Source organism: Pongo pygmaeus, chromosome 7, assembly GCF_028885625.2.
Source record: "Pongo pygmaeus isolate AG05252 chromosome 7, NHGRI_mPonPyg2-v2.0_pri, whole genome shotgun sequence".
NCBI classification, from domain to species: Eukaryota; Metazoa; Chordata; class Mammalia; order Primates; family Hominidae; genus Pongo; species Pongo pygmaeus.
Genome location: NC_072380.2, coordinates 107,492,488 through 107,564,576, shown reverse-complemented (window position 1 = coordinate 107,564,576; position 72,089 = coordinate 107,492,488). Strand labels below are relative to the sequence as shown.

The 72,089-nt window shown below is 40.7% G+C and overlaps 1 protein-coding gene across 2 annotated transcripts; it reads right to left on the bottom strand.

The window, feature by feature from the left end:
- Window positions 1-38,669: 38,669 nt before the first annotated feature.
- Window positions 38,670-61,601, bottom strand: PLEKHF2 (pleckstrin homology and FYVE domain containing 2). Of its 2 annotated transcripts, none has more exons than XM_054498729.2 (2): window positions 61,339-61,601; window positions 38,670-41,329 (listed from the first exon to the last, which is right to left on the bottom strand). In XM_054498729.2, the coding sequence occupies exon 2, from the start codon at window positions 41,313-41,315 to the stop codon at window positions 40,566-40,568; it is 750 nt and encodes a 249-aa protein (XP_054354704.1). In that variant the 5' UTR covers window positions 41,316-41,329; window positions 61,339-61,601; the 3' UTR covers window positions 38,670-40,565. The 2 variants fall into 2 exon arrangements, with proteins under 2 accessions (XP_054354704.1, XP_054354705.1); XM_054498730.2 differs by lacking the exon at window positions 61,339-61,601 and adding an exon at window positions 41,635-50,752.
- Between the last annotated feature and the right edge of the window lie 10,488 nt (window positions 61,602-72,089).

Sequence of the window (72,089 nt, the reverse complement as noted above, 5' to 3'; positions counted from 1 at the left end):
GGGAGCAGCTGAAATGAGAGGGTTAGGCAACCCCATCTCTACTGGGATTATAAATGTATAATTCTCTGCATTATCTCCAGCTTTTTTGTAGAGAAAGCATTTCACAAATAGGTCAGGCTTAGGGTGAGTCAGACAGACAGAAGCCATTCACATCTGCTGAGGTCAAGAAAACCAGGTGGGGAGAGACATTCTCAGCAGTTGCCTGTGGCCAGTGTGATCGTGGTCATGTGCAATTCTGGTGAAAGCCTCGCTTTGGGAAGTTTTCCCGGAAGCTGTCCAGAGGGCTCCAGGCACATAACTTTGAAAGCACCCCATATTTTTCTTTTTGATGGTAGAATTTGGGATTGGTTCACCAAGCTGCTCAGGTCCAGTCTCAAGAGATGCCCAGGCCCCCAGAGGGTTACCAAGTTCATACGTGGTCCTTATTCTTGAGGTGCCCTCCACCCTCACTGTGATGCCCAGCCATCCTCCCTGGCACAGAAAAAAAGCAATACAGTAAAATGATGGCATGGTAAGATGTGGGTGTCACTCCACCCATTTCCCAGAAATGATGCGTCCACTTCAACAGAGGACACAGCAGGGATGCGTAAGAACTGGTAACTGGCTTATTGACCATTCTGGGCTCCTGGTTGTATAACTGGGTATTGCCTTTACCTTTCCTCTCACCCTGCCTTTCAGACCTTCCCTCTCGGTTTTCTCTTCCCCAGCTGGGTTGATATCTAGATAAGATCCCAAAACATTTTGGTCACTCAGATATTAACCAATGATGTTTATTTTTAGATATTAAAATTTCCAGGCCAATCTAAATGAAAACTTGAATCGCTTGGCCCATGCAAGTTTTATTCCCTCTCCTTCATCTTCCCCTATTTTCTACCTCCACGCCTGACCCGGAGTGCAAAAACCTGCCGTGAGGAGGGTCACGGTCTCTTCTTTGTCTCTCCCCACATTTCTACTCCTCCTCACATGTTTACCACCCGCTTCAGGCTCCCCAGTTTCAGGGCAGGGAGGAGAGATGGAAAACAAAGGATAAAAGTGTTCTTTAAATAAGTTGGTTGGTTTTCTTCTCTCTTCTGGCTTTGAGTTACCAGATTTTGCCACAAAAAAAAAAAAAATTAAAGGATGTCAAGTTAAATTGGAATGTCAGATAAACAACAAATACTTTTTTAGTATAAGAATTTCCCATGCACTACTTGGGCATCCTGTGTTTTCTCTAGCAGCACTCCTCGGCTTCTGGCTGCCTCCAGAGCAGGGCAGGTGGATTCGTTTCCCATGGGTGCTGGAATGAATTCTTTCAAACTCAGATGCATAAAATAACACACATTTGTTTTCTTGTAGTTCTGGAGGTCAGAAGTCTGAAATAGGTAAGCAGGGCTACATTCCTTCCAGAGGCTCTGGGGGAGAATCCTTTGCCTTGCTTTTTTCAGCTTCTAGAAGGCACCTGCGTTCCTTGGCTTGTAATCCCTTCTCTATCTTCTAAGCCAGCAGCTTAGCATCTTCTCTCCTCTCTGACTTCTGCCTCCACCCTCATATCTTACAGCAACCTGTGACTCTCTTATCACAACCCTTCTTTCTTATAGCAACCCTGTGACTGCACTGGGACCACCCAGATCATTCAGGATAATTTTCTCACCTCCAGATCTTTAATTTAAACACATCAGCAAATTCCCTCTGGCCAGGTAAAACAGTATATCGGAGGTTCTGGGAATAAAATTTGAATATCTTTGGGGGGCTGTTTTTCAGTAACTGTCCAGGCAGGCTCTTTCCCTATCCCTCAAGGAGGGGATTTTTGTGGATTTTTGGAAATCTGCTTGCTGGGGATCCCCAGCGTGCCCCATTCTCTGATCTAAGCAGCATGGGCGATACCCTCTCCAGCTGACTTCCTACAATTCCTCAGCTCCTGCTTGTAGGTACCCCTCACCAGGGCTCTTTCTGCTGGGGTCTCCTCTCCTCGGCAGACAGAAATCTTGAGTGGAGTGCTTTCAAGTCCCTGGGGCCTGGATACCACCCAAGGGATCATGTCACCTCAGACCCCAAAGAAACATTCCAGCCCTGGCCCCAACAAATTGTGAAAGTGCCTGCCACTCCCAAGCATTTAATGCTCAGATTCGGGAGCCACAACAGGGAGTCGGCACACTCTTCCTCATCAAAGAAATCCACTTTGAGCAATCTTTAGCCTTTGATTAGATCTAGGCTGGAGGTAGATGAAGTGCCAAGACCAGGACTTGCAGGACCAGTTGGAATACTTCTTAGCAAGTTCTGCCTGGAGGGTCTAGCACCTGTCTTTAAAATGTGTGTGTTGCGGGAAGAGAGGGCCGTGGCAAGGGAGATTGCCTGTTGTTCTAAGCTTTGGGTTTCAGCCGGTACCCCCAGACAACTGGAAAAATCTAGCGTATCCTTCTCAACAACAACAACAAAAAAAATCCAGAAGGTAAATTTGCAGTAAAGTACAGGTGTTACCTATCCCAGAGGTACTTATGTCTTAAAAAAGGAGAGGGCAATGATTGACTGAAATATATGGATCGCTAATGAAAAAACTCCCACATCAACAATAAAGCCTATACCTGGCCCTGCCTTCCTGAACCAGGCATCAGCATTCTGCAGAGCAGCTGGGCCCTAAAACCCACCTGAGCTGACACAAAGAGCCCAACAATGCCAGGTGGAAGGCAGCATGAATGGTGCTGGGATGGCCCACGGGCTTGGTTTGCATGCCCACTCTTAGTCCATGCAGGCTGCTGCAACCAAATACCATAACACAGTGACTTAAAGACAGCAGAAAAAGTACTTCTCGCAGTTCTGGAGGCTGGGAGATCCAAGATCAAAGCACTGGTAGATTTGGTGTCTGGTGAGGGCCCACTTTCTGGTTCATAGATGGTGCTTCTTGCTGTGTCCCAACATGGCAGAAGGGACTAGGGGTCTCTCTGGGGCTCCTATGATAAGGGCACTAATCCCATTCAGGAGGGCTCCACTCCCATGACCTAATCACCTCCCAAAGCCCCCACCTCCTAATATCACCCTGGGAGTTAGGATTTCAGCATATGAATTTTGGGGGGAAACAAGTGTTCAGATCATGGCACCCACCCTGCATGTTGGTGGTGGCTGGCTGTATTTGGAAGAGTACTAAGGCTGCCTCCTGATGCAGCAAGAAAGAGTGCCACAGTCAGTGCACAGCATCTGCCATGGCATAGGGGACACAGCAGTGGCTTGAGGCCCTCTGTTGCCACAGAGTCAGTCTTGGGTGTGAATCCTGGCTCCCTCACTTACAATTGCATGACACTGGGGGAGTTGCTTAACCTCTGGGCCCCCATTTCTATAAACTGACAAAACCTATTTATGATATAGGGTTCTAAGGAAGTTTGAACAAAGTGATGTTTACAGAGCACCTGGGGCCTAGTTGCACCCAAGAAATGTCATTTCCCTTCTTTCCACATCTAAGATGCCCACATGTCAGAGTTTTGGGGTACCTTTTCTTGGTGGCTATATATTTGTGGGCATAGAAACAAGGAGGAGTACTTACCATTTAAACTCCACATCACACAGATGTAAACCCATCTGTCACTGAGGACAGAGGCATCATTAAATTAATCACTAGCCCTTCCCGGGTGTGACAAAATTCCTCTGGCATTGTTTTTTGGGTGTGCCCGCTAGTTGGAATTCTGCAGAGACAGGTTTTCAGCTTCTAAAAGACAGGTGGTGGTTTTGCTGTGAGATAATATCACCCTCTCCATACTATACACACACACACACACACACACACACACACACTCATACACACTTCCTGGAGGCCAGGGGGAGGGGAGCAGGAACTGGAGCCCACCCCTCATCCCCCAGGACATCTGCACAAAGCATGGCTTCATGGAAATCTTTTTGGCTTACTCAAGAGAAGCCATTTCAAGCTGACTTCAGATCAGCCTTTGCCTTCTCTTATTAATATTTGGTTCTAGACTAGGCGCTTCTGTTGCATCTTTTCCTTATATCTTCCAGCAACCCCAAGAATTTGGCATTTTATTATACAGATTTGCAGACAGAAAACTGGGGCATAAAGAAGTGCTAATCTGAGGTCACAGTGCCTGCACCGGAGCTGGATCCAGGTCTATACCCTGGGGCCTCTGTTCTCCCCTTGGGAGAGCCGCTCAACCATCCACCTGCATGTCACCCTGATACAAGTTTGTAAAAAGCTTGAAGTACGTTGGGAACTTCTCCCCTCTTAAAGGTGACTGAGAGCTTTGTAAGGTGTCTTTCCCTCCACCTCAAGCACTTCAAAAACGCAGAAGGGGAGTTCACTTGTACCCATCTGCTGACATCCCAGTCCTCCACTCGGGCAGGTGGGTCATCACTTTACCCAGCCGGCGGGGACCACAGCCACAGAGTGAGACCGGCAGGATCCGGGAGGTAGCGGGTGGACAGTGCAGGTTTTGCAGTCCCTCTCCCTGTTCAGGAGACACAGGAGACACAGCAGACACAGCACCCAGGGGACATCTGAAGGTGTGGGCCAGGGCTGCCATCTGCCCTCTCCCTTTATACTTCTGAAGGCCCCAGAAAGGCATCTCCACAAGAGGCAGACAGGAAGGGCTCACGCCTTCAGGGGAGCCAGAAGAAGGTGCTGACTCATAGTCAGGTGTGAGGAGAACTCAAGAGGGATGCCGGTTGGGGATGCAGCTTTGCAAGCATGGAGGTGCTAATCCCCTGTGCACCACTTGGCCCTCCCAGAGACCCAGGGGAAGGTGACGGATTAAGCTCTACATTAAGCTCCTGAAAGAGATCAAATGCTGTCCTGGAGTTTCCAGGCTAAAAGCAGGCCCTGAACCTCAATGGTCACCATAACACCAACAGCTCACAATTGAACAGCCCTTCAGCCTTGCCAGGCTGTTTCATAACACAAGCTCAAGCCAGAAACCATGGTGAATCTGTGTCCTCTGCTTTTGTGCGTCTTCTGTACCAGCCCAACAAGCATGTGTTGGTTGAACGAGTTCATGGGAATTAATGAGACCCTCACAATGAACCAGAAGATGGTCAGGGCTACAAATTCATGCGAACACCTGATAAGGGGGGAAGAACTGACATTTGTTGGAGGCAAGAGTACCAGATTTAGCAAAGAAAACTATAAGATTTCCAGTAAATTTGAATTTCAGAAAAACAGCAAATAATTTTTTTGTCTTTTTTATGTTAGATTTACTGTGCTCTTCTGCCGAAACAAATAATTTTTTTAGTATAAGAATGTTCTGTGAATATTTGGGGTATATTTATACTAAAAATGCCTGTTGTTTATCTGAAATTCAGATGTAACTGGGCATCCTGCATTTATCTGGTGACCCGAGTTGGGGGTCTACTGTGCATCAGATGCTGTCTGCACATCTCTCCTTCTGTCCTCATACAGCCCTGGGAGGGAACAAATATTAGTTATGTTGACTCGACTGTATGGATGAGCAAAAGGATACATTGAGAGGTAACCTGATTTTCTTAAGGTACCACAGTTCAGAAAGGCTGGGTGGGCACTGGAACCTTGAGTCTCTGATCTCCCTGTCGAGGGCTGCTTCCCCAACCCTTCTTTTTGGTGGGAAGGGGGTTTGTAAACCAAGAAGAGGCTGTGGTTGGCGCTGAGCTGTGGGGGATCCCACATCATTATGGCCAGGAGCGCAGGCACATGAGCCAAGTCCTCCAGCATTCCTGTGGGCAACACCACACAGGCAGGTGGGGCACAGGCCCAAGGCCCCTGCCACCACAGTTCACAATGATTGCCTTTGTACCCCAGTGGTTTAGGGTCCTGTGTGGAATGGCTGGATGCTATACCAATAATAACAACCTCAATAATAATAATAATAATAATAATATAGTGACAACAATAACAATAGGTCATATGTGCCAGGCATATGATAACTCTTTGTATCCATTACCTGTTCAATCCCCACCACCACCAAAAAACATTAATCTTATTAGTATTGCTGATAGCTACCATTTGTTAAGTATGACCATGTGCCAGACCTACACCGATATTTTGTGTTATTATCTCATTTAACACAAACAACAATCTTTTTTTAGGGTTTTTTAATTTTATTATTATTATACTTTAAGTTTTAGGGTACATGTGCACAATGTGCAGGTTAGTTACATATGCATACATGTGCCATGTTGGTGTGCTGCACCCATTAACTCGACATTTAGCATTAGGTATATCTCCTAATGCTATCCCTCCCCACTCCCCCCATCCCACAACAGTCCCCAGTGTGTGATGTTCCCCTTCCTGTGTCCATGTGTTCTCATTGTTCAATTCCCACCTATGAGTGAGAACATGGGTGTGTTTGGTTTTTTGTCCTTGCGATAGTTTGCTGAGAATGATGGTTTCCAGCTTCATCCATGTCCCTACAAAGGACATGAACTCATCATTTTTTATGGCTGCATAGTATTCCACAGTGTATATGTGCCACATTTTCTTAATCCAGTCTATTGTTGTTGGACATTTAGGTTGGTTCCAAGTCTTTGCTATTGTGAATAGTACCGCAATAAACATACATGTGCATGTGTCTTTATAGCAGCATGATTTATAATACTTTGGGTATATACCCAGTAATGGGATGGCTGGGTCAAATGGTATTTCTAGTTCTAGATCCCTGAGGAATCGCCACACTGACTTCCACAAAGGTTGAACTAGTTTACAGTCCCACCAACAGTGTAAAAGTGTTCCTATTTCTCCACATCCTCTCCAGCACCTGTTGTTTCCTGACTTTTTAATGATCACCATTCTAACTGGTGTGAGATGGTATCTCATTGTGGTTTTGATTTGCATCTCTCTGATGGCCAGTGATGATGAGCATTTTTTCATGTGTTTTTTGGCTGCATAAATGTCTTCTTTTGAGAAGTGTCTGTTCATATCCTTCGCCCACTTTTTGATGGGGTTACAAACAACAATCTTACCAGGGAAGTACCATTATCCATGTCTCAGATGAAGGTCAGAGAAGTTAAGAAATGTGCCCAAGATCACACAGCCATCACAAATCAAACCTAGGTCTGCCTTATTCAGAGGCCTGTTGTCTTCTGCTTCTCCACCAAACCCTGGTGGGATCTCAAAGAGGCCCCTGGAGCTCTTACCAAGGCAGTTTGTCCCTATTGAGGGCAGGGAGATGGAATAGGGCAATGACAGTTCCAGCCTGCTATTCTACACCCCTTCACCCAGACCAAGGGATCTGTGCCAAAACACACCTCGCTTCCGCTTGGGCATATCCATCCTGGAGTAAAACTTCAAAATAAGTCTGTGGCCCATAAGGCCACTAGTTTGTGAATTCTCACAGGAAGTGCCCCTGCCTTTCCCATGATTGCTGGCCCCTTCCTTACATAAGCCAGGCTAGTGAGGGCCTGTCATGGGTCTCGTGGCCACCTTCCCATTGAGGTCAATTTCCAGCTCCATGCCCTACGGCCTGGTTGGATTAATGAGCAAAATGATATGACCAAGAACCCATAGGTTTCCTGCAAATTAGAAACCAATGTGTCAATCTTCCCAAATTAATTTATGGCTTCATTAATTTCATTTAAAATTTGAATAGGATATTTTTAGTGAAATCTCACAAATTTGGAAGAATAAACAAGAAATGTAGGGGGAAAATAGTATTGATTAGTGACTGGTGCTTCTTCCTTTTAATATTTATTAAATTAAAACTGCAAGTATAAGCAAGTCATAGGCAGACACATTAACAGAGCAGAATTAAGAATCTAGAAATGTATCTTATACAAAGAACTTGACATATGATAAACGGTACACTTCAGATCAACAGTGAAGTGATGAATTATTTAACAAAAGTTTGCGAGGAAATGAAAACTTGGCAAAATACTAATTTAAAATACCATGTCACTTTATAATCAAAACCCTTCCAGGTAATTGTCAAAATGTAAAAAAATTAAAATAAAAATAAAAAAAGGGAAGAACTACATAAGCATAAAAGAAACCACAAAGAAAATGATCAATTAATTTAACCACCACCAACTTAAAATTCGTATATGGCAAAATCTTAACAGTAACTCAGAATTTGCACGCTTGGCCAATTATCTCCTTAGGATGCAGTCAGATGACAGGACTCTCTAAGTCAATGAATACACCTATTCCCATGGTAGCACATGCTGGCAAGCTGCCCTCCAGAAAGTCTGAACCAATTACACCCCCAGCAACAGTTTCTTTGAGCCCACTGCTCTCCACACTGACCATACCTGATAACTGAACCTACCATCACCATCAACCTGGCAGCAAATCATGGACTACATTGTTTTAAACTGTATTCCTTTAATTATGAGTGAGAATGACTATATTTTCATATATTTATTTCTCATTTGTTTTTTCTTCTATGAACTGCCTCTTTATATCTTTTGATCACTTTTTAATTAAATAACTTGTCTTTGTCAAATTAATTTGTAAATTTCTTCTGTATTATAGAGATATTAACCCAGTGTCACATGTATGGTTAACATTTTTTTAGTTCATCATTTGTACTTCAACTTTGTTCATTCCCCTTTTTTTGTGTTTTTTTTTTTTTTTCTTTTTTTGAGACGGAGTCTTGCTCTGTCGCCCAGGCTGGAGTGCAGTGGCGCTATCTTGGCTCACTGCAAGCTCCGCCTCCCAGGTTCACGCCATTCTCCTGCCTCAGCCTCCCGAGTAGCTGCAACTACAGGCGCCCGCCACCACACCCAGCTAATTTTTTGTATTTTTAGTAGAGACGGGGTTTCACCGTGTTAGCCAGGATGGCCTCGATCTCCTCACCTCATGATCCACCCGCCTTGGCCTCCCAAAGTGCTGGGATTACAGGTGTGAGCCACCGCGCCCCGCCTGTTCATTACTCTTAATATGCAAAAGGACTTTTAGAAAATGTTACTTATGTGAATCTATAAAATATTATTTTATAGTTGCTCTTTGGTATCATGACTTATGCACTTTAAGGCTAAAAATAATCACCTATATTTTAGCATTTTATGGTTTCATTTTTCATATTTGAATGTTTTATTATCTTCCATTTATTTTGGTATAAAAATATGAGATAAGGATCCAGCTTTATGGTTTTCCTATTAATAAACAGTTGCTCTGGCTGGGCGTGTGGTTCACACCTGTAATCCCAGCACTTTGGGAAGCCGAGGCAGGCAGATGGCTTGAGCTCAAGAGTTTGAGACCAGCCTGGGCAACATGGCAAAACCCTGCATCTACAAAAAAGACAAAAATTAGCCAGGCATGGTGGTGTGTGCCTGTAGTCCCAGCTACTTGGGAGGCAGAGGTGGGAGGATCACTTGAGCCCAGGAGGTCGAGGCTACAGTGAGCCAAGCTTATACCACTGCACTCTAGCACAGAGAGAGACCCTGTTTCAAAAACAAACAAACAAAAAAGACAATTACTCCAAATATTTGAAATGCCCCCTCTATCAGATACTAAATTCTGATATATATATATTTATATGCAAATGTACCCACACATATACATGCGTACTCACACACTCACTCACTTGGATCTTTCTGAACTAACTTGTTCCATTGACCTGTCTTTTCCTGTATTAGTATCATACACACTTAGTATAGCTTTGTGTTAATATGTGGTAGTCATTCACTACAATGGCAGGCTTAGAACAAAAAATAATAATAATAATAATAATATTTACTGGGAGGAGTACCTCCATTTTACTTGCCTTTTCCATAATGGTCCTGGCTATTCTCATGCTGAGTTTTAGAATTCACATGGAATCCCTTAGGAATTCCTTTTGAGATTACATAGGATTTAGAGATCTGTTGGAGAATGTGCCTCTATCTGACATTGGGTCTTCCCATCCAGTAACAAGATTTGTCTCTCAGTTCATTCTAGTCTTATTTCTCTCAGAACTGGTTCATAGAGATTTGATTTGACTTTGTTTTGCTTTTGACTTTGGTTACATGTATTCCTAGGTGTTTTACTGCTGTTGACGTGAATGGAATCTATTTTTCATTTTACTTTTAAGTGGTTTTGCTGATATATAAGAAACTCTAAGTTTTTATTTATTATTTTAAATATATATTAAATATATGATTTTTAAATATTTGTTCTACATCTTTTCATATATATTTATTTTGTACAGTTTATTGAACTATATTATGTCTAAAATGTTTTAGGATTCTCTTTGTAAGCAATCATATTATCTTCAAGTGAAGATAATTTGGCCTCTTTCTTGTCACTGTTTAGACATCTTGTTTAATTATCTTGCTCTTTGTGTTAACTAGGATTTTTAGAACAAGAAAATGATGATGACACTCATCTTTTTAGACTTTAATGTGACTATGTTTAATTAAACATAATGCTGACTATTAGTTTGAGATTTTTTTAAATCACAGGAATTTTCATATGACTTTTCAGTATCAAGATGATCATACAGGGTTTTTATATAAGGTTGGTTATATTAATAGATTTCCAAACATGTTCTAATCTCTACATTCCTGAAATGAATTTCACCTGGTCATGATGCATTTCTTAAACCATACTGCTGGATTCTATTGTCAATATTTTGTTTGATATTTTTCATCAAGGTCTATAAGCGAGATTGAGATATAGGGCTTATGTGTGTGCTCTGTGTGCTATTGTTTCTGTCTTGCACAATTAAAGTGTGTGCCATGTTTTTTTTTTGTTCAGGAAAATGCTTACACTGTAATGTAGATTTAGTATTTGACCTTATATGCATAGCAAAAAAACAAAGGGCATCATAATAGCAACACTGGTTACTGAGTGGTGGCATTAAAAGTGTTTTTCTTTCAATTCTATAATAACCGAGTGTTATGTTTATAACAAAATGTTTGAAATACATACCATTAAAAGAGGCTCCATAGATATATTTGCAGTTATCATTAGGAAGGGGAAATGAGGCACGATACTGACCTTCTTCATCCTCTTGTAAATCTCTTCAGCTATCAGCACTTCCCCCTTCCTGCCCTACCCCGCTCTGCTGAACCCAAAATAAAAGTACATATTACATAAAATATAATTCCTTTCTTAAATGCTACAAACTCAAGTCTTCTTAAGTCATAATAAGCCAGTACAAACAGATCCAAATGATTCCCAGATACAATGAACAGGAAATTCTGTGGCTACGGAGTACCAGCAAGATAGAGAAGGCTGTTAGCTCTAAACATTGCATTTTGGAAACTAGAGTCAGGTATAAGCCATGCCTTTACTCCTATGAAAGCAGACTATTTGTCTAGGGATCTAAGCAAAACTAGGAGGTACTGCTTCTATAGAAAGTGAGCATTTTAGGTTGTGTGGAACAAGAAGGATTTTAAACAGCCTGCAGCCACACTGATGCACCTGCAGCTTCATGCCACACACCTGCAGCCTCACACGATGTAGCTGTGTCCTCACACAATGCACCTGAGACCTTACACAACGCACCTGGGACTTCACGCAATGCACTAGTACATCGATACTGGCATCTTTTTTCCAAAGTTCCCTAAGCACTTTGACTAACTTCCTTGAGATATTTAAAAAAATGTTGACATGAATCATAAAAAGCAAAACTTTTTCTTTCTTGGGCATACTCCACTTTAACCAAATGATAAAGTTATTCCTCAACCGAAGACAAGGGTAAGGCTTGGACTGGGAGTGCCCTCCGGCTCCTGAAGACATTTCATCAGCCCACCAGAGGGCTGCACTGATGATTAAAGGAGAAAAATTAATCACTCAGTCCGCAAAGGACTCTGTTTTTTCCCATCTCTACAGGACATCAGAGCTTGTCCATTCATTGCTGTTGGGCCAACTACAAAAGGCATAACACAACAATTTTTCTTCCCAAGGACTTCACAGTCTGGGCAAGAGACAGATTTTTAAAAGTAATTCCACTGAGATGAGGACTCACAGAAAGACTTGTACAGGGCATGATGAGAGCGCAGAGGATGGGCCCCTACCCAGCTTCTCCAGGAGCCCCTCCCCAGAGGAGCTGGTGCTCAGGCTGAAAAAACACATAGAGATGGTGAGGTCAGGAAGGCCCAATACAGAGCTCAGAACCTCAGCCCTTGGGGGAACTGAGCCCACTGTATTTCCTCAATTCTAAGATGCCGTGGATTATAAACCATATGGTGGACTTCTCAACCATTTAGCCTCGTACTGACACAACCCCAAGAATGAGCATCTCCTTCCTTTTGCACCCCAGGTATCTCATTCACCTCTCCTGAGTCCTGTCCTTGTTTAAATTATGTATTTTTAAAGACTTTATGTTTTAAAGCATTTTAGGTTCACAGCAAAATTAAGAGGAAGATACAGAGATTTCCCGTCTATTCCCTGCCCCCAAACACACACAGCCTTCCCATTATTAACACTCCCCGCCCTGCCCCAGAGTGTTACAGTTGTTACAATTGATGAACCTACATTGACACATCATAATTACCTAGTTTACTTTAGGGTTCATTCTTGTTGGTGTACCTTCTACGGGTTTGGACAAATTTATAACGACATGTATCAGCCACCATTATTGTATCATACAGAGTAGTTTTATGGCTCTAAAAATCCTCTGTACTCAACTGTCAATAGCATACGTTTATCAAAACAGTAATACATCACTTTCTTCTTTAGTATCATAATCAACATTTAAGTCTAAGCCTGCTTTGTATTCTGCATCTGGAGATCCTTGGAAATAATACTGGATCATCAGTAGCTCTGCAAAACATCCTCAGTGGCATACTGCTTTCCATAACCAGGACTTGTGCCCTTGACCTCTAAAATACTTCAAAATATGAGTTCAAGGCCTGCACAAGAATCCTAAGTTTGCCTGCATTTTCTAGTTCCCCTTGAAGTTTCTTCTTTCTTTAGTGGGATTTCACATTACAGAAATTACATGACTTCTCCTGAAAGTCAACCGGAAGTTTTTGACAAACTGTCCATTACTCTAACTTTCTGAATTTTGGAAATTCTGGGATCTGTTCTGAGAGATTTGGCCATCTCTACTGCCATCAGTTCCACTGCCTGGTGTGTGCAAGCCATCTTCTGAAATTTCAATGCTACATCATTGTGTGACCTTTTTGAAGATATTAGGTAATAATTAAGATTCTAAATTTAAGTTAAAATGTAGTCATTCAGGCCAGGCGAGGTGGCTCACACCTGTAATCTCAGCAATTTGGGAGGCTGAGGCGGGTGGATTGCTTGAGTTCAGGAGTTTGAGACCAGCCTGGGCAACACGGCAAAACCGCATCTCTAAGAAAAGACAAAAATTCACCAGGTATGGTGGTGTGTGCCTGTAGTCCCAGCTACTTGGGAGGCAGAGGCAGGAGGATCACTTGAGTCTGGTAGGTCACGGCTGCAGTGAGGTGAGGTGAGATCATGCCACTGCACTCCAACCTGGATGACAAAGTAAGACCCTGTCAAAAAAAACAAAAAAATCAGTCATTCAAGATGCTGTCTAAACAAATAACTCAGTGAGGTGCACATGGGATAAGCAGATAACCCAAGCCAGGCCAAGGTCACGGGTGTACAGAGGCCAAGCTTTATTAAAACACAATTATTCCCTGTTCCCTGCCTGGACAGAAAAAAGGACACATCAAAATACTGCCAATGCAGATCCCCAAGCCACAAACAAGCCATCAAGCTGCATCTCTGGCTCCCAGTTGCAATGCCTTGCTGGGGTTAGATATTCTTTGTCAGTGGCCTGAGCCAACTTCCCTTTGCAAAGCAGTCACACCGTGAAGCTGGCGGTGCGAGACACCATGTGACTGGGGGCTTGTTTTATTTCCTAGCTGCCACTATCACGAGATCTGCCACTGTTGAATTGCTTCATCTCTTTCATCCCAACTTCGTGCTTTCATGTGAGTGCCACTGTCCTATCCTCCCCATTGTCTGCCAGAGTGCTGAGGAAGAAATTCTCCCTCCAGCTTTGAAGAGTCATTTCAGAAGGCACAGTCCACACTTCCCCGAAAGCTGAAGGTGGAGGCATTTATAGACACATCCACTTGGCAGAGGGCCTTTGTTGTGGGCGAGGAGGAAGTGGTAACCCCCGGACAGCTGGGCCCCCTCCATGTGACTCGGCTATCACCTGCCATCAGCCAGTTGGCGGGAATGGGATGCAAACCACCATCCTTTGGAGGAGAAGCCAGGATACAACTTCCCGGCTGCAGCCTTATTTTGGTGTCACACTCCAGAGGCCTCCTGGCCACAACAATAACCCATGTTATCCCAGCGGCTACACTTGGGTACCTCCCAGCGTCGCTGGCATTTCCCTTTTGCTTGTTTGACCTCTTGGAAATGTTCTTAAATATGCTCTTGAACCCCAAGCAAGTCACCGAGTCTTGCTGTCTTTGTTTTTCTTTTATTACATGGCAGGGATATCATTGGTGTTAAAATTCTGAGTTTGTATTTCCTTAGAATCTTTCCTGAGATTCTACATTTCCTTAGAATCACCCAGTTTCAGTGGTGGAAGGATGTTTGATATCATCTGATTTCCTAAGGGAAAATTTTCACAGGAAAAAGGCTGAAAACTCTATATAAAATTCTTAGAATTGGCAGTATAAATTTTAATGAGGAAGCAGTGCCTTGTGTCGACAGAGCTTTCACCAGGAATAGCAAGGCCCCTGACTCCCAGGCTAACTGTGGCGCCGCGGGCTCTCTGCTCCTGTGTTAACTCACCCAAAAACTAGGAGGTGAGGCAGTCTAGCAGTCACGAATGTGGGCTTCGGGGTCAGACCAATATGGGTTTAACACATGGCTCAACCAGTTATAAACCATGTAAACTTGCATGAGTAACTTGACCTTGTTAAGGCCTTGGTTCCTTCTTCTGTAAAGTGAGGACATAAGAATTTGCACAGGTTATTTAACCCCCTTAAGTCTTCCGTTCCCGCAGATGTAAACTGATTGTACCTAACCTCTCTTTCTCTAGCTCTGTCTCTCTTGACTCTCATATAAACACACTTACGCATCTCCTATCTTAAAAATACAAGAAAGGCATCAGCAAATAAACTCCTCTTTGACCTTTGGCCCTCTCTAGCTACTGTCCCATCTCTCTGCATCCCTTCTGTCTAAACATCTGAGGAGAGGGTAGATACTTCCCATTCCCTTATCAGTTTCATCCAAAGACATTATAGCTTTTCATATTGGACTATTTCTAAAATTGGACTGTGTATCTTTTGCACTGGTAACAACTCCAAATTTCAGTGGCTTAAAACATAACAGCGGATTTCCTGCTCATGCAACATGCCTATCACAGTCCACCAGGATTCTGCTCTGTGTCATTCCCAGAAGATTACCAGTGACTGTGGCAGGGGAACAGAGCACCCTGGAGGGTCTCGCAACACCCACTAAATGCTCTGGCCCTGGCCCAGAGTGGCACATGCCACTAGTCACAGCTCTTTGGCCAGAATCAACCAGAATTCCCCTGACCCCACCCAACTGTTAAGTGCAACCCCACAGGGCAGTATTTGGCAAACCACACAAATGGTCTTCAGCTGCATTACTATAACAGCAAATAGACTGTAGACAATCAGCTGTATTATAGCTTCAGTATGCTTTTGTGGGCTAGCTTGGAAACCTGACCACTATTCAAAACAGTGTTCCTATGAGAAAACACGTGCCAAAATCCAAGCTGCTGACTTATAAAACAAGTTGGAACACAATCTGTTGTAAGTTGAGGCTTCTTATACTTAAGAAATTATTTTTGAAACATGGCCCCAGAATTTGACAGGCTGGATTGAATTATTCAGCCATAGCTATGAGATCCAGAACCAGCTACATAATTTGTGGGGCCCAATGGTGGGGCACCTTGTTCAAAAAGCAGGGGGAAAATGCAGTTAAAGGTACTAAAATATAAAGCTTTTTTTCTTTCTCCAACAGTCTCTCTCTTGATTTATCATAGTGTTTTTTATTTGCTATTTAGGCTGGGCATGGTGGGTAATGCCTGTAATCCCAACACTTTGGGAGGCCAAGGCAGGATGATTGCTTTAGCCCAGGAGTTCAAGACCAGCCTGGGCAACATAGCAGGATCCTGTTTCAAATATTTTTTAAAAAATAACATGATCAAAAAATTGCTATTTATTGTTGTTCTCAGTAAAGGTAAATTTTTAAATGATTAGAATGAACTGTTCTGTTCATTTTTATATTGTGCAATGCCAGGTTTAAATGCAAAGATAAGAGCATCTTACACACTTCCTATTTCAGAGCTGGTACATGCATATGTAGTTAATTCTCTTTTTTAAGAGACAAGGTCGCACTCTGTTGCTCAGACTGGAGTGCAGTGGCACAATTTTATCTCACTGCAGTCTCAGACTCCTGGGCTCAAATGATCCTCCTGCCTCAACCTACTAAGCAGCTGGAACTACAGGCACCCACCACTGCACTGCGCCAATTTTTTTTTTTTTTTTTACAATCGGGGTCTTGCTTCGTTCTCCAGGCTGGTCTCGAATTCCTGGCTTCAAGCAATTCTCCCACTTCAGCCTCCCAAAGTGCTGAGATTGTAGGTGTGAACCACTGAACCCAGCCTGTAGTTCTTTTTTTTTTTTTTAGGCGAAGTCTCGCTGTGTCGCCCAGGCTGGAGTGCAGTGGCGCAATCTCGGCTCACTGCAAGCTCCGCCTCCCAGGTTCACGTCATTCTCCTGCCTCAGCCTCCTGAGTAGCTGGGACTACAGGGGCCCGCCATCACGCCCCGCTAGTTTTTTTGTATTTTTAGTAGAGACGGGGTTTCACCACGTTAGCCAGGATGGTCTCTATCTCCTGACCTCGTGATCCGCCCGCCTCGGCCTCCCAAAGTGCTGAGATTACAAGCGTGAGCCACCGCGCCCGGCCAGTTCATTCTTAATAGACCAGTGGAACTGCTGCACCAAACTAACTCAACTAATTTCAGCTCACTTCCTAATACAAATCAGAGAACTAACATTCTACTTTCAGCTTACTGACAAGGAAGGAAGGGGTAAAGGAAAAGGTACTATTGGTTGCTGTATCTTTCCCTCTCCTTCTATGTCATTTTCAGTGTTAGTGGTTGGCTAATACAGAAAAGGAACATGAGCAAGAGCAGATGATAGGGTTCCTTGATCATTTGTGTTTCTTGCTTTGTTTCTATGTTCAAAGCAAATTCTGATTCAGACAAAATGCATGGGCTCTTAGCCTGTGACAGCCCCTGCTGACTCAGGCATAGACATAAAACCCTTACTTTTGTTAAAACAAAAAAAGGAGACAAATTAAATTTGGCAGCATTTATTTAAGCAAAGAACAATTCATGAATTGAGCAGCAGTCTGAACCAGGAGGGGTTCAGAGAGCTCCACCCAGCAATGCAGGCAGGCAGTATTTACACACAGAGAAAGAAAGTGATGTACAGAAACAGTAGATCGATTGGTTACAGCTCTGCATCGCGTTATATGGACACGGTCTGATCAGCCAGCAGCCTGTGATTGGCTGAAGTTCCGCTGCTGTGATTGGCTAAGACTTAGTTATTTGTTATAAGAATATACTCCTTAAGTTAGGTTATAATTTGTTTACTTATTAAGTTACATTGCAGTTTGCTATGTACAGATGCAGCTTTAGGTCAAATTTAATTTAACACCTTGTACCTGCTTTGAGTCTCACTAAACTCCCACAGATTGTGGGTCCACCAGATTTTTGTGTTCCTGGGGTGTCATGAATGTTATATGCAAATGCAGTGGCAAAGAATAGAATTGGACACTCACATTACATGTGTCTCTCTCACACCTGTGTGTTTGATTATCCCATTAGATTTTACTTGTAAAGCAGAAGTTCAAAGAAAAAAATATTAAGAATCTTTGGCAGTGACAGCAGAGCATTAAGCCAAGTACAGGACCCTTTTGAGTCCCTCTGCAAATGCACAGCATACTCCCATGATGACAACTATACCTCCTAACTCTTAACCCTGCCACAAAATCAACTAGACCCATATTTAGCAACCAGACCTCTGAGTAACATTGGACTAAGAGGTATGAAGTGGGCTTGAGTTATAGGGCCTGCCATTATTCATTCATCCCACAAGTATTTATTGAGCATCTACGAGGTTCCAGGCAGTGATTTAGGTGCTGAGATAAAATAAGATAAAATAATAAACAACACAGGCTGGGTGCAGTAGCTCACACCTGTAATGCCAGTACTTTGGGAGGCCAAGGAGGGCAGATCACTTGAGGTCAGGAGTTCAAGAGCAGCCTAGCCAACATGGTGAAACCCCGTCTCTACTAAAAATACAAAAATTAGCCGGGCATGATGGCACATGCCTGTAGTCCCAGCTACTTGGGAGGCTGAGGCAGGAGAATTGCTTGAACCCGGGAGGCAGAGGTTGCAGTGAGCCAAGATTGCGTCACTGCACTCCAGCCTGGGTGACAGAGTGAAACACCATCTCAAAAATAATAATAATAATAAAAAACACAAACAAAAAGCCCTCAGCCTAATGGAGCTTACTCTCTAGCAGGAGAGAGAGATGATAATAAAGACAATGTTTCAATAAAATAAATAGTATGTTAGATGGTGATAAGTGGTAAAGAAGAAAAAAATAAACCAGAGAAGGGGTAGAAGGGATTGAATTGGGGGTACAGCTTTAGATGTTAATGTCTTAATGTTTTTACAGCCATTTACCAAGACAGACGGTCAATGAAAAGCATCAAAATCTGTAATATATTTTAAGAAATTTATTCTGAGGCAAATATGAGTGACCAATGGCCTTCACACCACTCTCAGGAGGTCCTGAGAACATGTGCCCAAGGTAATAGGGCCACAACTTGGTTTTATACATTTTAGGAAGACATAGGCATCAATACATGTAAGATATACATTGGTTTGGTCCAGAAAGGTGGGACAACCGGAAGGGGTTGCGGTGGGGAGGGGGGCTTTGAAGTCATAGGCAGATTCAAAGATTTTCTGATTGGCAATTGGTTGAAAGAGTTATCAATAGAAAGGAAAGTCTGAGTTACAATAAGGGGTTGCAGAGACCAGTGTTTTGTCATGCAGATGAAGATGAAGCCTCCAGGTAGCAGACTTCAGGGAGAATAGATCATAAATGTTTCTTTTCTTTTTTTTTTTGAAATGGAGCCTCACTCTGTAGCTCAGGCTGGAGTGCAGTGGCATGATCTCGGCTCACTGCAATATCTGCCTCCCGGGTTCAAGCGATTCTCCTGTCTCAGCGCCCTGAGTAGCTGGGATTACAGGTGTGTGCACCACGCCTGGCTAACTTTTGTATTTTTCCGTAGAGACGGGGTCTCAGCATGTTGGCCAGGCTGCTCTTGAACTCCTGACCTCAGGTGATCCGCCCACCTCAGCCTCCCGAAGTGCTGAGATTATAGGCGTGAGCCACCGTGCCTGCCCAGTTTCTTATGAGACTTAAATAGTCTGTTCTATCAGTAATTCCAAAAGGGAATAGGGCATAATGAGGCATGTCCAGCTCCTCTTTCCCATCATGGCCTGAGCTAGTTTTTCAGGTTAGCTTTGGAATGCCCTTGCCAAGAGGAGGGGTCCATTCAGATGGTCAGGGGGCTCTGAATCTTATTTTTGGTTTACAAGGTAAAAGTAGAAAAATCATCACAGGAGAAAGCTGATAGGGAAAATGGAAGATGCTGGTAGTTAGAGAATTGGAAGCTTTCCAGCAGAGGGGGACCCTGTCTGCAATCACGCTGGCCCCCTTTCACTGTGGGCCTGCACAGGGAGCCTCCTGCCCTTTCCAGCCAGTCTGGTCCAGTTTGTATAATGTGAAACAAGGTTCATTAAAAAAGACAGTTTCACTGAATGTAGTGGCTGAACAAATTATCAGTTCTTGTAGCCCCAGGAAAGTTCAGTAGCCCACATTTAAATCAGCTTTTCTACCTTTCACATTCATGGTTAAGTGAGCCAGTTGATGATTAAACAACATACGCTAAGCCAAAAGAGGTATAGGTTTTGTGTGTGCGTTTTATTTCCCAGTCCTGTAAATCAGATGCCCACTTTGCCAAAGTGAAAGACAGAGGGTGAGGTGTCTTCTGTCTGTCGGGGCTGTTTCATTCTGCCCAGCTGAACACAGACCATCACCAGACCTACAAAAACACCAGGCAGGTGAGTCTGTCTTTTGAAACATCGCTAGAAACTATTCCAGTTATTCTCCAAGAGAATTGCTTCATAAGTTCTGTTTATTTTTTTAAATGAGGTTACAATGCATTTCTTGACAAAATACTTGACAACCGACATGAAGATGGAAAAGTCTAAAAAAAGTGAAGATTTCCTCTTCATCTTTTGTTTTTGATGTTTTTCTTCCTCTTTTAGTAAATCAATAGACAAAAGTTACCAGGAGGCTTTCTGAGACCTTGTTCTTGGCTCATTTTTACATCTCAAGTTCAAATTCCACTTCTATTAACTTTTAAAACATCTAGTTGTTTGGAGAGAAGAAACAATATTATCACTTCTGTAACTAATAGCATGGTGACCTTGCAAAAAAGAAATCAACATGGAATATGCTGACCATCCAGACACAGGTCTGAGAACTCTATATACCCCGTCCCTCTCTTTAATGTGGGCAGAGCTGAATTTGAAAGTTAATGCTTAGCCACGTCTTCCTGCCTGATTCTCCAAGCTTGTGCCTGCATCCTGGCCAGAGGAGTGGGCACTGGAGCAGCCGGGTTGAGGAAACAGTAACTGGAGGTTGGGATCCTTGCCGCCCCAGCATGGTTTATTCTGTGCTATCATGCTGAATGAAGAGGGCTGCTGGGGACACTAGTTACTCATTCACCACTCCCACTGGGACCTCGCTCGGGCTCAATGGACTCTGGTGTGATTATTTGTTGGCAGATTCTGCCCACGTCCCTTCAGCGTAAACACTGGCATCTCTGAAGCTGGCTTTGTCTCCCACCCCATTGTCGGGTTCCTGCTGCAGTTTTGCATTTTGAGGTCCTTAAAGAACTTCATAAAGGAGAAGAAACAAGAAAAGGGACAGTCAGACCGGACACACTGGTTGTACTATTCTAACCAGTCCATCCAATTCTAAGGAGCTCCTGCATCTTGAAGAGATAATGAAAGGTTAAGATGCAGCTGTGCCCCTTTGACCTGCTACTTTATCCTGAGAGTATTATGATTAAAAATATAAAAAGCCATTTGTAGTTTCATCGATTGTAAAAATGGACCACTCTGGTGCAGGATGTTGATAGTGGGGGAGGATGGGGTGTGGCAGGGACAGGGAGTGTATAGGAAATCTTTGTATTTTCTGCTCAATTTTGCTGGGAACCTAACACTGCTCTAAAAAACAAAATCCATTAAAGACTAAAGGAAATAAAAAGATATGAGGAAATCTCCCTACTCAAAACAGTTTCATAGCCCAACCCCAAATGTTCTGTGGGATGAAATAAAATGAGATGATAACTAACAATAAAAATATTCTTTATCCTCAGGCAGCAGCAATTTGCATGTAATTTAGAATGCAAGTATTATGTTAAAAACTGAATATCTTAGTAGTTCCCATTAATTAAACATTTGCTGTACTAGATCAGTCTGCTCTGATCGCTTTATTGACTTCATAAAAACAACTATGAGGAAAGTGTTGTCATCATCCCTGCTTTACAGAAGAGAAGCAGGCTTCAATAAGTTAAGAAAATTGTGTCAGCCAGGAGTGGTGGCTCGCACCTGTAATCCCAATACTTTGGGAGGCCAAGGCAGTGGGCATAGCTTGAGCCCAGGAATTCAAGACAAGCCTGGGCAACACAGTGAGACCCCGTCTCTCCAAAAAGATACAAAAATCAACCAGCTACTTGGGACGCTTCAGTGGGAGGATCACCTGAGCCTAGGAGGTCGAGGCTGCAGTGAGCCTTGTTTGTGCCACTGCACTCTCAGCCTGGGCAACAGAGACCTTGTCTCAAAAAAATAAATAAATAAATAAAACAGGTGTCAAAACAAAAAATAAAAAAAAATTAAAGTGTCAAAGCACACTGCCAATAAATGACTGAGCTGGGAAATTAGAATAATTGAATAGAGAAAAAAATTGAAGGAGGGGGAAGTCATTAAATATTATTTTACCTAAACACACCTCCAAGATAAACATATAAAAATTTTTTTTAATTTAAAAAAAAAAAAAGCCCTTACCCTTACCTCTAAAGAGTAAACAAGCTGTAGCTGACAAGCTTAGAGAAGGGAATAGACAAAAAAGTAAATAGAAGGACATAGAAAGTGAATATCATTTTCTAAACAATATACAATTAGTAGGAGTTAGCAGGTGTTTAAAATAATTCTACTAAAAAAATAGAAGATAAGTCTGGCAAAAGTAAGTAAGTGGTGGGAAGAATGTACATAAAAGAAGAGAGAAGTCTGTTGATGGACTGGGACAATCTCATTTAGATGACTTTTGTATTGGAATTAATTGGTTTCAACAAAATAATAATCTATGGTGGCAATGACCATGCAAATATGCTTTTAAATTATTTAAATACAGTTATCCAATTACAATTTAAAACCTCTAGAGAGTTTTTCGTTTTCATGTAGCATAGATGCCACTGTCTGCCCTGCTCCCTCTGAGCTTAGTCCAGAGTAAGCTGGGATGAAGACTGACCCTACTGTCGCCTCAGTTAGCCGTGGACCATAGGCCTCTGGAAGGGTGAGCGTCTCATTGCTCAGTGGCAAAAGAGATGTGTTTGGGGCACACCACGGCCCCTAAATGCAAACCAGTGACTTCCCCTAGTGCTTCCATGAAGAAACAGTCACCTGTCCAATGCAGGAGGAAATGCTAGTTGTTTGTCTTCCTGAGACACTATGCCAGTCTCTTCCTAAAATATTTTCAATGGGAGGCCTTCACTTTGCTACATTTCTGCCCTGCATGCTATTCTAGAATGTAGCCCTCATGTATGGATGTCATGATGAGGGAGGGTGCCTTTCCCCTCCAGGCCCGACGGCACCCAAACACCAGAAACATCCACGCCTGTGAGATGAGCCCTTAGGAGAAGCTCCACCCAATGCCGAGTTCTCCTGCTCTCTATTCTCATCCTTAAAATATTTATTTTAAAGGACAAATCTTCATTTCTGCATTCTCTATCAAAATTACAACAGTGTCTCAATTATCCTGATTCACAGATGCAAACCAAGTAACTGGGAGGTCAAGAAATGTGGGTTCTGGTCCTGCTCTGTCTCGCTGCCTCTGCATGACTTCGGGCCAGGAGAATAGGATGGATCAGATAACCTAAGGCCCCTCCAGCTACAAACTTTATTATCATGTCTGCACAACACCTCACAGCAGGTGGAAGCTGGAATTACAGAGAACTCTTAAGTTTCAAATTCTGACTTTGAATATTTGACCCAGGACCAGTTCACTCTCATGTACAAGAACACACACACTTCCATGCAAACACACAGACACACATATATATAGATGGCCTGTACTCCATTTGTCATCATGCAGGTTAAGGAACTCAGACCACAGAGATATACAATAAGAAAAACAGTCTCTATTTACTGTATTGGGCTCCAGAATGTAAACAAGTGGCTTCTAGTAAGATGGAATAACAAGACTTTTAAAATGAGAACAATGAACAAGCAAATGTTCATTCAACTGGAGAGTGACCACTGGTGAAAATCTTGTAAAATAAAGACGTTTGGCTCCAACTTGGAGACGATGGTCATGAAAACATCGTAAGACAAACCAATGATCAGGAGGTCAGCAAAAATAATCTACCTATTACCTATCATGGGACTGAACTTCCCCGTCTATATAGACTCCTGGTTTTTTTTGTTTGTTTTTTTTTTTTTTTGAGATGGAGTTTCACTCTTGTTGCCCAGGCTGGAATGCAATGGCATGATCTCGGCGCACCGCAACCTCCATCTCCCAGGTGCAAGCGATTCTCCTGCCTCAGCCTCCTGAGTAGTTGGGATTACAGGCATGTGCCTCCATGCCCGGCTAATTTTGTATTTTTAGTAGAAACGGGGTTTCGCTATGTTGGTCAGGCTGGTCTCGAACTCCTGACCTCAGGTGATCCACCCGCCTCGGCCTCCCAAAGTGTTGGGATTACAGGCATGAGCCAGCATGCCCGGCCAGACTCCTGTTATTATCACAGGAGAACAAAAGGAATAAACTAGTGATGAGTTAATATTAAATAGTTTTGTCAATTTCCATCATGGAGAAATCCAGATAAATTCAGAATGTTTAAACAACCCAAGGGTCAACAACTGAGAATTTCACATCTAATATTCACCGTGTGAATTTATTAATCTCTGTAGCTCTTCAGAGCACTAAATTTTACCTTAGGTCCCTACTTAGACTTTTATTTTAGTTACCTTTTACTTCTGTAGTCTGTCCTCCTGTTTCTGAATTACTTTTCCCTGGAATCTTTAATTAAAGAAGACATAGCATGAATAAATTTACAAATCAAGAATAATGATGTCTCATTTAAGGATTTTCAGGTGATGTGAGCACTGCAGCATCAGTGATGCGCATATATTTGGTTTCTAAGTGATGAAGGATCTGAATGTAAATTGCAGGAGGTTTATGACAGTTGATAATAATCATTTATTAAAAGGAAGCATAACAAACAGCTATTATACTTATCTGTTCACATCAGATGCAAAAAAGCCAAATGTACAAAAAGATCTGTTCCTTAGTACCTGTGTTACTGTTCAGATTTTCCTGTGGTGTAAGCCTGGGCAGACCTTAGTGTTCTGAAGTTTTCTCCCTCTTCTCAGCACCTTCTCTCCCTGTCTCTATGTCTCTTTCTCTCTTCTCTCTCTCTCTCTCACCTGTCTCTCTACTCCCATCCCCTTATTTCTCTCTGTCTCTATCTCTCATTCTCTTCTTTCTTTCTTTCTTTCTTTCTTTCCTTCTTTTTTTTTGAGATAGAGTCTCACTCTGTCACCCAGGCTGGAGTGCTGTGGTGTGATCTCAGCTCACCGCATCCTCCACCTCCTGGGTTCAAGCAATTTTCTGCCTCAGCCTCCCGAGTAGCTGGGACTACAGGCACGCATCACCACACCAGGCTAATTTTTGTATTTTTAGTAGAGATGGGGTTTCACCATGTTGGCCAGGCTGGTCTCGAATTCCTGACCTCAAGTGATCCACCCAACTTGGCCTCCCAAAATGCTGGGACTATAGGCATAAGCCTCCACATCTGGCCTCTCTCCTAGTTATCTCTCCTCTCTTCCCCTGCCACTTTGTCTCTCTTTCTCTCTCATTGGGTATCACTTCTGACTCCTCTGTAGCTCTCATCACTTTATGTTCTCCGTGCCAGGAATGTCCATGCTCCTGGTTTCCTGCCTGGTCTGCACTCAGCACACCCTTCTCACGGGCATCAGGGAACTCTCATTGTGTCACATCTCTGCATAAAGTCTAAAGTCTTGAGTAAGTGCTGCAAGGCCTCTCATAATCTGGCCCCACCTGACAGGCAGGCACTCGTCCACAAACACTGCATCCCAGCGGCACTGACCTACTTAGTTTCTGGACCCTAGTAGCGTGAAACTCCCTCTGTGCCTCTGACCATGCTCTTTGTTCTGTGGGAAAATCATTCCTCCTCAGTCCAAGGAAGGCTGCCTCCTTCCAGAAGGCCTGGAGTCCTCCTCTACCTCCTCCCATGCACTAGACGACTTCTGGAACTCATTCTTTTAGAAAACTTGTAGCCAGCTAGTGTTTCCAAACACCAAATTCCCATTTTCTTTAGTCAAGGGCCAAAATGAGGGCTTCTCAGGTCATCTCTTTGGCTACACTCTAACCTCCAAAGAGCTCTGATCTTCCTCACCATTGACCAACCTCTCATTGCTCCCTCTCTGCATAACCTTTATGAGCCCTCTAGAACCTCATTCCATGGTAAAAATCTCTCATCTGCAGCCATATCACCAATGGGTCCTTCTCTCCACCTTGCTCATCCTTGCAAGGACACTGTGTCTCCCCTGTTCTCCTCCCAAGGGGATGCCACTTATTCTCCCTCACCCCACAGACTGTACTTAGGAGTTGAGAGGAGAACCACAATGTCAGTTCCAGGTGACATTTTCTCTATTAATTCAGGCTGATGCTAAATCAGGCTTTACAGTCCACACTGCCAATGTCAGATGCCAACCTCCAGTCATTCCTCCTCCTCATTCTGGAAGCCTTTGGCAACTTGCCCAGTCTTCCTTTTCACACCAGGTCCTTTATAGCTTCAAGATTTCAGTTCTTTGATCTCAGAGGAGTGTCCTCTCAATGACACCTAAACCATCCTTTCTTTCACCACTCCCTGGACCTTTTCACCACCCACAATTGCTCTATCTCTGAAGACTTTAATTCAGCAGTCTACTCAGATCTCAAGCTACCACCTTTCATTCCAATGACTGCTACCACACCTGTATTTTATTTCAGCAAGAGGTTCAATATCTTGACTCCTCTACGTTCTCCTTTTCTATCAACCCCTTCCTGTTTTTACTTCCTTCCCTATCAAACCCAGACTCCACGGTGCATCTGTCTTATAAATCTCTTTAACTCTCCTGCCATGTACATTATCTTTACATTGCACTCACCTGGCAAAACCCCAAACCTGGATAACTCTAGCTCCCCCACCCTCAACTCCCACTTCTAAACTTTTGCTTCAAAGGGAACTTGCATAAATGCCCCTGGATCTCATGGTTGGGCAATTACAAGTTCATGGTCTCCGATTGCAAGGGCCCCCAGGGCAGACCAACAATCCCTCTGGGTATCCCGGTCAGCTCTCCCTGCCTGTCTCCATGGCAGCCAATTCAAATTCTTCCCATTCCTCAAATCTCTTGTCCCACCACTTCTTTCCAGAGTATGGAGGGAACCATACTCTGTTCCTTCCAAAGAATATCACACTCCCAACTTCATAAGGCACGAGAAGCCGTGGGAAGGGAGCTGTCCCTGTCTACATCTATACCCTGGTGGGTTTCCTCCCTCCAGGCACAATACAAGTACTGTTTCTCCTCTAGTATTCCCACCTTTCCTGCCTCCTTGGGCTCAAAGATCCATCAGTTACCCCCACCTCAACCCCTCTCTCTCCACTGGCAGAGGGGCTCACTTCCAGAGATTTGCCCTCTGACTTTGAGGATGGCATTCCTTAAAGAGATTATTCCACTTCTGTGCTGTATTTTTTGAAATTACCAATTGGTCACAGTCTTGGCCCCCACTGACCCAAAAGCGAGCCATAAGCTTTTGGCTTCTCACTTCATAGGAAACATAGTAGACATAAGTAAACAGATTCAAACTGCTCCCAAAGAAAAGTTAGTAGAAACATCTTCCCTCCTGAGAGGCAGTGGAAATCAATTTGAAGTTGGCCTAATGTTTAGTATTCTTAGACTTGCCTAGGAAAAAATTGCAAGTAACCAAAGTAAGAGAGCAGGAAAGAGGTGATAAGGAGTGAAAGAAACATACTTCACCTTTGCTAACACAGTCCATCTGTCACTTCCAAAGCTCACTTTAACAAGAAAAAACCTGCTGACTCTTCTTTTTGAGGATATGTGAAAATCAAGAAATGGCTCTTGCAAGCGAGTGGCTTGAGCAGTTCAGCAAAGGCAGAGCACAGAACAGTGAAGTGGCACAGATGTCTTTTCAAAGGGAAATCCCTACCACTGTGGGCTTGTCCTTCTGGCACTTGGAACACGAGGCCGGTAGGGCCACCCCTCCTGTCACACCCGCAGGGCCCACCCGTTAAGTGGGAGCAGGTGGCCAGGCGTGCCTTGGCACTTGCACTCGGAGAATTGAGTATCAACAAGCAGCAGGGCTTCATTTCTGCTTCCAATGCCTGCTTTAAGAAGATAATGTAGGCCACAGAGTCGAAGGCACTTCTCTTTCTCCTAAGAGAGTATGCTCAAGTGGACCCTTTGATCAAACTCAATTCCACCAGAAATTATTAAGAACCTACCATATGTCAGGCGCCGTGAGCTGCTGGGGATAACAGGATGGACAAGGCAGCTCCCAGTCCTGAATGGGTCCCAAAGTAGCCTAAGGAGGGGGCACAGATAAAGCAGCACTAACACAACAGGAGCAGAGCTCGCCCAGGGTATGAATGTGGCTCTGCGGGGAGGGGGTGTGGAGGAGGCAAGGGGTGAAGAGGCGAGCGCCAGGAAGGCTCTCAGAAGTGGTCACATCGGAGTTGGGTGTCCTCCAAACTTCCAGTGCCAGGATGCAAACCCCAATCTTTCTAAGTTCATTGTTCTAAGAAGAACTGGCAAAGGCTTGGAAACAGCTACATCTTTAGATACATAACATCCTAATTAGTGGTTGTCCTCCAATGCCAAACAAAGCAGCCGAGAAGCCGGCTTCAAAGCAGCTCTTCTGATGACAGACTAGGACACAGAATGACTTTAAATGAGAATGAGCCCTGGCTGAGCTACATTTTGGCTAGCTTCCCAATTATCACGATTGCTGGCGTGTCTAATTCATTCACTCAGAAAAGTCTTTTTCTCTGTCATCCTAGAGCCAGCTAAATCCTTCTTCAGGTCCCTGATGGAAAATATTAACAAATTCATTAATTAAAAGATGCCTGTAAACTTGACGCTGAAAATTATCATTCTGTTTTAATTCAGTAAGTGAGCAAGTTCTTGAATTCAAGTCAAATATTTCCAAGCAGGGCTGAGCTTCATCTAGGACTGGAGCCTGACTTTATTTTTAAGCATGGGTTACTTTAAAAAATATTCATCCTTTAGAATGGAATCATAACATTATAGTTCATTCTAGTTTGGGACAGTAAACTTGATGTCTATCTTGAGCTTTAATTCATTCCAGTTTTTATTTTTTATTTTATTTATTTATTTATTTTGAGACAGGGTCTCGCTCAGTCACCCAGGCTGGATTGCAGTGGCGTAATCTTGGCTCATTGCAACCTCCACCTCCCTGGCTCAAGCCATCCTCCTGCCTCAGCCCCCAAAGTAGCTGGGACTATAGGCGCACACCGCCACGCCCAGTTAATTTTTGTATTTTTTGTGGAGACAGGGTTTTGCCATATTGCCCAGGCTGGTCTTGAACTCCTGGGCTCAGCATTTTTGAGACACCCAGTATGTACATAGTAGGCTGTCAAAACTGAGCTCTCTCTACCAATTTCAATCCCCTGTACCCTTCTTCATTTTCTGTCATAGCACTTAGACTACCTGACATTGTATTATAAATTAGAACATAAGCTTCCCAAGGGCAGAAACTTCAAACTGTTTTGATCCCTGCTATAATCCCACCACCTAAAACAGTGCCTGGCAAGGAAGGAAGTACTTGTTCGAGGAAAGCACTTGCTCCTTCACGCAGGTGAGTGAATGAGCCAGGGATTGTGCTGGGATGTAGCTGACAAAAGGTTGCAGAATGTAGTAGCATCTACTCATTCCATATAAAAGGAGTTGAGAGGTCCCATTCTAGAATGGGAAGGAAGACATTTGCCTAAAAGCTGGTTTGCAAGGCCAGTACATTGTTTCTAATTAGATCATGATTTAGGTTGATTTGTTGAGAAAAACTGATTCTCAATTCCTGCCCTCCCCATGGTCTCACATTTACTAGTCAAGTCCCATTTACTAGGGTAGACAGACATGTAAATGGACACATTAGGACCAACATGGTGGATGCAAAACATACGTAAATTAAGTGCTAGGCAAGCCCCAGGAAATTAACAACCAAATGGGGAAGACAGATGAGGCCCTTTGAGCTGGGACTTACTATAAAAGTAGGAACCTGCCAGTGTTACTCATTTGCTCAAAAATCTTTGGTAGTTCCTTCAAACACACACAAGGACTTTCTTGACTCTGAATAGCCTCTTTAACTTAGACACTGGTGCATGAACTCTGGAGCCAGACTTCCTGGGTTCACATCCTGGGCCTGCCCCTTATTAAATATGAGACCTACCTCTCTATGCCTGTAAGTGAAGGATAATAATATTATACCTACCATACAGGGTTCACATAAGAATCCAATTGACTTAATAAATGTACTTAGAACAGGGCCTGACATACAGAGTGAAATTAGGTGTTAGCCCAGGCACAGTGGCTCATGCCTGTAATCCCAGTACTTTGGGAGGCCGAGGTGGGTGAATCACTTGAGCTCAGGAAATCAAGACCAGCCTGGGCAACAATGCGAAACCCCATCTCTACAAAAAAATATAAAAATTGCCAGACATGGTGGCACACGTCTCTGGTCCCATCTACTCAGGAGACTGAGGTGGGAGAATCGCTTAAACCCAGTAGGCAGAGGTTGCAGTGAGCTGAGATTGTGCTACCGCACTGCAGCCTGGGCGACAGAGCGAGACCCTGTCTTAAAAAAAGCAAAGACAAAAAAAAAAAAAACCGATAAAAAACTACCAACTATGATCTAAAGGCAGTTCTACTTTCCACCATAGGCAGTGAGGGCAACTGGGACTCCAAATAAAGGCCTATACCAGAGAGAAGGCCCCTAAAACACCAGCATAGCTTTTAATGTAAAGGTAAATCAAATTGAATGATTCTTAAATCCACAGCATGGCTACATAGAAGCAACGAAGGAACAATGAATGGACTCTTGGCCCTGTGCAAGAAACTCCATAAGGCTCAATAAGTAATAATAATAAATGTTTTTGTTTTTGAGACAGAGTCTTGCTCTGTCATTCAGGCTGGAGCACAGTGGCACGAACTCGGCTCACTGCAACCTCCGCCTCCCAGATTCAAGCGACTCTCCTGTTTCAGCCTCCCAAGTAGCTGGGATTACAAGTATGTGCCACCACACCTGGCTAACTTTTGTATTTTTAGTAGAGACGGGGGTTTCACCATGTTGCCCAGGCTGGTCTCGAACTCCTGACCTCAAGTGATCTGCCTGCCTCAGCCTCCCAAAGTGCTGGATTACAGGCACAAGCCACCGCACCTGACCCATTATTTGTTGATAAAGTGTTTTAGGCAGATCTGACATGGCCTACCACCAATCCATAAATTGGAATCGTCCCTGTTTTTCTTTCAAGATTCTTACTGCCATATTCATTTAATTAAAAATACCCTAAATGTTTGTTATATATCAAAGCACATGAATACTTTAGAGAGAAAAAAATACATTTTTTTTTGGTCCTAAGAAAACAAATGTTTATTCATTTATCCAAATGTTATCAAGCCATTTTTATGTGCAAGCTGCTGGCTTATACGGTATTTTAATGCACCACACTTTTGTTAAAGGGCTGGCAGCAAGAAGAAACAGCTACAACTGGCCAGGTGCAGTGGCTCACGCCTGTAGTCCCAGGATTTTGGGAGGCCAAGGAGGGCAGATTACCTGAGCTCCGGAGTTCGAGACCAGCCTGGCCAACATAGTGAAACCCTGTCTCTACGAAAAATACAAAAAATAAAAATATAAAAAGAAATAGACACAACTAAGCATAATTACAAGGTAAGGCAGAACACATTGTCAGAGGGATTATTTCAGCTCTGAAGGAGGCAGGACAGCTTCAAGTAGGTAGTGTCTGAGGAAGGAGAAAATGGGGTAAATACACAATGGTTGCATAAGCAGTGGCACTGCCATGAGAAGAACAGTGTGAGCAGGAAACAGGTGAGAACACTTCAGAGCATATTCAGGGAGCAGCAATGGTTCCAGTTCGCCTGAAACCTAGGTGTACAGTGAAGGAAAATACTGTGCAAAATCTGATTCAGGTATAACATCACGAAAACCAAAGTATGAGTTTAAAGATGCAATTCAGCCTTGGCAACATGGCGAAACCCTGTCTCTACAAACACAAAATAAAAAATTAGCGGGGTGTGGTGGTGCGTGCCTGTGGTCCCAGCTACTGGGGAGGCAGAGGTGGAGGATCGCTTGAGCCCGGGAGGTAGAGGCTACAGTGAGCCAAGATCATGCCATGGCATCCAGCCTGAGCAACAGAGACCCCGTCTCAAAAAAGAAAAAGAAAAAAAAAGCAACTTCAGACATTTTTCCTCATTCACTTTTGCAAACACATATTACCTCTAAACATTTCAAGAAAGTTTTCTATCTTAGGTATAAACAGTTAATTAAATTTTAAAATAACATCTTTACAATGATTACTATAACCAAAATAAGTGTCTATAGCCAGAAAACAGAGACAACATATTCATGACAATCACAACTAATTGTATGGAGCTTTTTGTTGATAAAATATAAATTTTCCCTTATCCACCATAGGAAAAATCCACATTAAAGAACGCTTTCAACTTCCTTTTTCTACTTACAAGTAACCCAAATATCACATTCCTAGCACCTCATGCTCTCTAAACTGAGGTTAACTCAATGAAACCTCAGTTACTGTGCACAAAATTAAAACTTCACAAATAGAAGTGAATTTAATTCCCTTATAACACACACATATATATCATGAGCATAGATAATAGTTGTACACATTACATAGAAGGGAAGCTCCTGGTGAAAATAAGGAATTATATTAATCTACCATTTAGCCTAGACTCTACAACTTGCTTTGGTTAAAGTTAAGATAATTTGGCATCTTCGCCAAGTGAAAGCTGCTTTTAACGTTTTGCCATTGATTCTTTCTGCTTTAAAGACCTTAAAAGCTACCATTAGGTTGATGCAAAAGTAAATGCAATTTTTGCCATTAAAAGCAATGGAAATCACTTTTGCACAAACCTAATACTAAAATATTCCAAATCACAGAAGCTATTTCTAAATCACTGGATGTAAAATATTAAATTATCACTGTAAACTTCATGATGTTACCATTGACACTTCCCTATTATGAAATATACATTTCAGAAGATCAGTAAAAACTTTCTAAGTCATTTGTTTATGTTCACATGAGGCATGCTTTTCACACTTCTATTCATGCAAAGGAACAGGAAAAACCTTGACCTTTACTAGCATAGGCCTCAGCGTCTATGCTCAGAGATTTAGATGTTAAGATATCCGCCAGATTCTTGCAGATGTTTTCTTGTAATAAAATATTTTTAAAACTTAAATTATCCCCCAGAAATGCTTTTAAAAGATAGAAGCCTTTGAAATTGGGAGTCATTACACCTCAAAACCAACTATATGCTTTATTATACCAAGTTAAAAGTAAACTGGTTTTAAAAAAAAAACTAATTTTTCAAATGTAATCTCTTTTAAACTAATTCTCCCTAAGTTTGCTGTTTTTTTCTATTCTTCAATGACACAGTATTCTGTATAATTATTATTATCACTATGTTTTTGAGACAGGGTCTCAATCTGCTGTCCAGGCTGGAATGCAGTGACACAATCTTGGCTCACTGCATCCTCAACCTCCTGGGCTCAAGTGATCCTCCTACCTCAGCCTCCCAAGCAGCTGGGACTACAGGCACGCCACCATATCTGGCTAATTTTTGTATTTTTTGTAGAGACGGGGTTTCGCCATGTTGCCCGAGCTGGTCTCAAACTCCTGGGCCCAAGCAGTCTGTCTGCCTCATCCTCCCAAAGTGCTAGGATTACAGGCATGAGCCACCACATCCAGCCTGTATAATTATTTTAATTTAACTATCAATATTCCCTTTGTACTTTAACATGTGGATAACGAAGTTTTTATTTACAGATTTTATTTTTTTGAAATACGCCATGATTTGCCATACTGGCCCAAAACACAAATATACAATTGTATACAATAGTGGCTACTTATTTTTCACATCACAAAAATTAATTTTCAAATAATTTCTGGAGAATTGTGTACTTGACTTTTGATTCATTTCACTAAAACTCTCTTAAAAATCTAACAAATTCCATTCATGAATTCCTCATCTAAATCAAGATCCTAAGTCTCCTCCTTCCAGCCTGCTTTATGTCTAAAAAAAATACAAAAATTAGCCGGGTGTGGTGGCAGGCGCCTGTCATACCAGCTATTCGGCGGAGGCTGAGACATGAGAATCGTTTGAACCTGGGAGGCAACCTGGGAGGCGGAGGTTGCAGTGAGCTGAGATCGCACCACTGCACTCCAGTCTGGGAGACAGAGTGAGACTCTGTCTCCAAAAAAAAAAAAAAAAAACCTCCCTTCCTTTCCTCCTCTTCCCTTCCTCCCTTCTTCATTCTCTCCCTCCTCCCAGGTGAATTTGTTTTAAATATATCTTCTCCTGGCCGGGTGGCTCACGCCTGTAATCCCAGCACTTTGGGAGGCCGAGGCGGGCAGATCACTTGAGTTCAAGACCAGCCTGGCCAAGATAGTGAAACCCCATCTCTACTAAAAATACAAAAATTAGCCAGGCATGGTGTGGGCACCTGTAATCCCAGCTACTTGGAGGCTGAGGCAGGAGAATCGCTTGAACCCAGGAGGCAGAGGTTGCAGTGAGCCGAGATTGCACCACTGCACTCTAGCCTGGGCAACAGAGCAAGACTCCATCTCAAAATATATATATATATATCGTTATTATATATTATATATAATTATATTATACAATTATAATAATAATTATTATATACTATATATATATATTTTTTCTCCTTTCTTCCTTCTTCTCTTGGTTCTCCAATCCTTTCTTCAGGCAGAACAGCTTGAGAGCTCTGGTTTTATCTGTCTTATTCGTTTATGCTGCCAGGTGAGTTTGTTTTAAAAAGATCGTCTCTCCCTCCCCCACCCCCAGGTGAGTTCGTTTTAAAACCATATTCTCCTGGCCGGGGGCAGTGGCTCACGCCCGTAATCCTAGCACTTTGGGAGGCCAAGGTGGGTGGATCACCTGAGGTCATGTGTTTGAGACCAGCCTGACCAACATGGAGAAACCCCATCTCTACTAAAAATACAAAATTAGCCTGGCATGGTGGTGCATGCCTGTAATCCCAGCTACTCGGGAGGCTGAGGCAGGAGAATCACTTGCACCTGGGAGGTGGAGGCTGTGGTGAGCTGAGATTGCGCCACTGCACTCCAACCTAGGCTACAAAAGTGAAACTCCGTCTCAAAAAAAAAAAAAATATATATATATATATATATACACACACACACACACACACACACATATATATTCTTTCTTCCTTCCAGGTGAGTTTGTTTTAAAAAGACATTTTTTCTCCTTCCTTCTTTTTTCTCTTTCCTTCTATTATGTATATAATATGGCCATAACCCTTCCCTCCTCCTTCTGAACAACTCAGCCCTAAAGCCATTAGGTGGACTACAGAAAGGCAGGCACCTATGCGAAGAAGCAGCCTGGTGTGAGGGGTCAGAGCCACAGCTGGCTGAGGAGAGCAGCAATGGTGACAGGTAAAGGGTGGTGGGGACACTGGGATAGTGCAGCCAGTGTAGAGTCAGAGCCCAAAGAGAGTCAGGTATCCTGCATGGGGGAGCAACCTGACATGCTGGTTCGAGCCTCAGCAGAGGGAATGGGGAGGGCACCCTCCTATGTGGGGAGCTTGGTGCCTAGTTCTGGATCCCACACAGAGAACTGTGAGGACATCCACACAGAGGAAAGGCTCAGGGCCTGGTGTCAAGGCTCATACAGGGTGAGGATGGCACTCAGATGTGCAGGTGACCCAGTGAGGGGAATCAGAGATCAAGCAAGTAAAATGTACTCACATGTGGGTAGCCCAGAGTGGTGAGTGAGAGCTAGGCAGGTTGAGGAGAGCATTCTCACGCCACAGAGGAGGTCCAGTGTTGAGTGCTGGAGCCCAAGTGAGGTGTGGAGAGCATCCATCTGTGAGGGCAGCCTAGAATGCAGTACTAGAGAGAAGGATGTCCATGGCGGGCAAGCCAGCAGAGGGTGTTGGAGCTCAAACAGAGTAAAGGGGGCATCTATGATAGGAGCAGCCAGGTGTGAAGTGTCAGAGCCTTAGGAGTGCAAAGAGAATGTCCATGTGGGAAAGGGGCAGCAGTGGTGATAAGAGATTGGTTACATACAGGGAGATTGATCAAATAATTTAAATATCTTAAAGCTAGTGAGACCCAGTTCCTCAATGTCAAGAGAAGGATGGAGCCCTACAGTATTGTTAGAATTGGAGGCATCTGTATGATGTCATGGATTTCAATAGATACAGAAGTTTAAATAGGAACATGTAGGTATGTATATACTCATGTTCTCTAAATGTGTCCCCTGAAAAGGCCTGGGAGTGGCACTTTCCCCAAGGCAATGAGCACACCTGGTGCTCAGATCTTGGCTTCTAAGTACCACTTAGCACTAAAAGAAACCAGGGATCCTTGAAGAAATGGCCAATTCCAGGGTTGGGGCAGGGAAAGTACAAGATGAGCCTGGAACATCTTGCTGTGGCAAAAAAGTAAAGAAGCGTTCAACTAATGAAGATTTGTCAATAGGCCACAGAAGCCAGCTGGCCACTGACCAAATTAGAGACAGTTTGAGCATCAAAATAATGACAATAACAAGTAATAAATTGTGGTCCCTGGGCCAGCAGCACTAACAGTACCACCTGGAAACTTGTTAGAAATGCATATTCTCAGGTCTCACTCCATACCTACAGAATCAGGAACTCTAGAGATGGGACCTGGCAGTCTTTGTTTTAACAAGCCCTCCAAAAGATTCTGATGCCCACTCAAGTTTGAGAACCACTGAATCAGGAAACTATGAGTTCATATTGAAAAGTAAATGAACTGAAAGTTTGATGAGGAGCATAGTATTTACATAATCTCAAAAGTACCACCTCAAAAATACTATAAAGAGAGTAACTCTACAATTAATTCTGGGATACACCACCTTAATCAAGTGATCAAAGTGAACATAAGCCACGAAACAAACTGAAATTGGGCACCATCTGATGTGATAATACAACTTCTGTGATATTTCAGCTACACAGATGCATAACCTGAATTTAATGAGAAGACATCAAACCCTAATCAAGGGTTATTCTAAAATCGCTGGTGGATGATCTTTAAAAAATATCAAGGTCATGGCAATAAGGGAAAGAATGAATTGCTATTCTAACTCATTCTAATGATAGTAGACATATTAGAAGTGCTCAATAATGCCAGGTACTGTGTGGTTCGTGCCTGTAGTCCAAGCTACTCAGGAGACTGAGGCAGGAGGATTGCTTGATGCCAGGATTTTGAAGCTGCAGTATGCTATGATCACACCAATGAACAGCCATTGCACTCCAGCCTGGGTGTCAGAACAAGACTTCATCTCAGGAAAAAAAAAAAAAAAAGTACTCAATATATATTTATTGAGTGAAATGGTTTAAGTAGCTCTGGAATTTTGGTTTCAAGTCATTAGAATATTTCTGTAAGAAGGCAGGATCTATATCAAAAATCTAAACTTATTATTTTACCCTATTACTTTTGTAATGGTTTAAGTCAAAATAGTTTATCTTGAGTCATTCTTTTGAAATGTACTTATTTTGTGAGACAGGGTCTTGCTGCTGCCCAGGCTGGAGTGTAGTGACATGAACACAGCTCACAGCAGCCTCAACCTCCTGGACTCAAGCTATCATCCCACCTCAGTCTTCATGTAGCTATGTAGCTGGGACCACAGGTGCATGCCACCATGACCAGCTAATTTTTTATTTCTTGTAGCATCAGGGGTCTTGCCATGTTAGGCTGGTCTTGAACTCCTGAACTCAAGTGATCCCTCCACCTTGGCCTCCCAAGTGCTGGGATTACAGGTGTGAGCCACTGCACCTGGCCTATTTTTTTAAAAACTGACAAAAATTTATATATATCTAATATGGTACTGTGTCATATATAATTATATATATTATATATATAATGATATTATATATGGTATTATATATAATTATATATAATATATATAATATATTATATATATTATATATATAATTATATATATATGGTACTGTGTATTTGTTTTGAAAGATGGATACATTGCAGAATGGCCAAATTGAGCGAATTAACATCACATACTCATCAGTTTCTGTGGTGAGAACACAAAATCTACGCTGATTTCCAAGGATACATTGTTATTAGCTATAGTCATCATATTGTACAATAGATTTGTTGCATTTATTTCTCCTGAAATTTTGTATCCTTTGGCCAGCATCTCCCACCCCCACCCCCTCAACCAGCCCCTGGTAATCATCATTCTACTCCTGGTTCTATAAGCTCAACTTTTTTAGATTCCACATATAAGCAAGATCATGAAGTATTTGTCTTTCTGTGCCTGGCATATTTCACTTAACATAATGTCCATCAGTTCCATCCGTGTTGTCACAAGTAACAGGATTTAATTTTTTATGGCTAATATTCCACTGTGTATACAGACCACCTTTTCTTTATCCATTCATTTGTTGATAGACTCTTAGGTGGATTCCATATCTTGGCTACTGTGAATGCTGCTGCAATGAACATGGGAGTACAGATTATCTCTTCAACATACTCATTTTCTTCAGATATTAATATATACTTAGTAGTGGGATTGCTAGATGCTATAGGTAGTTCTATTTTCACTTTTTGAGGAACCTCTACTGTTTTCCTTAATGGCTGTGCTACTTTACATTCCCAACAGTGTGCAAGGGTCTCCTTTTCTGCATATCCTTGCCAACACTTCTTTCATCTTTTGGTAACAGTCATTCAACAGGTGTCAGGCATTATCATTATCTCATTGTGGTTTTAATTTGCATTTCCCTGATGATTAGTGATCTTGGACATTTCTTCATATACCTGTCAGCCATGTGTATGTTTCCTTCTGAGACATGTCAATTCAGGTCAAGTCATTCCTTCTAACAGTAATCGGACAGCAAAGCCAAATTATATTAAGGCACTTCCCAATAACATTAAGCCATATCTTCAGCATTTGGAAGAATGCTTGTTTTCTGAGCCTTCGTGCGGTAAATCCAAAAGGGAGTTTTGTTCACTGCTCTAACCTACTGCCTAGAACAATGCCTGGCACATAGCAGGCACTCACGGTTGCTGATTAGGCAAAATATGCATAATATCTTTATTATCTTAGCAGAGGGGGTAAATCCTCAAGTCACAATATACAGAGAACAGAAAGTAAGTTGTAAAATATTTTTTATTGTAAAAACAAAGTCAATAAAGGTTGACAATGTAAATGTTATCTCAGAATATTTCCCCTTGGTTCCTGAATTTGCTAGATTCCTATGTACCAGCAAATCTCCATTAGCATTTCTCAGGTTTCATGATCCTTTTCAGATATGTTGGTTGATTATATGTATATATTGCTTAGAAACAAAAATCCACCTGATATTAAAACAAACCAAAAAAAATCATAAAAGCAAGCAAACGAACAAAAAACCCTAGTTTTGTTGTGCTTTTCTTTCACATTTCCTACAGGGAGATTCGTATATCTCAGATGCTTTCAAAATCTAATAGGTAAGTAAAATTAGTGCCTTAACCAAACAGTAAGATACCAAAGAATCCTCCATCACAAGTTACTGAATCAAACTTCTCATGACATTTGCGGTATATTCAGATTTGAAGATTTTTTTAATTTAGAATTTAAAACAAACTTTAGACTGCTGATTTTCCATATTTCAAAGACTGTAGTTGTTTGCAGCATATAAATGGAGAGAGTAGTGCAAAACGCATCAAGTTTTATATGATAAATACATACTTTCAACCTAATGGCTGCCTCAAAAGTAAAGAGTGAACAATTACTTCTCAAAATAAATCTAGATTGACTTAAAAGTTCACAATTTAGAAATAGCAATTGCTACTCTATTTCCATAGATTGCAAAATGATTTCAGATACAGATTACACATACAACTGTTTTACAAAAATAGAAATATTGTTTGGGATTTTACAAAACTTTATAAAATATAACACTATATTTGCAAATTCAAGATAGTTTCACACTGAAATAGACAATACTTCCACGATATGAAGTCTAGCCAAAGTTAAAGTGGTCTGCCTTGAGGCCATTCTTACATATTATTTCTTCCAAATCTTCAAGCCTAGGTAAATCTGTGCTCTAACACAGGCTTTGTAAAAAAGAGACTGTTTATTTTCAAGGGTTTTATAAGATTTTCAATCCAGAAATAATGTTAAAGCAGATGAATTTGTATCTAAAAAATATGTCTTACTAAAGGTAGAAGCTAATGCAGTATGACAATTCTATATAACTGATAGATTTCAAACCAAATTCCTAAGAATGACAACCTATTATTAATTTAAAATATATATTTGACAATTATAATTTGGGACCTATATAAAACAAAAATATAATCACAACTATTTTATGGAAAAATATTTATTCATATAGAGTGAAAATACCTCCAAACTTAGTTATTTGTAGCTGTCAGATGAGAAGTATTTCCTAATTACACCCATTCATAAACACTCATTTTATCACTTCAAAGAGCACCAGTGTATTTTTTCAACAAACCAGAAAGTAAGAAGGTAGGGGCTTATTTCATGTAACAGTGCTATTATGATAAGGCACCACTAGGTATATGAAAAAGCCAAACAAAGTATTTCCAAATCATGTGTTTTTGTTACTGGTGTCTTAACCATTAGACAGGATGGTTAGAAAAAAGCTGCTAACATTATTAATGAACCACATTACAGCCCCTTTCCCACCATTCTGTGCTTTTAGTTTTACTTATAACAGAAATGAAAACAACAATGTAGTACATGATCTGTTAAACAAACATCTTTTCCCAACCTTCCAAGAAAATAACCTAAAAATAAACAAGAATAAGAAACAAAAAATTTATCTGATATATTTGCAAAAGTCTATCCCTGTAGAAGAGTGCCAGGAGTGGGAGAAGGCAGGGGGACCTACTTTCTATGGAATATATTGAGGCACATAGGTTACAAGTTTCTCAGGCAAATTCATGGCTAGAACAAAACAGAGCTCAGAATCTTACATTTCTCCCAAAGTTGATTTCTCAGATAGCCACACCTGATTAAATACTCCCAAATGTGTCCTTAGTCACTGCTATCATCATCATCATCATCATCAGACATATCATTTAAAGGAGACTTCAATGACTGACTGTAAGAGTCTGATCTAGCAGGCTGGCATGTAGCCATGTCCCCAGTAGAAAGCAGGTCATAGCAGAAGTCACAAATCCGCACAGGCTTAGAGGACTGGCTAGGAAGAAGAAATCTCTTTTCAGAGCAGGGCCCACAGACAACAAAACCACATTTGCGGCAATGGTGGCGACGATTAACAGGTGTGAATTTTGCTTTCTGACAACGCATACATACAGTTGCCTCAGAGTCAGGAACCCAGACAGCAGCATGTTCATTACTGGGTGTCTTCCCACTTTTGGAGAGTAAATCAGTAACACATTTATTTATGTGATTCATCCATTCTGATTTCTCCGTAGCAGTGGCAGCATAAACTGCAAAAGATTTAGTTGGTGTCTTGATTAGCCATCCATTCCTTAAGTCTCCCTCATCTTTGATGGAATCAATAGTGACATTTTCCAGGGGAATAATATGCTGTTTGTTATATTTTTTCTTCTGGATGACAATATTGCCATATACAAGAATATCATTAAATAAGAAAAACTGCCTTGCTTTGGGCTTTTTTCTGCACAACTTAGTCAATACTCCTTCTCCAATAAGAACTCGTCCAGGTATAGTTAAAGGTTGACCAGCTGCTCCAAAACAGTTTTCCACTATACTTATACGTCTAGTATTTGCTTCACTGTTTGCCAAGCGATCCACCATCTTTCACTAATAGCCTTTTAAAAAAAAGAAAAAGAAATTAGCACATATAAATTATAAATTCCTATAAGTTAATTATATATAAATTAAGCTAACAAAGCATTGCTTTTACACAAAGGCAAAATGTTCTAAAATTCTTTCCCTCTAAGATAATCACTAAGCACACCAAAAGGGCTAACATTTCTCAATTTTTAAAATGATCAAAAACACTTATTTATCATCTCCACGTAGCACCATACTAGTTAAGCAGGTATTTGTAAAAGTATAAACTTCCTATAGACATAATTGAATGAAAGACGATTGGATAATTAACATAACTTACCTCTGCAAAATAATAAACCCCGTTCAATGAAATGTAATCTCAATGGGATTCTGAACAATAGAGAACAAAATGTTACATAAACTAAGAAAAATGACTACAATTTTCCGAGTAAGCTATTACCACTGAGCTACAGCCTTAATTCTCTCACCTGGATTACTAGAACTGTTTCCCAACATGTGTCCTGGCCTTCAGTCTTGCCTCCAAATCAATCTTTGGGCAGTGATCTCTAAAACACTAATTTGACCCCATCATTGCTCAAAATGATCCCTTAACCTATTAAATACAGGGTGTTCACAGCCTTTCATTACTTGGTTCTTACTTGTCACTCCAACCTCACCATAAATCAGTCTTCACCTCAAATGTCATATTCTAAGAACACTCTACTACTTGTAGTCCATTTCACTGTTGCTCGTTTTACTACTTACTACTGCAGCTAACTCATATTCATCCTTCAAGACTTAGTTTAGGTTATCATGTCTCCTCCAGGAAGGCTTCTTTAAACTCCTATGCTAGACTAAAACCCTTCCTGTGAGCTATCCATATTCCATGTATATTCTAGCTTCACTTTTACCAAAGGACTGCAATCTGTTCCTCCAGAAACCATGCGGAACCTAAAAAGCAGAGATCATCTGATAGCTTTGTTTGAAACTGATATGGTCTGACACAGAAAAGGTACTAAAAAATGTTAATAACATTTTAACAATGTGCAAAACACCCTATTAATTAAACATTTAATCTCTCAGTCCAATATTGACTTCACTCAAGTCCCAGAGTTGTATCCTATTTCAAACCTACTAAACTAATACTACTATACTATAACCAAGTCATATTAAAGAACAACAAGCCTTGAGAAGAAGAACATTTAAAGTTTAAAGACTAACAGCATAGTATAAGTTCCAGTATTCAGCTCAAAAACTGACACTATAGCCCTTCTTGGACTTCATTATAAAGGACACTAGAATTCTGGTTATTCCTGAATTCTGTCTCCCCGCAAATCTTGGGTCCTTATAAAGCCCTCTTGTCCTCCACAAAGGTAGGATGTAGCAGGCCTAAAAGTTATTCCCAAGAATAGGATAATGCATGGTTCCAAACTGGAAAGGTTTCTAATTAGGAAAGGTTTCTAATTAATGCCAGCCAATTAAAAGCCTACTATCCTATGCACAAGTACATCACAGAAAAGGAAATAAAAACGGCTAATAAACAGGAAAAGAGGCTCAATCTCTATCATAATTAAAGAAATGATATTAAACATTAGTATATTTTTCACTTAGATTAATAAAAATTTTTAAATTTACTAAGATGCAGTACTCATAAAGGTATAGGGAAATAGGTACCCTTGTACACTACAGAGAATATGTGTATTCACCAATCTAATTAAATAAATTTCACTCACGTGCATAAAGATATGTACAAAGATAATAAGCACAGCATTGTTTATAACAGGAAAACAATTGGAAAAGCTCCAAATAGCCATCAAGAGGAACTGGTTGAAAAAGTTATGACACACCCTTAATCATATATCTTGAGAATAAGATAGATCTAAAACCAGTGACAAGGGAAATGCTCAAGATCTTTAGGTGGGGAAAAGAGATGAACTTCCTGTTCTCATTTTTATTTCAAATAAATACCACATTTCATCACATCTAAGATGCTATAGATTTTAAGACATATTTATGTGCAACTCATAAAGAGAAAAATGTTGCCAATTAAACCACAGCATACCATTGATTATAAGACCAATTTCAAACACATAAAATATAGTAAAAAATGTTTATCTTTAGACTCAATGGAATATATATTTCAAAAGCATAATCATAGACATCTGCATCTGTAAGCACACACAGAACATAAAGTTAAAAAATATATACTATCAACAATGGTAATTTATCTCTGGAAAGTATAATTATGGATCATTTTTTCATACTCTACATTATATTCAGGCATTCCACAAGTATTTGTCAGGCACTTAGGATCTAGGTGCAGGAAAAGTAAAAATAAACACCACAGGCGATCATACTTGAGTATGTGAGAACAGCTAAAAATTTAAAAAAATAGTAAATTAAACAATACAGGCAAGGTCCCTGCTCTTCAGGGTTTACATTCCAGTTGGGGAGAGGGAAAGAGAATACAAAATTGAGAATCTAGTACTAATCAATGCTATGATTTTTTTTAAAAGTGATTTTTAAAAGAAACTGAGAGCTATTCAGACTAGATGGTCAGGAAAGGCCTTTCTACAATGGTGTCATTTCAGCTGTACTAGATGGACAGACATAAGAAGGGGTAAGGATAGGGGAGAATATTCCAGACAGAAGGAGTAACTGCAAAGGCCCTAAAGCAGGAAAAGACATTGGCACTTTAAAAAAAACCTGAAAGGATCTATTTATCTCCACCTGAATCAACTACTGAGTCCACCCATTTGAACATATAGTTATTAATTAACTCATATACAACACAAACAGATTTCCTATTATTGCTACTATGAGAATACTATCATAAATTTGTACTGTGCTTTTCATATTATTTTCTGATTTGAACTGTTTGAAATGCCTATGAAGTTACTAGAGAAGTTTTTTATTGTGCCCCAAAGAAGCATCTAATAATATTAGCTGAACTGTGAGCTGATGAAGAAATAAAGGCACAAAGATATTTAATAATGTAAAAGCAAAACTTAACCTGGAATGAACTCTACTCATAGGGAGTCCAACCAATGTGCTGTGCACTTTGCACTTATTACTGTATTTGCTTCTCACAGCAACCTTATGATACATGCACTATTAGCTCCATTTTATGGATGAGTAAACAGCCAAGGAGGGGTTAAATAACTTGCCCAAGGCTGTCACAGCAGAACAGGCCTCAAATCTGATTTCTCTGTGATGTTACAGTATGTTATGGTACACTAATTGTTTCTTAGAACCCCACTGAATCTACAAGAACTCTAAGGAAGCTATTAACTAACCTCTGGACCTTCACCGCAAACCCTAAAAATACTGAAGATAAGGGAATACTACCTTGAACAAATCACCTGAAAGGATGGATATGTCATGATTTACCCAGCTGGTGTCTTGATAATCTTTCATTGTCCAAATGTTTCAATATATTAAGTCTAAATCTTTGTTCATAAATCTTTCTCCCTGCTTAATAATGATGCAACTTAAGCGAGGTTTGAGGCATTATTAATTAGTATTTGGCTGCAGCAAAGCAAATAGCTTTCAAAGTTTGACAATGACCAACATAAACACATTTTATATTGCAAGGTTACAAACACTCGTATAATTATTTCAACAATGAATGATGCATTCTTTTATCTTCATTTATTTTAATGATTCTGGCAACCCACTTGATTGATTGGTGGGTTGTGACCTATATCTGAAAAACTACGGGCATGCACAAAACCTAAGGCCTTTGGCCTTAAGCAGCCTCTTCCATTATCCTTTTTGGTCCTGAATATTTTCTGTATGTGTCAGACATAAAAAAAGATGGTAAGCAATGAACTAAAAAACCCAGGAATACATAAATGCTGCCCTGCACACACACACACAAACACATATAAGAGAGAGAAAGAGGGAATGGTGGTAGGGAAATAGGAGGCAGCAAGGAAAGAGAGGAGTGGGGAGAGGTTATCAAAAAGGAAATCAAAGTACTACTTTTATCTGGGTTACAGCTAGATACCCCAAATAATGTTCTTTGGTAAACTGGATTAGGGCACTACCATTTGGTTCAGAGCCTAAGCAAGGCCTCTCCCTTCCCCTAAAGCCCAAATCTAAATTTACCTCCAGCACACTGAGGTGCCCCAAGCAGTAAGAATGCTACACTTTTGTGAGAGGATTAGAACACAAGATTATAGGGCCTAGCCAAGGACTGAGTCCTTCCCATATCCTACTCATTGAGGGGAGGAAGCAGAAGAGAGCTATAAACATAGCCCAATTTGATTAATGTCTACTTTTCTTGGGAAAGAATACCAGTGTATATAAGAAGAACTAAGAGAAAGCTTTCCCATCCCCTTGCAGAAGTGGCTTCATAGAACAAATTCCAAGAAGTAAATAAAATTACTGGCTCAAAAGGCATGAATAAAGAATCTTGCTACCTTTTACAAAATTTCCATTCTGGAAGTAACACCAATTTACCAAGCAGCACAATGACAGTATCCATTCCATCTTGTCCTACATATGGTATTTTTCTTTAAAAATTTCAGCAAGCATGACAGATTTTTAAAAGGGTCTTGCTTTATTCATTTTACTCACCTTTATTTAGTGTTTATTTATTCAACAATTATTCACTGAGCACTCTCTAGATGCTGGGTATTATGCTTTTCTTCTCAGAGCTTAGAGGCCAGCGGAAGAGAAAGCCCATAAATAAATAAATAAGTAATTCCAAAAGATGAAGTACAATGAAGGAAATAAGCCGGTTGTCAAGATACAGGGGAAAACTCATTTAGATTGAGTAGTACAAAAAGGCCTCACTGAGGTAGTATTATAAACTGAGTCTTAAGGGATGAGGAGTCAGCCATGCAAAGACTATTAAGCAAAAGTCCTAAGATAGGAAGGAAAAGTACTTTTAATTTAATTGAATGTTTTCTTCTGTAGCTACCTAATGAGGTCAATGATTTTCTAACGTGTTTATTAATCACTTGCATTTTAAAGACTATATATTTAGAGGTTATTAATCTACAAGTGTGTTACATATAAAGACTATTAATCCCTTTTTTTTGTTTTCCTAGTATATTAATCTATAGTTTTATGGTGTTTGACATGAAGTCAGTTGTATTTCTTAGGCAGTTAAACTTACAGATCTTTTCTTTGCGCTATTTTTCTTCCATCACTCCTAAGCTTCCCTATCCAGATATCAGATGCACCTATTTATTATCTATGCTTTATGACACAAACTCTACATTTAATTATTTTATCCACCTAAAATGTATTCTGGCATATGTAAAAATACTTTTTTTCTTTTCAAATATTTGCATTCTGAAAGAGCTAATTGTTCCAGAAACACCAAGAACTGTGTGACCTCAGATATCCTTACTTGTACATGGGAATAATAGCAGATACATCAAGGAAAAGATGGATGAGATAACGCATATAAAACGTTCAGCAAGCAGTCAACGAGTGGTAGCTTGCATTAATGCTGTTAGTAATCTAATCTACTGATTGATGTCACTCTCGTATTAAATTTTTACCTATTCTAAGATCTGCTTCTGGGCTATCTGCTTTAATCCACTAATCTGTTTCATAATTCTTATGTCAGTACCATATATCTGGTAGCTCTATTCTAGACCATTACTCAACTTTCTTAAAAACATTTTAACTAATCTTGTTTATTTGTCTAGATAAAATCCACTTAGAATAGTGCTTCTCAACCTTAGCTTCACATTGGAATCACAAGGCAGATTTAATCTCTGGCATATCAGAAAAAAATGTTCACCTCAATTGACTATCTGGGTCCAAAATACTTTTTGTCTTTAATATTTTAAGTAATTTTATGACGAATTTAAAAAATAAGAATAAAGGGGTAGTTTTTTAAAAAAAAACTTTAAGAGAAAGCTTTATAAAAACTTAAACATAACAAATTTTTTAATTCCATCTTTCTCTGATATTAAAGGTATATATATCCGAAATAGGAAACATCCTTTGAATGAAACTTTGAATGCATGAACGTGTATTATTTCCATTTTTTGTCCTTAGAAATACTGTTCATTAATTCTTGAGTTTGAAAAAAACTCATCTAGGAAATCATCATTTGAAGACTCACAGTCTAAGGTTTCACTTATACAATTAAATTCACTATCATTATTAAGTGTTGTTTCTTTGCATTTATCTTCTGACTGGTCTAATAATTCTGAAATGTCTTCCTTTGCCTTTTTTCTTTGCTATTAAAGACAGAAAATAAAAAATGGAAACAATACAAATTCCCAAATATGTTAAATGAAAGCTTAGAAGAAAAATGCTAAAAAGGATGATCTCAAAGCTGTTTTCATATTTTTGAGAAATGATACAGTAGTGATGCTATATTTCACCACTGCATCATCCTTCTTGGCAATTCTATCACTCTTCCATTTTCTTCTTTTTGGCATAATTGGGGGAAATTAATGAATAATTATTAAATAATTCGCAGGAAAATGAAATAGCAAAATGCTTCAAGATATAGGAAAAGCAAAATCACTAAGATCCCATAATATATCTTAGATTTATAAATGCCCAATGAAACCATATGGTAACTGCACACTAGAATGAGTTTTATTTTGCTTTTTAAAATAAGTAAATTTTGTTTTTGTTCTTTGGAAGACTCTATGAAATGAGTTATAAAATATTAAATCAATACAATAATTAGAACTACTCAGAAAAGAAACCGAAAACCCAAAATTAAGAACAATGAACTCTGCTGATAAATATCAAGGGTTAAGAAACACCAATACCTAGATTCTTCCCCCAGACAGTCTAATTTTATTGGTCTGGGGTATGCAGGGTAAGACCTGTGCACCGGAGTATTTTTAAAGCTCCTCAGGTAATTGTAACATGTAGCTAACGTTTAGAACCATTTTTTAATTACAATAAATAAATAAAAGAATAAAATCCCACTGAAATGCTGATGAAAATTATATCCATAAATTACTTCAGAATTAACATCTTTACAGTTTTGAGCATTTAAGGGTGATAGTTATCTCTTCCCAAGGCTTCAAATCTTTTATGGCATGGTAATTTTGTAAGTTTCTTCTGTAAGATAGTTACACTTTTTAAATAGGCTCCCAGATTTTGTATACTTTTTGTTGCCACTTTGAATCTAAGCTCTTTTTTACAGTATGTTTTCTAATTAGTTGAAACTGTTAATAGGAAAACTATTGATACTTGTTTCTTTTCACATTCAGGTACTTCATAGAATTCCATTAATTTCAACAGTTTTCCATTTGACTCTTTTTTTTTTTTTTTTACGTTCTTTGTCTTCTTTTCCAGCAGTGCCTGGCAGTGTTAATTCACAGTTAAAACGTAAAAATTAGAGCAGAAGCATATCTTTTAAAAGCCAGCTTTTATATAGCAATTTTTAAATATAATGAAAGGTTTCAAGTCATCTTCTTCACACTGCAGACAAGAACTGCATTTACATTGCCTAAGCTCCATCCTAGTCTTTTGGTAACATCTTGCTTTTAAAGTAACATGTTCTTCAGTGGGGTGTCTACCACCTGTTAAAAATGTAATACTAGAAGATAAAAAAACTCTTTCAAAAAAAAAAAAAGACACAGAATCCTACTTACAATTGAGAAGAGAGACCAAATGTCATAGACTACTATGTCCTAGTTCTCCCTGCTGGAAATCAATACTTCTTATCTCATCCTTATAGGTGAGTTTAAAATGAAAACAAATCTAATTTTATTTCTTACATATACCCATGGTATCTGTTATCAGTGAGCTTCAGTATTCAACTGTGCATTATAGTGGAAAACCAATGAACTATGAACTAAAGGACCTGGATTCTAATCTTGGTTCAGACACTAAATAAGTGATTTCATACAAATTACTTACCTTTTTTTTTTTTAAAGAAGAAAACATAAATAATTTTTAAAGCCCTTTCAGTCCTTAAAATAGTGAGTCTTTGATAGTAAATGGGCCATATTTTCTGGTTTACTGTAGACTTACTTGTCTACAAGTTAATTTTTAATCAAATTTATGACTCTTTTAATCTCAATCAAGATTTTAAAATCTTGTTACTACTGGATTGAAACTTTACAGAAAATGTAAAAGGAAAGGGAGAAACTAACAAGCAACTGGAGAATGGAGGTAAAAACAAACAGCAATAAACTACCAGAGGTACATCCTCCTGAGCAAATGTATAATAGTAAAGCAAACTATTCCTCTCTTAACACATCTAAGTCAAATGAACAAATATTCTGAGTACCTACCACCCGCAAGGGACAAGACAGTTCTTACTTTCAAAAGTTCTACAGTTTAGTAACCAGAATAATAATCAGGGAATTCTTGGTAAGAGTCTCAATAAATCATTAGGATGATAAAGCAAAAAAGAAATACTTGGCCGGGCGCGGTGGCTCATGCCTGTAATCCCAGCACTTTGGGAGGCCAAGGTGGGCAGATCACGAGGTCAGGAGATCGAGACCATCCTGGCTAACACGGTGAAACCCTCGTCTCTACTAAAAATACAAAAAATTAGCCGGGCGTGGTGGCGGGTGCCCATAGTCCCAGCTACTCGGGAAGCTGAGGCAGGAGAATGGCTTGAACCCGAGAAGTGGAGCTGGCAGTGAGCTGAGTGAGCCTGGGTGACAGAGCGAGACTCCATCTCAAAAAAAAAAAGAAATACTTGAAAATTTAGCAAATTGCCTTTGGAATTTTAGTAAACTCTACTTATTCCATCAAAAAGAGAGGTCAAGATTTTTTCTGTCCCTTCCCACCAGCATTTCTGCCACTGTGGCCAACCGATTACACAGTATGTGTTGTAGAAATTATTAGTGATAAAAGGAAGAGGTTCATTTCTTTGGTAAGACAAAACTTCCATATGTTAATTTTAAATGTATTAAAACTGGATTGAGAAAAATGGAAACTTCAAAATTCTGATTCACATTTAGAGAGAGGTCAGTTTTTTTTTTTCTTTAAATCTCTCATAGGCACCAAATATGCCTATTACTGAAAATTAGACTTATTCTATAGTCTCAGCCAAGAAAGAAAAAAAGGAAGTAACATTTACTCAGCACCCACACATGTGCATAATAGCACATTCACATTATACTCTTTCATTTAATAATCTCGATTTTGTTAAGTGATCATTAATTTTACAAAAAAACTGAGTCACGAACTAACTAGCTAAGCAATTATCAAACGGCCTCATAGTTTTGTTTTTTGTTTTTTTTCTGGGTTTTTTTTTTTTTTTTCTTGAGACAGAGTTTTGCTCTTGTCACCCAGGCTGGAGTGCAATGGCAAAATCTCAGCTCACTGCAACCTCTGCCTCCCGAGCTCAAGCAATTCTGCCTCAGCCTCCCGAGTAGCTGGGATTACAGGTGGCCACCACCACATCCTGCTAATTTTTGTATTTTTAGTAGAGACAAGATTTCACCATGTTGGCCAGGCTGGTCTCGAACTCCTGACCTCAGGTGATCCACCCGCCTCGGCTTCCCAAATTGCTGGGATTACAGGTGTGAGCCACCGTGCCCACTCTTTTTTTTTTTTTTTTTTTAATGCATATTCTTTCCATTATACCGTCACCTTCAGAAATAAATATGACAGAAGTATTTTTTGCATATGGACCTATATTATGTATTTGGAATGGCCACTGACAAAATAAGAGGAAAAAAAATTACATATCTATGGTAATAACCATAAGATATACTCAAAATGATTCTTCAAATACTAAAAGGAAGTAAAAGGCAAAGCTGTGACTAATTTAGGGTACTAGTAAAGGCAGTTTCAAATAGGTTAGATTTGATAGAGAAATAGTACGTAAGAACAACTAAGTCATAGTAGAATATTTTAGAAAATGAGTTTGGAAAATCAGAACAGTCACACTGGAGGTTTAAAAACATCTTTAGAGAGGTAGGAGAGAGGGAACAAATATAGACTTCAAGTTCTAAACAAGCAACAAGCCCTCTAAATTTTTAGTATTTAAATCAGGGGTGTCCCATCTTTTGGCTTCCCTGGGCCACACTGGAAGAATTGTCTCACACCACACATAAAATACACTAACATTAATGATAGCTAATGAGCTAAAGAAAAAGAAAAAAAATCACACACAAAAAAAATCTCATAATGTTTTAAAAAAAGTTTACAAATTCGTATTGGGCCACATTCCAAGCTGTCCTGGCTTACATGCACCCCATGGGCTGCAGACTGGACAAGTTTGATTTAAATCATCCTATGCAAGGCAAGATTAATATTGTTTAACTATAGCTATAATCAGGCAAGTCTATTCAGAAACCAGATTCCTTGGCCAACAGAATCAAATCTAAAATCCTTAACCTGGTATTCAAAGCCCTTCACAGTCAAGTCCTAACCTGTTGCAATCTATCTTTCCAGTTTTACCTCTTTCTCTACATTCTCTGTTATAGTCAAACCAGACGACTAGCTATTACCAGAATATGCTCTGGGCTTCCTTCCCTACCTCTAAGTTCGGCATGTCCTCCCTCCTTTGTTCTTCTCTATTTACTGAAATCTCACCAATTCTTCAAGACACACTCAGTTCGATAGCCTCACAGCCAAATATTGTGGCTGGGTATATCCTGTGGCCAGGTGAATCCTCACACCATTTTATTTGTACCACTTTATAGCACTTATAGTCTATGTGTTTCATAAAAATGTGTGTCCTTGCTCATTCCCAACAGATGTGGAGGTTCCTTAAAAAAGATTATTTCCAGGCCGGGCGCGGTGGCTCACACCTGTAATCCCAGCACTTTGGGAGGCCGAGGCGGGTGGATCACGAGGTCAGGAGATCGAAACCATCCTGGCTAACACGGTGAAAGCCCGTCTCTACTGAAAATACAAAAAATTAGCCAGGCGCGGTAGCGGGCGCCTGTAGTCCCAGCTACTCAGGAGGCTGAGGCAGGAGAATGGCGCGAACCCAGGAGGCGGAGCTTGCAGTGAGCCGAGATAGTGCCACTGCACTCCAGCCTGGGCGACAGAGCGAGACTCCGTCTCAAAAAACAGAAAAAAAAAAACAAAAAGGATTATTTCCTCCAACTTTGTATTTGCAACAGCACCTAAAAAAAATGCTTGCATAAATGGCATCAATGTGCCAGTGTGCACTGAACTGAATATGATCAGCAGTGAGATGTGGCAGCAGCTCTCAATCTTGAGTTTGATGAAAATCAAAGACTTCATTTTTAACGTCTATATTAATTTTCACAGAAAACAGGAACCACACCCTACCCATCAACTGCTTCACTAGACCCACAGATTTTAAATTTACAAGCAAATGTTGTGGCCCATTTAAGTACAGTATGTAATTAAAAATTCTAAGTATTGAGCAAGGCAGATCCTGTTTTTTAAAAAATTTCAATCTCATGATAATATATATAAATGATTTCTTCTTTCTCCAAAAAGCACAGCTGTTTAGTTAGTAAATAAAAAATGATGATTACGTGCATATTTTCATCATCACAAAACTCAGATTCAAAAACTCACATCATTTCCAAAAGTATTTGTACAGGGGCAGCTGTACAGTGCTGACAGCTGTAAAGAAAGCATTGGATAGTATCTAAAAAATAGCTTGGGCATAATGGCACAAGCCTGTAATCCAGCACTTTGGGAGGCTGTGGCAGGCAGATCCCTTGAGACCAGGAGTTCAAGACCAGCCTGGCCAACATGGTGAAACCCCATTTCTACCAAAATTACACAAATTAGCCAGGTGTAGCAGTGTGCACTTGTGGTCCCAGCTACTCAGGAGGCTGAGGCGGGAGGACAGTTTGAGCCTGGGGGGCCAACGCTGCAGCGAATCATGACTGCACCACTGCACTGCAGCCTGGACCACAGAGCGAGAACCTGTCTCAAGAAAAAAATTAATTAAATAATATCTGAAAAATAAAGCTGGTAAAGCTCAACTAAAACACTACTGAGGAATTAGCTATCCTGTCACATCCCTGACCAATTTTCTTTAGTATCATTCAAAACAGTTACAACCTGCTCACTACATTCAAGGTTTATGTTTGGTGGAAAAAAGAACAAAGCAGACACTAGGAAATAAGATATACGCCACAAGGTTTAATACAAAACACAAGGAGATAAGTACCATAATAAAAACATTAGCAAAGTAGTAAGGAAGCAAAAAAAGCAAAGAGTGAGGGCACGGCACAGAGAATACAGCATTTGAACACTGAAAACAGGTTATGAAGAATGAGCGAAATTTAAGAAGGCAAAAAAATGGCTAAATAAAGGCACAAAGCTTTGCAAGTAAAAACACACGTAAAAAGTCACACTGGGCAAGGCGCAGTGGCTCACGCCTGTAACCCCAACATTTTACGAGGCCGAGGCGACCAGATCACTTGAGGTCAGGAGTTCGAGACTAGCCTGGCCAACAGTGAAACCCCGTCTCTACCAAAAAAAAAAAACAAAATTAGTCAAGTGTGGTGGCATGCACCTGTAGTCCCAGCTACTTGGGAGGCTGAGGCAAGAGAATTGCTTGAAACCAGAAGGCAGAGGTTGCAGTGAGCCAAGATCGCGCCACTGCACTCCAGCCTGAGCCACAGAGCAAGACTCCCTCTCAAAAGAAAAAAAAGTCACACTGTACAGCTGCAGCAGAGGCTGTAGGGGAGTTATTTAGTGGGAAAAGGGGGGAAAAATAAGACAAAATCTTGTTAATATCTGAGACTTCCTTCTGAAACTTTTGGAAGGAGTGGCCTGATCTGATCTGGATTTTTCTAAGATAACTGTAGAAACGACGAAAGATAAATTGAGAAGGAAGAGACTGAAAACAGGATCCAGTTGAAAAGTAACTGCAAAAATAGAGGGGAAAGAGTCTGAAGCTTACAATAGGAAAATAAAGGACGGGTCAGATTCAGAATTGCAGACTGGATATAGAAGAGTAAAGATAAAATTAATCTCCAGGGTTTTAGTCTAAGTGATTAATTCAAAAGCAAATAAAACCATTAATTTTTAATGAATTCCAAGTAGTCAAACATTTATTATCACTTGCTCTGTGCAAAGCAGTATTAAAGGACAGAAGATACTCAAAACTGAAAACCTTTGAGGAAGAGAAAGACAGCTATATTCTCATATTTATATAGACAAATATATATAATTCAGTTGTGTTTCTATAGGAAAGATTATCATGGGAGTAACTGACAAAGAAGAAAAAAAATGAAACAAGGAAGGGGTTTGGTATCCCTATAATGTGCTATAAACTGAGGTATACAATTAACTTAAATCTGTGCAAAGTCTAAAACAGCGAGGAAAAACAAGCCAAAAACTTTTAACTTAAAAAAAAAAAAAACACAGTGGTGAAGGTCCCAGGGCCAAAGAGTTGAGGTGGGATGTAATTTTGACCAGGTAGAACATCTACGAACACGTCTTGTAAGGACTAGAAATTCAAGCTGGGCCTTAAAGCAAAAGTAGTAGCTCAAACTATCTGGGGTTTGGGGATGGATGATGGCACACAAGACTACTCCCCCAGAGAGGAAATAATGGAGCCTAGGCCAGAGGAGGCAGGGTCAGGAGAAGGCATAATGATAAGAAGTCTGGTAAGAGAGGGATGAGACAAACTGCAAAACAAAGCAACCATCAGATAGAAGAGTTTACACTTTATTACACAGCCCATGGGAAGACAAAGGTTTTTAAATAGGAAAATATTAATCAGACACAGAAGCAGTACACGGGATGGACTGAAGAGAATATGAAGAAGCAAGACTGAAGACAAAGAAACCAGTCATACAAGGATTACAACAATCTCTAAATGAAAGGTAAGAAAAGCCTGAACCACAATAATTGGCAGATAACTGAGGCACAGCAGATAGGATTTAGGAAATAACTGAACACATGGATGAAAAGGGACTGTAAGATGACTTCAAAGGCTTAAGGGTAAGACACTGGGCAGATGCTAGCTTTGTTTTAGGAGAGAGAAGAAATCAGTTTGGGACATATTTATCTTGAAGTCCTCCAGGGCATCCACAAGACAAACACTTCTGCAGGACAGAGATGCCAGGGTGGGCAGGGAGCTTCAGGACAGAGAGATTTGGTAGTCACCCACCTAGAGATGCTGGCTGATGCTGGAAGAAAAACGAGGACAGAGGACTAAACTTTGGGGAACTCCCAGTTTAGAAAGCAGGAGGAAAATTTAAGAGAAAAAAGAACGGGACACAAAGGAGCACAAAGCACCTTTTCAACCTGCTCTCATATGTTTCACAACTCTCAGAGACTAAACAACCTGCCAAAAGGTCACAATCAGCAGTGGGACACATGGAAAAAAAAAAAAAATCAAGGACTAATGGCAACGTATAACAATAAAATATCTGAAATTTTTACCCACAAAAATTTATCCTGGAGAAATAAACTGGAGAAAGGGGGTGGAGGGGGTGTGGCACATAAAAAGTTTTCCCTCTGGTATTAACTCTAATAGTGAAAAACAAAACCTAAATTTCTAGCTGAGGAATAGTTAAATGTATCACAAAAAGCCATCATAAAAGAAAAAATTTACTACCTAAACTTTTAAAACTTCATAATTGGGGGAAGAATATTACAGTAATACGGCAAAGGGTCAACATTTATCGATTGATTGACAGGACAGGGTCTTGCTTTGTCACCCAGGCTGGAGTGCAGTGGCACAATCTGAACTCACTGCAACCTCTACCTCCCAGTCTCAAGCGATCCTCCCACCTCAGCCTCCTGAGTAGTTGGGACTATAGGCATGCCACCTTGCCCGACTAATTTTTGTATATTTTGTAGAGACAGGGTTTTGCCATGTTGCCCAGGCTGGTCTCAAACTCCTGGACTTGAGCAATCTGATCTGCCCATCTTGGCCTCCCAAAGGGCTGGGATTACAGGTGTGAGCCACCACACCCAGCCAACATTTGTAATATACAAAGGGCTCCTGTAAATTCACAAGAAAAAAGGAAAATATCCCAACAGAAAAATAAGAAACAAATGTCAATTAAAAAAAAATGAAAATGACCAGTAAATTTAAAAAATGGCAGTCAGTCTCAATCAAAGAAATAAAAATTAAAATGATATTCATATATTACTCACCTAAGATGTGGTAAAAATGGACCCTCATATTCTTGACAATACTGTATACACACTGGAACAACTTTTCTAAATGCCATTTTGGCAATATAAATGCTTTAGAAAGTTTATACAACAATTCTATTTCCAATAATATATACAAAAATTAAAAGTGTACAAAGTTGTTCACATGAAGTTCACTGTAGCTTTGTCTATAATATAGAAAAGCTGGAAACAACCTAAATATTTAACAATAGGAGACTAAATAAATTATGGCACATCCATTAGTTTTTAGGCAGTTTTTTAGAAAACACAATATTTAATGTGAAAAATGGTTAACGCATTTTATTAAATAAAAGTTTCTAAATAGCACATATAGTATAAGCCTACTTGTTATTTAAAAGTGGTTGATATGCACCAAAAAGTTAGTAGTGCTTATTTCTAAGCACTAGACTAATAATATTTTGATATGCCTAATTATCTTATAATGAACACATTCTCTCATAGACAAAAAAAGCCTTTTAGTTCGGGAAGAAAATACAAAGAAGAATGTGTAGAAAAATATAAGTATAAAAAGTAAAATATAGTTATATGTACAAGTAATAAAAATATGAGCAAAGAACACAAAAATCTTTCTTTTTCCCCAACTGTTGTTTAAATGAAACAAGTACAAAGAATTAAAAATAGTTCCACTTCTGAAAAAGTGGGGGGAGGGGTGGGGGGGGAAGATGAAGAAGTTGGTGCAAAGAAGAAAATAGAAAATTCACATCATAAAATCTTAATCATTTTAGAAGGAAGCAAGGTCATCTGCTCAAAGTGTTTCGAGACTGGGGTTAGCAACCTGACTGGAGTGAAAAAGCAACAGAGAAAATAAGTCAACTTGGGGATAAGAAAAGGATTAGAAAGTGACTAGTATAAAGCAGGTAGAAAACAAGTATGTAACGATCATCAAAAGCGTGACTTTGGGGGAGAGTGTAGGGCAGGGACAAAGGTAGAAAACTGACCAGTTATACCCAGCAAAGGTCAAGGAGAGGAGGGACTATGTGGTCTAGTGAGTTCAGGTTAGAACATGAACTACAGAGTTCAAGGTTGAAAAGAGGGAAGACAACTAATGGCCTAGGAGGGACTGGAGGTGACAATAAGGACAAAAAGCTGCTTCACCAGTTATGACAGAAAAGAGAAACAGAAAACAGACCCTTGCATCGCCATCTGGCCACAGGGTTTAAGACCTGAGGTAGAGTGGTTCTGAATGATGACAAGTAACATGGTCATAACATGCAAGCTGCTGTTGTAGAGTAGCAGTGGGGGTCACTGGAGTTAGTGAAGTGTAGTTCCAAAAGTGGCCATTCTGGCCAGAAATGAATGTAACCCTTACTTAACCTCTATGCACTTCGCTTTCCTCAGTTACAAATACTTAATACATCCTTTCTAGCCTGACTGATAGGAATCTGGCTGGCAGCTAACCCCTCTGCATTTTATTCAACTACAAAATGAAAAGCATAAGAAAGGAGATGGCAAATTGAGTTAAACCAAAGGTTCTCCACCTGACTGAACACTAAAATCAGGGATGTTTTAAAAAAAGAGGCAAAATTACCTTTGTTCTGTCCCCAAACCCAGTAATTCTGATTTATTTGTCCTGGGGTGGGATCCAGCCAATATTATTTTTAAGTACCTCCTCAGGAGATTTTAATATGCAGCCAAGGCTGAAAACTGAACTAGGTATTCCTACAGGCTGCTTCCCTTTAAAACTTTTTAAATTCTATGATTCTATATAATTCACTGCCACTCTGTTCATTTGTTAAAATAATAGCTACTATCGTATTCCAGGCCCTTCCACAAACATCGAATCTTGGGTGACCCTCACGCTAACACTGAGGCAAATATTTCTGTGCCCATTTCACAAATGAGTCCAGTGAAGCTCACAGAAGTGAAGTGGCTTGTTCAAGAGTCACAAGCCAGCAAGGAGCTGAGTCAGGACAAGGTTTATTTGTTCCAGTCCATCCTACATGCAACTTGCTTTCTTTCCAGTGCACTCACAGCAACTACTTGAATGCCTTTTATTCTCTTCCCAGGACCTCCCTAAATTGAGCACATTAGTTTGTGGTTTCGTTTGACAGGGAAGAAAGTTATCTTGGGTGGGGGCAGGAAATAAACCCCGAATTCTATAGGCATTACAGAATTACAAAACACCTTAACCTAGAGAGGTTTTCCAACTTAAAACAGCACTGTGAAAGTGTATCCATGATTATTCAGTTAAGTCAACACATACATTGCTTTTAAATATTAAGCAGGCAGCTCATGTACAAAGCTGGTTCATCAAAGATAAACTTAACAACAACAACAAAAATTTTCATATACTTTCTATTAAGCAGGGCATTCTAAAAATTCTAAGACAATTCTGGCAAAACAATAATTGATAGAGCTATAATGAGATTTGTTCCAAGAGCTTAAATGTATAAATATGAACTTTAAATTTTTCAAGCATTAACAATATTTCCATCAAGTTCAAATACATTCAATCACACTTAAAATTATGATTGTAATCCTTTTGATGATCCATGGCTTCTCTCTCATACATCAGTAATTATACTTTAATCCATTATCTACTTAGAAATTTCATAAATATTCAAGTTCTGTACCCCCAGGCGAAAATTCACTCAGTTACTAAGTTAAATTCTCAACAAAACAACAAAACATATATATGTGTGTGTGTGTATGTGTGTGTGTGTGTGTGTGTGTGTGTGTATATATACATATATAAAATAAACCAATTTGTGGATTTAATGGAGTTGATGGCATGTACTGGGAAAAAGACTACAAAGAAGATTTAACTATGATGCTCATGGAATTTATAATTTCAAAAGAAATTCATGAAGCGTATTTACAAGGAACAAACATATGTGTACTCATCCATTCAAACCTTTCCTGAGCATCTGCTATGTTCTTGGCATGCAGGGAATGAAGAGGCAAATCAGACCCGATGTGTTGCCTGCTGTCAAGGAGATGTCATGACACATTTACGTGATATTTACAGTAATACCATGGGAGAAATTAATTGATTTCTGGGGAGGGAAAGGGAGTGGAATGAGAGAACAGAGCAGAAAAGGCTTCAAAGAGTATAGGCTTAAGTATTTTTAAGGAAAAAATTTCATCACAAGGATCACCTGGAAATCAGCTCGCTGGGAAATAAGTATTTATACTGAAAAACTAAATTCAAGTCAGAGCAGTGATAAGAGTAAACGAGATGGACAGATTGCTCCAGAAGACTGAGTTATGCATCCTACAAAGTTATGCTATAGGAAAAATGAAAAGGCTTCAGAGTCATAAGATCTCAGTTAAATACCAGCTTGGCTGCTACATTTGTGAAATTAGTTAATTTCATTTCTAAATAAAAAATAAATATTATAATGGCATTTACTTGACAATGAAGCAAAACTAAAAGAATTTTTAAGAACAACAGAAATTGACAATAGAGCCTGAGCAACATGGCAAAACCTTGTCTCCACAAAAGTCAAACAAAAATTAGCCAGGTGTGGTGATGCGCTCCTGTAGTCCTAACTACTCAGGAGGCCGAGGTGGATCACCTGAGCTCCGGGAGGTTGAGGCTGCAGTGAGCCGAGATGACATCACTGCACTCCAGCCTGGGCGACAGAGAAAGACCCTGTCTAGGAAAGGAAAAGGAAGGAAGGAAAAAGAGAAAAAAGGAAAAAGAAATTGACAATCAAATATGAGCAGAAGCTGTATTTTTAGATCTAAAAAGTAAAATTCTCCAAGAATTTGGGGTTTTAGGGCTTACTGTATTTGTGTTTAAGAGCCTTTTTCAGTTCATTTAACAGAATTTTAAAGCAAGATGTCTTTATTTAAAAATCATTTAGATTCATTTACTGAGGCTGAATCTTTTCTTTTGATGCTTAGTCACTATACTAGTTTTATTTAGAGGCCGATTACGTGTGCTTTCCAAATAAACAGCTTAATTACCATTCATCCCCCGTGTGGTCGGGACCCAAAGAGATTATAATGAAGCCTTCGTTCATACTGAATTAACGTGAAGACCCCACGAGCTACCAGAGTATTAAAAAAAAAAGTAAATGCTCAAAACGCGGTAGGCATTCACCCTTAAGAAACTAAAGGGAAGGGAAAAAAACTTCAAACTGTCAAGATCACTTCTTATTCTTAAGAGAACACATGCCTTTAAGACTCTCAAAGTTTGTGTCTAAATCTTTCTTTAATGAGTCTCTTCAGCAACGTACTACACAACACGACAAAGAAGGCATTTATCAACAACGTGTTTTGTGAGTCTATGAATTACCGAGGAGGGCTTAGGTGTCTGTAACCTTCATACCCACTTCCACCGCACACTCAAGTTATTGCTGGAATGTACGGAGAGCACACAAGGCTATTCAAGCAACACTGGCAGCGCGCTCTCGGCCTTCAATCACGTTTTTAAAAAGAAAAATAAATTCGGCAAAGGATCATAAAACTTGAAAAGTCTCCAAATAAATAAACCATCGCTTCTATCAAAGCAAATTCTGCGGGGCCATTTTTTTCTCCCAAGTGACATACAAATATGTAGTTCAGGTCATAAGGTCCCCGACACGCAGACCCTGCAAACTTTTCGCCCAGAAATTTGTTGCGACCCTGAGACGCCCCCGGCCGTGTCCAGGACCCCCGTCCTCAGGCCCCATAACTTCTCGCCCGGCCTCGGGGCTCCTTCCCGCGTCCGCCGGCTCCCGCCCCGCAGACCCGTGGACCGGACCCTCCCCGGCGGCCCCCGTTCCCCCGCGGCGGCGGCGGCGTCCTACGGGCGGGCGCGGCTCGCTCCGGGGCTGGCGGGACGGCGGCGGCAACTGGCCCGCGGGCCGGCCCCGGCGCGAGGGGAGCGGCCGGGAGCGCCCCGTTTCTCACAGACCCCAACATGGCGTCGGCCGCCACCGCCCGCGACGACGACACCTCCCGGCGCTGCGACGGCTCCGGGACCGCGGGAGGAAGCGCCCGGAAAGTTTCGCGTCTCCCCTCCCGGCCCGTCAGGAGCCGGCGGACCACCCACCCGGGCTTCACCTACCCCGACGGCCACGGGCGGCGGCGGCGGCAGCGAAGGCGAAGGTCCGATTCTCCTGGTCGCGGACGCAGGGCGCGGACTCTGCCCGTTCCCCGCCGGGGCCTTCCAGGGTGTGTGCTGTCCGCAGCCCCGCGCAGCTGGCGCGATCCAGACGCGGTGGGCGGGCGGCCCGCCAGCGCAGCCGCTCGCAGGTGACTCCCCCGCCCCTCCGGTCGAACCCAACAACGGCTGCCTGTGGTGGCCTCTCCCCTGCGCGCGCACGGGCGCGCCCCCGTCCACACTCCGGGCGCGAGCGCGCGGGCACGAGCACACCCACACCGCTCGATCCCCGCCCTTTCTTGCCAGTTCCCTCGCCCCGCCCCTCGCGCCCCTCGCGACGCGCTCTAGGGGCGGGGCCTTTGGCGGAGGCCACACCCACCCAGGCCGGCCGCGGGCGGAGCTCGTGCATGAGTGAGGTCGGGACGCGCTCCCGCGACGCGTTGAGGTGCACGTGAGGCGCCTTACCTGACTTTCCTGACTCTGACCAGCCCTTAGAAAGTATTGCTCAACTGTCTACGAAGTTCTTAGGGAGACTGGAATAATAGAAGGAAGACACCTCCCCACCCACAACAGGCCTCCCCAGGGAACTGAAGAACGAGAAAGGCAGGCTTCAGATCTAAATGCCCAAAGGCGTCAGTACTGGCATTTGCTGCTCCCATTTAGCACAGCAATCCTTTCCGTCACACTTTCCCTTTGCTTTACCTAAAATCCCTCCTCTTGAAACCAAGGGAACTGCGGCGACACACACATACCCCACGTGCTCCACCCAGCCCTTTCTTTTAAATGCATACTTTAGAATTCTGGTCTTTCCAAAACTTTGACGACACAAAACCCCATCAGCCTACTTCACATACCTAGAAACTGTAATTATTGCATAGTATATAAGGTTAAATGTGCCCTAATTGATCTGATAGCTAAGCGCTCTGGTGGGTGCGTAGAGAGATAACGAAGTTGCTTAGGGTAGACTAGGGATGGGGGCGAGGTAGGGAGAACAGCATACTTGTTTTAAACAAAGTGTGTGTGGTGTGTAGGAGGAAATTGGGTTTTGGTAAATTTTATATTTCTTATTCATCTATTATTTCAGTAAGTTGTTTTAACCTGTGTTTGATTGCTGTTGAATCAGAGTCACTACCAGCCAAGCTGCACGTGGATGAGCACCTAGGGATGGGAGCAGACGTGGGGAATTCCGCCCTGCTCTTCCACCTGGGATCCTCCTCCTCCAGGCTTGTTGCCTCCTATCCTCTATTTCAATAGAGTTTGTCTCTGAAACAAACAATTCTTTTTTAAAATTAATAATTAGAACAAAATTGGCAAAGATGAACTTTTTTTAAATGGGGAAAGTTGTATGATCACACACACACAATCTTTTGTGTGTTAGAGTTGTCTCTAGATGAGTACAGATGTCACCAGGACGCTTGTCTGTACCATCACTCTACCTCATTCACCTCTACGTGCGCAGCAATATCTATCAGTGGGGAAAAGGCAGGACTAAATAATGCCTAAAATCCTTTTAAATTTTGAAAGTAGGAATTGCTATGTCTGACTGGTTGTCTAAGGTCAAGCCTAGAGCATTAGTTATCAAATATTTTTGGTCACTCACGTTAGTAAAAATGTTTGCCCTCTTCACTTCCCATGTACTTATTTAGCTTAAGTAAAGTGCATAGATAGAAGCCAGAATGACTGTAATCAAACATTGGCTTTGTCTCTAACAACCTTGGCACATCCAAAGATGACTTTGGTTTTTTCACTTGTAAAATGGAGATAATAAAAGTATATCACAGAGTCATTATGCAGATTAAATGAATTAATATATGTAAAGCATATACCTGGCACACAGTGCTTTACAAGTGTGAAATAAAATTATTACGTACATAATATACACACTTATATAGTGCTACCTAAGTGTGAAATAAAAATTGTTACATATGTAATATACCCAGCTGCTCAGGAGGCTGAGGCTGGAGGATCACTTGAGGCCAGGAGTTTGAATCCAGCCTGGGCAGCATAGCAAGACCCAGTCACACATACACACAGAATTATATGTATAATATATATAGTGTGTATTTATATACACACATACACCTATTATAATATACCTAGTATGTTAGGTACATTAAAAAACAACATACACACACAAAAAAATCAGTATATATATGTATGTTTTCTTTCTGTACTCTTCATAGTCTATGCCCTCCCTGGGCTGCATGCACCCCAATTTGGAGACCGTTGATTTAGATCTGTGCTAACAAATACAGTAGCCACTAGCCACATGTCTTAATTAAATGTAAATTTATTTAAATTAAAAATTTAGTTTCTCAGTCACACTGACCACATTTCAAGTGCTTAATAGCCACATGACTATTGGACAGTGCACATATAAAACATTTCCATCATTGCAGAAGTTCTATTGGATAGCACTGACCAAGCTGGAACAAAGCAGGGAACTCAAAGTCACTGAAAGGGAGTAAGATTCACTCCTACCCAAACCTGTAAGTGTGGTATCCTATTCAAGTCAAATGCTAAGGCAGCTCTTTGAGCCTCATATCTCAACCACAAAATGAAGATAAAAATAGGAATTACTGGCCAGGCACGTGACTCACGCCCAGCCCCACCCTCCCACCTGCCCAATTTTTTTTTTTTTTTTTTTTTTTTTTTTTGAGACAGAGTCTCACTCTGTGGTCCAGACTGGAATACAGGGGCATGATCTTGGCTCACTGCAACCTCCACCTCCCAGGTTCAAGTGATTCTCCTGCCTCAGCCTCCCAAGTAGCTGGGATTACAGGCATGTGCCACCGTGCCTGGATATGTTTTGTATTTTCTTTTTAGTAGAGACGAGTTTTCACCATGTTGGCCAGGCTGGTGTCAAACTCCTGACCTCAAGTGATCCACCTGCCTCAGCCTCCCAAGGTGTTGGGATTACAGGTGTGAGCCACCACACCCGGCCTGTAATCCCAGAACTTTGGGAGGTCGAGGCGGGAGGATTGCTTGAAGCCAGGAGTTCAAGACCAGCTTGGAGAACATAGTGAGACTATGTCTCTACAAAACAATTTTTAAATTAGCTGGGCACTTGGAGTCCCATCTCCTCAGGAGGCTGACGTGGAAGGATTCCTTGAGCCCAGGAGTTCAAGGCTGCAGTGCAGTGCAGTGAACAATGATCCAGACACTGCACTCCAGCCTGAATGACAGGAGACCCTTTCTCTTAAAAAAAAAAAAAAAAGAGAAAAAAGAAAGAAAGAAAAAAAGGAACTTCCTCATGAACTGCTGAATGGAGGAAATAAGATAATGTGTAAAGTGTATGACACACTGCTAAAACATAGAGGAACTTGAAAAGATTAGTAAAACTTGAATTTATATTTCCCCAATTTCTTTTTTTAATTTTTTATACTTGAAAATAAGAGATTGGGTCTTGCTTTGCTGCCCACGCTGGATTCAAATTCCTGGGCTCAAGGGATCCTCCCTCTCAGCCTCTTCAGTAGCTGGGATTACAGGCATGCACCACCAAGACTGACTAACCCGATTCTTTAATCCTGAAAGGCAAAAAAGATCATGTTATTGTTCTTGAATCTAATGTGTATTTTGTAAAAGTGAATAGTTTGGTTAAGTTTTAATTGAAAACAGAATATTCAAGAAGAGATAGGATGGCAAATACCTGCATTTTAATTACTCCTTGATTTCTTTGTCCCCTCCACTTTTAAAGGCTGGTCCTCTCCCAGTTTTGCCCATCTCAGTAAAACGGCACTGCCATCCACAAACCTGATGAGTCATCATCCTGTCATCCTTTTTCCCATCTCCTCCATCCAATCTCTTTATCTCCAAAATATTGTAGGATCTACCTTCAAAACACTTCGTCTCATCTGTTCTCTCCTCCTGGCCCCTCCACACAGGAGCCACACAGGATTGTGTCACTCCCTGAGGAAACATTTCCATGGCTCCCCACAGAGGCTGCCATATAGAATTGTACAGTTGTGGTAGAACAACCCTATGGCAGAGTGCATTCACATTGGAGGCACTGGAAATTTAATATTTATTATGAATATTTTCTGGCAGATTTTAGTGAAGTGACTCATTCTAACAAAATTATCTTACAACAATTTTCCAAAAAGATGGAAATCTAATTTGCCCAAACATGCCACATAGAATAAGAGCGTTTCTCTTTCACTTAGTACGAAATACCAGCTCATCACCAGGTTCTACAAGACCCAGCACAATCCAGCCCCTGCCATCTCCTCCAACTTAAAATGATGCTAGACTCCACCAACTGCCATTCACACTGACCTTCGTCATTTCCTAAAATAAATCAAGCTCTTTTCTGCTGTGGGGCTCACTGCCCTGGACACCTCTCTACCTGGATAGTCACAATCCCACAGTCTTTGCCCTTCACATAGCTGTGGCTCCTTGTCATGTTCCAGGCCTCTGAGAGGTCTTTACTGGACACTATGTCCTCGGTTACTCTCAGTCACAGCCCTTTGCTTGTTTCCCTCACAGAACTTACAGGTCTCCCTGGAGTCTGAAACCTGCATGAGGCCAGGGACCTCATCATCTTCTCCTTTCTACCCATAGGTCCCAACAGGAGCATGTGCCAGCTTGTCAGTGGTCAACTCGGCATGATTGCCACCCCCTTCTACATTCTCCTCTGCACCTATAGGGAGACAGCCTAGCACTCTATTTTCCAGAGAACTTACCCTAAATGTTTCCAGGTTAAATTCTCCCAGTGGAGACACATATATAAGAATTGAAAGACAGAAGAAAAGCAGAACCCGTCATTCTCCAGTTGCTATGTTCTGAATGTTTGTGTCCCTCTAAAATTCATGTGCTGAAATATAATCCCCAATGGGTTGGTTTTAAGAGGTGGGCCTCTGGGATGTGATTAGTTCATAAAGATAGAGCTCTTGTGAATGGGATTAGTGCCCTTAAAGAAAAGACCTGAGAGAGCCTCTGTGCCCTTCCACCACGTGACAACACAGTGAGAAATGTGCCATCTGTAAGGAACAGGCCCTCAGCAGACACCAATTGTTCTGGTTCATTGATCTTGGATTTCCCAGCCTCCAGAACTGTGAGCAATACATTTCTATTGTTTATAAGTTACCCAGTCTAAGACATTTTGTTACAGCAGCCCAAATGGACTAAGGTACCGGTATAAATTTGAACATGCAGCTCAAATCCTAAGGGGCTATTTTCCTGAACTTCTGGGAAAATATTAGATACAAAAAACACAAAAAGGCGGGCATGCTGGCTCACACCTATAATCCTACCACTTTGGGAGGCCAAGGCAGGGAGACTGTTTGAGCTCAGGAGTTCAAGACCAGCCTAGGCAACATGGCAAAACCCGGTGTCTACAACAAATACAGAAATTAGCTGGGTGTGGTGGCACACAACTGTGGTTCCAGCTCCTCCAGAGGCTGAGGTGGGAGAATTGCTTGAGCCCAAGAGGTCAAGGCTGCAGTGAGCCATCATCATGCCACTGCACTCCAGTCTGGATGACAGTGCGAGACTCTGTCTCAAAAAAAAAAAAAAGGCAAAAAACTGAATATACTACTTTTTAAAGAGGAGGGATACGTATTATTATTTTTTTTTTTTTCTTGAGACGGAGTCTCGCTCTAACGCCCAGGCTGGAGTGCATTGGCGCCATCTTGGCTCACTGCAAGCTCCACCTCCCAGGTTCACGCCATTCTCCTGCCTCAGCCTCCCGAGTAGCTGGAACTACAGGCGCTCGCCACCACGCCTGGCTAATTCTTTTGAATTTTTAGTAGAGACGGGGTTTCACCGTGTTAGTCAGGATAGTCTCGATCTCCTGACCTTGTGATCCGCCTGCCTCGGCCTCCCAAAGTGCTGGGATTACAGGCATGAGCCACCGCACCCGGCCCAAGGGGAGGGGGCTGTGTTCTCGAAAAAAAAAAAAAAAAAAAAAAAAGCAATACCTGACCCTAGACTGGACCCTGTACTATAAGGGGAGGGTGCTATAAGGGACGATATCGAGTCAACTGACAAATTTAAACATGAATGGAAAATTAGATAAAAGTGTTATGTCAAAGTTAAATTTACTGTTCTGGTCATATAAGAGAATGTACCTATTCTTAGGATGTATGCACTAGTGTATTTAAGGGTAAATGATGTGTGTATAAATGTTATATATAACATAATTTAAATATTACATATAAAGGAGAAAACTCACATACATAAAGGATAAAGCAAATGGAGCAAAATGTTAGTGGGTAAATCTGGGTAAAGGGTATATGAATGTTCCTTTTATTTCTACTTTTGCAACCTGTCTGTAAGTTTAAAACTATTTCCCAAAAAACAGTTAAAATATATAAAGCACTAAATAAACTACTCTGAATAATGCAAGACAAACTAGGATAGTTGTTGTAAATATTCAGTCTCAAAATGGACCTAAACTGACTGTTATATGATTAAACAGCAATACATTTTACACTTTTTTTCTAATTCCCCAGAGAACAGAAAGTGAATTTACTGTTCTTACAGAAGACAAGATGTTCCCTGGCTATGGGAAAATAACCCATCGTACACACAGCATCTTTCTAAGCATTTCAGTATGCAACATTTGTGGCTTTGCTGCTCACTGTGACCTGCAACCCTGTTTGGCACAACCACATTTGCTGCAAATCCTGGACTGCATGAAGCGGGATCAGATATTATATTCCTTATAAAATTGATTATGTAAAGAGAATAATCCAACATATAACCTCATCCCCAAATTGCAGCATCACATACTTTTTGCTTTGAAGCAAAAAGGCCCTGGGCATGGAAATACAACTCTGTGCCTTTTTTTTTTTTTTTTTTTTTGAGACAGAGTCTCGCTCTGTTGCCTAGGCTAGAGTGCAGTGGCTCTCTGCCACTTCCACCTTCCGGGTTCAAGCCTCCCAAGTAGCTGGGATTATAGGTGCCCTCCACAATGCCCAGCTAATTTATTTTTTGTATTTTTAGTAAAGATGGGGTTTCACCATGTTGGCCAGGCTGGTCTCAAACTCCTGACCTCAAGTGATCTGCCCGCCTTGGCCTCCCAAAGTGCTGGGATTATAGGCATGAGTCACCACGCCCGGCCAGTTCTGTGCCATCTTATCAAAGACCCTTACAGTCAGCTCTTAGAAAACCGTTTAGAAAAGTTTCCCAGTTAAATGACATAGAAGGTTCCTTTAAATATATTACAAAACCAGGCATGGTGGCTTGTACCTGTGATCCCAGCTACTCAGAAGGCTGGGGTGAAGGATCTCTTGAGCCCAGGAGTTCAAGTGCAGCCTGAGCGACATAGCAAGACTCTGTCTCTAAAATATATACATATTGCAAGACCCTGTCTCTAATATATATATATATCTCTAATATATGTATATATATGTATAATAGCAAAAAAAAATCCTCTGTGCTCTGCCTATTCACCTCTCCCTTCCCCCAACACCTGGCAACCACTGATCTTTTCACTGTTTTTCTATATATATATATATAATATATATACACACACACCTATATATATAGCATATATATATAGTCCTATATATATAGCATATATATATAGTCCTATATATATAGCATATATATATAGTCCTATATATATAGCATATATATATAGTCCTATATATATAGCATATATATATAGTCCTATATATATAGCATATATATATACTCCTATATATATAGCATATATATATACTCCTATATATATAGCATATATATATACTCCTATATATATAGCATATATATATACTCCTATATATATAGCATATATATATACTCCTATATATATAGCATATATATATACTCCTATATATATAGCATATATATATACTCCTATATATATAGCATATATATATACTCCTATATATATAGCATATATATATACTCCTATATATATAGCATATATATATACTCCTATATATATAGCATATATATATACTCCTATATATATAGCATATATATATACTCCTATATATATAGCATATATATATACTCCTATATATATAGCATATATATATACTCCTATATATATAGCATATATATATACTCCTATATATATAGCATATATATATACTCCTATATATATAGCATATATATATACTCCTATATATATAGCATATATATATACTCCTATATATATAGCATATATATATACTCCTATATATATAGCATATATATATACTCCTATATATATAGCATATATATATACTCCTATATATATAGCATATATATATACTCCTATATATATAGCATATATACCCCACATATAGCATATATATACTCCTATATGTACCCCTATATATATAGCATATATATACTCCTATATATATACCCCTATATATATAGCGCATATATATATATATATATATAGCACATATATAGAGAGAGAGAGAGAGCAAGACAGTGAAAAGATCAGTGGTTGCTAGGTGTTGGGGGGAAGGGAGAGGTGAATAGGCAGAGCACAGAGGATTTTTTTTTTTTTTTTGAGACAGAGTTTTGCTCTTGTTGCCCAGGCTGGAGTGCAATGGTGTGATCTTGGCTCACTGCATCCTCCACCTCCCAGGTTCAAGCAATTCTCCGGCCTCAGCCTCCCGAGTAGCTGGGATGACAGGCATGCGCCACCACGCCCAGCTAATTTTGTGTTTTTAGTAGAAATGGGGTTTCTCCATGTTGGTCAGGCTGGTCTCAAACTCTTGACCTCACAAGATCAGCCTGCCTTGGCCTCCCAAAGTGTTGGGATTACAGGTGTGAGCCACCATGCCCAGCCGCACAGAGGATTTTTAATAAAACAACTCCATATGATACTGTAATGGTAAACACATACCATCAGACATTTGTCCAAACCCATAGAATGTACACCACTAAGGGTGAACCCTAACATAAACTATGGTCTTTAGGTAATATTGACTTGTCAATGTAGAGTCATAGATTGTATGAATAACAACTGTATCACTCTGGTGTGGGATATTGATAGTAGAGGAGGCTGTGTGTTTTGGGGGTCAGGGGATATAATGGGAACTCTGAACTTTCTACTCAATATTACTGTGAACATAAAACTGCTCCAAAAATAAAATCCATTCAAAAAAAATGACACACATGTCTCTTGGAGAGGTTGAAATTTAAGCTTGGAGAGTTATTTGAGAAATTTTTTGGCAGGCAATTAAATTCATCACTTGAAAGATTTATTGTAATCATTTTCCTTCGGCACTGCTCTTTTAACCATCTGTCAAGCTATTTCACCTTAGAATCAAAAAGTGATGTTTAAATTTGAACTGAGATACTTATCAATATTTTTAAAAATTAAATTTTCTTGGCAGAAATTTGATCTTGATCTTGGGAGTTTTAACATATAAATCTAGTATACATTGCATCCTGTGAATTTTCCCAACAATCAATATAAATTGAGTATTTGCCTTACTGCAAACTAAGTTTATATATTTCTAACAGGGACATCATTTACTTGTCATATCAGAAACTAAGGAACTAGATTTATAATCACCTCTGTCCTATCAGAAACATAAGACTTAACACCCTACAATAAAATACATTCTAAGTAGATTAGTAAATTATGTGTAAAATATGTAAACTTGAGTATAAAAAATCCATATAAAATACACCGCTCTATTAATGTTTTTTCTCTGACTAGCATGCTTCTTTTCCTTTTTTCTTCTTTGTATCTAGCCAATCTTCTATAATAAGTATGTATTGTTTTATTTTTTAGAAAAACGCAAGGCACAATCATGGGTACATTTTGGATCCAATTCAAATACTCATACACAAAAATACACAATAGCTGCTTTATTAGTCCATTTTCACGTTGCTGATAAAGACACACCCGAGACTGGGAAGAAAAAGAGGTTTAATTGAACTTACAGTTCCACATGGCTGGGAAGCCTCAGAATCATGGCAGGAGGCAAAAGGCACTTCTTACATGGTGACAGCAAGAGAAAATGAGGAAGATGCAAAAGCGGAAATCCCTGATAAAACCATCAGATCTCATGAGACTTATTCACTACCACAAAAACAGTATAGGGGAACTGCCCCCATGATTCAAATTATCTCCCACCGGGTTTCTTCCACAATACATGGGAATTCTGGGAGTACAATTCAAGATGAGATTTGGGTGGGGACAAAGCCAAACCATATCATTTTGCCCCTGGACCCTCCAAATCTCATGTCCTCACATTTCAAAACCAATCATGCCTTCCCAACAGTCCCTCAAAGTCTTAACTCATTTCAGCATTAACTCAAAAGTCCTCACTCCAAAGTCTCATCTGAGACAAGGCAAGTCCCTTCCGCCTATGAGCCTGTAAAATCAAAAGCAATCTAGTTACTTCCTAGATACAATGGGGGTACAGGTATTGGGTAAATCTGTTCCAAATGGGAGAAATTGACCAAAACAAAGGGGTTACAAGGCCCATGCAAGTCTGAAACCCAGCAGGACAGTCAAATTTTAAAGCTTCAAAATGATCTCTTTTGACTCCAGGTCTCACATTCAGGTCATGCTGACACAAAAGGTGGGTTCCCATGGTCTTGGGTAGCTCCACCCCCGTGGCTTTGCAGAGTAAGCCTCCCTCCTGGCTGCTTTCACGGGCTGGCATTGAGTGTCTGCGGCTTTTCCGGGTGCATGATGCAAGCCGCCAGTGGATATACCATCCTGGGATCTGGAGAATGGTGGCCGTCTTCTCAGAGCTCCTCTAGGCAGTGCCCCAGTGGGGGCTCGTGTCAGGGCTCCAATCCCACAT

Bases quoted from the DNA above. Each gene is read 5' to 3' on its own strand.
- PLEKHF2 (XM_054498729.2), bottom strand. From the start codon at position 41,315: ATGGTGGATCGCTTGGCAAACAGTGAAGCAAATACTAGACGTATAAGT.